The sequence below is a fragment of the Nicotiana sylvestris genome, chromosome 7, assembly GCF_000393655.2.
Source record: "Nicotiana sylvestris chromosome 7, ASM39365v2, whole genome shotgun sequence".
Classification (NCBI taxonomy): domain Eukaryota; kingdom Viridiplantae; phylum Streptophyta; class Magnoliopsida; order Solanales; family Solanaceae; genus Nicotiana; species Nicotiana sylvestris.
Genome location: NC_091063.1, coordinates 60,344,235 through 60,416,323, shown reverse-complemented (window position 1 = coordinate 60,416,323; position 72,089 = coordinate 60,344,235). Strand labels below are relative to the sequence as shown.

Below are 72,089 nucleotides of genomic sequence, written 5' to 3'. Positions count from 1 at the left end.
AAAGCAGAAAATACATCAAACATAAAAGTTTCAAGGATTCAGAATAATGCTCATAATCAAAACAGAATCTGAATTAATCGGATAACTAACAATTTGAAAACTATAACCAACTGAATGCCAACTGATTTAAACTATACGAATGACCTAATCAACGAAGCTTAATTAACCGATTACATATTATAATTAACACTGAACAAATCATCAACAAAGCAATAGGCAATCAATGTTATTGACAGAATCATGGACTAACAGGAAGCTAATTAATCGACGCAACTTATTAATCGATTACACAATTTATAAAACATAATAATTAATGCAAATGCAAACAAATGACAGAATGGACCCAATAAAAGGTCCATTGGAGATGAACAAAGTCAATTGACGAAAAGAATTTTAAAAACTATACAACAAATAAACAGATACACAAAGGTTTTAAAAAAAAGGAACAAATACAAAGGAAAGAAGAAGAAATACCTCATAATACCAGAACTATACGGACCCAGGCTCGAAACTCGGATTCGGACAACTTTGAGATCGAACAGACCTTAGTCGAAGTGTTCTCAACTGAGAACACTTCGATTAAGGTCAATTAGACCCCAACCCCTTCACATCGTTGAGTCTGTCAACTATAACCATTTTAATCCTAATTCGAACCTCACCAACTAACAAACTACAACCTATAATTAGTTTACCACTGGATTTAGACAACTATTTAATCAGAATCAGACAGTATGAATCAAGTTGTTGCCTTTCAAGACTGTAAAAAACAAACGACAATATGTATCGAATCGACTTTGCGAGTTACAACGTATACTAATCAGTCGACAACAGAAGCATGCTAAAACAGAACACACAGGTGATTCATGTGTTTTCGGACAAAACATGGAATTTATGAAACTTAATTATTCGACGACGTTACTCAAATCGACTATACGAACTATTACATGTAACAACCAATCGACAAACAACATAGACTAAACAGGCCACCAAATTATTTCAATTTTCGGGACACTTAGCAGGGAGCTTACGAAACTTAACTACTCGACGATATTAGTCGAAGCGAATAGATATCTCATAACATACACTTAACACTGAATAGAAGAGAAATCGACCAAATAAAGGGTCTTTGAAGATGAAGAGGATTGACAGAAAAATAATCAAAAAATCAATACAAATCCACTAACACACGAATAACACATAAACAGAAGGAAAGAAAAGAAAATTACCTCGGAAGCTTAAGCATCAAAACGATCCAGGCCTGAACCGGACTCATTAGGATATGAGGGAGATTCGAACGAAACCAACATTGATTAGGGTATGAGGGATGTCAGGGGAGTGGCTGGTGTGAATTTGGGACTCATTAGGTGATTTAGGGTTTTGGCTCGAATCTTTGATCGAAGATTCGAGAACCCTGGAGATGATTCAAAGTTAAGTGACCAGGGATTCGTGCTCAGGGTGGTTTGTAGGTTCAGTGGTGTAGCTATGGTGACCGGTGGCGTTGTTGCCGCCGGGTTTACGTTGAAGGGGAGCTATGGCGGCTGCTAGGGTTTGGGGGGAGGGGTGTTTGGGATCGTCTCTGAGAGAGACGATGAAACAGGGGGTGTTTGGATAGGGGGCGGGGTAATACGGTTAGGCTTATATACGACTTAGGGGGGTTAGATCCTGGCCGTTGGATCAGGTGAGATCGATGGCCAGGATCTATTCACTAAAGGGGGACGACGTCGTTTGGGCGTAGTTGTGGGTGAGATCGGGCATGGGAATGGATCGGGTCAGGTCAACGGGTCTAGGGGAGAGCTTGGAGCCGTTGGATCAATGGAGATGGACAGCTCAGATCAACATGCCTGAAACGGCGTCGTTTGGGTAAGTGAATGGCCTGATCTGGGCCGTTCATTTGAATCGATCAATGGCTCAGATTGGAACGCCAATACGACGTCGTTTGGAGGCATCTCTGTAAGACTGGCTTGGGCTGGGTCAGTGCAATGGGTTTGGGCCTGGTTTGTTTAATTCTTGCCTGGCCCAAACCGAATTTCCTGGTATTTCATCCCTTTTTCCCTTTTCTTTGATTACCAAAATTAAAACAAAATCCTAAATAAATTGTAAAAATCATAAATAAAATTACACACACATTTCTGACACCCATAACAATTAACCCACAAATTAAAAATAAAATCATACAATGAAAGACGTCTATGCCTATTTTTGTGATTTTCTTTCTTTTAAAATAAAACATGGTTTAATTGACTCCAAAATGCACAATTAAATCTTGAATGCGCATGCAACATGTATTTATACATACATACATATATATATATATATATCAATCACAACAACGGCAATATATATATTTATATCAATCACAACAATGGCAAGCATTTACGGACCAAATAATTACCAAAATGTCACGTAAATTCTAAAAATCATTCACAGATGGATTTTATTTTATTTTTTGATTTCTTTTAGAGTAATTTCCGTGAAGCAAAAATCACGTGCTCACAGTTGTTGATTGTTGTATTCAAGTACTATTCTGAAACTTTGAGCAACAAGTTTGAATGTGAAGATGTGAACGATTTGCATTGATACAGTTGTGTTATTTTAATAAAGTGGCTCTCATATTTTTATTAATTCATGTAACTCTCTCCTTGTTTAGCTAGTATTATGTGGGGTTTGATTCAGGTGGTGTTTGGTTCCTAATAGATAAAGACTTATATTTGATTCATGTAATTAAGGCACATCTCTTCTTCTTCATCTCTTCTGTGATTTTGTTTAATGTTTGAGATGTGAACCTCCATTTCACTGTTGAGTTACATATGGAGGAAATTATTGAGTGTGTACTTACATCATTTCTTTGAGTTTATTTTTAGTCTTGTTGAATATTTGAAAGTTTTATTATGGGTTCGAATCAGCTTAGATAAGTTTAACTGGCCTGGAAATTCTGTCTTTGTTTAACTTATGAAGTCATGAGTGTATTAAATCATTTACTAATTGAAATTTAGTTTTTTTTGAAAACCATGTTGTAGTCAGCTAGTATATGATATCCATTAAGTTCTTTTTGTTGATTTAACAAAAGTTCAGCATGATTTAGGTCTTAATGTTTCCTTAGATTGCCATGCGATGACATTGTTAAGTTAATCTTATGCTCAAATGTCGATTTCTGTAGTTAATGTTTATGTGTGCATATAAGGTGAATTGGGCCAGGTTCGTGGGTGGCCCAAATAAGTCCATGAGTATGAGCTTGAACGCTTAGGCCTTGAGCCTAGAAATTCGATTCAAGTAAATCATGCGAATTTGAATTGGCCCCCTGGCGAGCAAATGTATTGGGCTTATCAGGATGTCAGGCGTCAAAATGATTGGGCTCATCGCTGGCCCAAACCCTTTCTAGTGATTAAAATACCTGGTATTATCAAACATGGGCTTATAACTAGTAAGGGTAATTTGAGCCTTAATTTAGAGTAGGCTTAACATCTTGGACCTTTTTAATTAAGTATTGTCCTTCACAAATAGATTGAGGTGTGCCATTTAATTAAATTATCTATCGCCCTCACAAATACGATGATTAGATATTAGAATAAATATCTGTAGAAAAGCCTTTAGGCACGTTTAAAATACAATTGTGATTGTGTACACGTTCGTGTGACATGATTACAATTCTAAAAACCAATTCGGCGTATGCGTTCGCGCAACTTCGATCAAACTTTCTTAATAATAAAATTGGTTTTAATAAGCCGCTAAATTAATTTAGGTTCATATTGTCTCGGTGTGCCACCCACAACTTAATCATACATGGCCCTCGTATTAATTCCATAACCTAGATATAAAAATTTTAAATGTTCGTAGTTGCTTTAGGCACGCTTAATATATTCGTGGTTGTGTACACGTTCGCGTGACATAATTACGATTCTAAGAACAAAATCGGAGTATGCGTTCGCGCAACTTCGACTAAACTTTCATAATAATAATAAAGCGTTATTAATTATGGACATGTTCGCGTGACATGATTTTTGACGCGCCAAACAAATGGGTACACGTACGCGTGACCTGTTTTAAGATAATTTCTTAATTAAAAGAGGCAAATGCACATAGGTTCTAAAATGAGTAATTGAACAATTTGATTAAGCCAAGTATGATCAAAGCGACCGTACTAAAACTACGGAACTCGGGAATGCCTAACACCTTCTCCCGAGTTAACAGAATTCCTTACCTGAATTTCTGTGTTCACGGACCATAAATAGAGTTAATTTCCTCGATTCGGGATTTTAAACTGGTGACTTGGGACACCATAAATTATCCCAAGTGGCGACTCTGATTTTAAATAAATAATCCCGATTCGATTGTCAATTAAATTGGAAAAAACTCCCTTCTACCCTTTCGGGGTAGAAAAAGGAGGTGTGACAAACGTGATACGAACTTAGTCGAACCCTTAAATCACCTCAAACAACATCAAAAACACGTATCACATCCCAATTTAAGCCTATTGAAACTAATGGATTTCTAACTTATAAAATTGATGTCGAAACCTATCAAACCAACTCTAATTGACCTCGAATTTTACACACAGGTCATAAATATTACAACAGACCTTTTTCAATTTTCGAAACTAAAATCTGAGCCCGGTATCAATAAAGTAAAATTTCGGTCAAACTTCTCAACTTTCCAACTTTCACTAATTCAAGTCAAAATGACTTATGGATCTCCAAATTAATATCCATACATACTCCTACGTCCAAAATAATCATATGAAGGTATCAGGGCCATCAAAATTCCATTTCGGAGTCATTTACTCATAAGTCAATATTCGGTCTATTCTTTCAACTTAAGCTTCAAACCTTGGGACTAAGTGTTCAAATTCATTCTGAAACATCTCCGGAACCAAACCAACTAGCCCGGAAAGTCTCATAACCATAAATAAATATAGAATAAGCAATAAATGAGGGAATAGAGCTACAATACTCAAAATAATCTGATGGGTCATTACACAATCCTTGTCTAAATATTTTTTTCTGCCTATTTTGTTTATCAAAACTAAATGAAGATCACCATGTATGTTCTATTTGACTTTTTTCCCATCTAAAATAATTTTCTCATAAATAACTATTAAAACTTAAAATTTATGTAAAGACAAATAACTAATCTAAAAAGTAGTTTCTAAAAGTTATTTTTTAAACAAATTTTATAATTTTAAAGTCAGGCTATAAATTTTTTCTTCAACAAAAGCTCTCTACAAACTATAAATTCTCTTGACTTTCTTTCATTTGGTTTTGTTTCCTTTTATTAGTAAAATTTTTATTCTCATCTTTTTTAATGTTAGTTTTGATTTTAAAATGATAATTCTATTATAAGTATTTTTATTATTTAGCTAAATGTTCCGTAGTTTGATTCAAATTTTTGGTACATCCACTTATTACAAAATTATTGGTGACTTCTTTAAAGTTTGAAAATCATTGTTGAGATTCCTGGTTACCCCACAAAGTTAAGCAAAGTGTAGCAAGTCGAGGCATGAAAAAAAAATTAGTACTCCACTATTTATGATCTACTTATTTCTAAGTGTATGTAATTTATTGTGTTATTCACCGTTTCTTCCACCACCAAAAACTTAAAGGTAAGAAAGTAACAATTTCTTTTAAAAGATAAATCATCATGTTAAAGTTCTAAAAAAAAATTAAAAAAAACATTTGAATTTGATTCTTGAACGTTATAAAAATTGTATTTATAATATTATTAGTGAAACAATATCAATTACATTATGCAAACAAAAATGTCATATAAATTAAAAAGGAAGATGACTTCTTTGAGGAACAAAAAACGAAAAAGAACTAAAATATGAAGATAAATACATATGATCACATTATTTATTTTTATACATAAACACATAAATTAAGGTTCGTATCGCACCCTAGAATCTCGATATTTGGGCTCGTCTCATATGCGGGCTACTTCAGGCTGGGTTTTATCTGATTATCTCCCTTCAAATTCGAGGAGTGCTAAAATATCATCTTCTAATTGAAGCTTAATGTTGTATTTGTAGTACACATCGTTCCATGTCTTGACTGGAAATTCATGTAGGTTCTCCTTTAATTTCTTCGAGGCTTTGAAACAGTTTGGGTTCAAATCCTCTCCCTTTGGAATTGATCTATGAAGTCTGGGAGCGAATCCGTTATTCTTTGTGAGACTTTGAAGATGTCTTCCATTTATTTCTCTCATCTTTTGAGCTCCAGAGTGTGCTTTGATAAAAGTATCTGCAAGTTTAACAAAAGAGTTAATATAATTTTTAGGTAAATGGAAATACCATAGTAGGGCTCCCTTTGTTAAGATTTCTCCGAATATTTTGATGAGCGTTGATTCAATTTTTCCCTTCGTGAGGTTGTTCCTTTTATGCCAGTCGTGTAAGCCATGGTGTGGTCTCACATGTCCCAAATTTTGTCATATTTTGGGATATTTGGCATTTTTAACCTTTTATGGATTGGCAGCGGAGCCATACTCAGCTTTCATAAACGTGTTGGTAGTACTTGTTTATGTCAATTCATTTAATAGCTGGTGGAACTCCTAGGATCTACTCGATCATCTAATTCTGTTACTTAATTTGTTCCTGTTAGTTAGTATTAACTCCGTAATAAAGTATTTTCGAACATACTTTAGCCCCCAACTTCAGCAGCATTAAGGAGCCCTCCTATCGATGTATCTCTCAATTTAAAGTTAAAGATTTCCATGCCGACGTGCACCCTCGAAGGTGGGGTTGGAGTTGCGACTAGTGCACCAATCCTCGTTGTTTATTACCCCTGCTAGCATATCTTGCAGGCGAGTTATTCCAGGAGCGAGATAGCTAGGATCCAGTTGATTGATCATTTGGAATTCGTGTTCCTTCAACCTGCTATACTAGTAAAGCAATTGGACTCACAAGCTGGTTGCCGATTCAAGACATGGTATTTCCTTCGAAAAAGCAACTAACAAGTGAGAATGACAGAAAGTCAAAAAATAGTAATGCGACTTCGGATCAAATGTTCAATTGCTAGCACCCAGTGGATGCCCAATTGTTTAACCTAAAAACTCATTTCAGAATAAACAATTAGATTTATATTTTTAAGGTCTCTAGCAATCATATCAATCCAAAGCGTATACAATGAAAAATATATTAGTGAATATGAACAAGGTAATATAACAATTAAGATATATGAAATCTTATTGATTGGAGGCCTCGGGGGGCTGCAATGGTAGAATAAGGTACAATTTCAATAACAAAAAGACAATTTACTCATGAACATAGTATAAGCTCAGTAAAATACTAGTGAATATAACTTGCTTTCAGATGATCTTTATGACAAATATTGATATGATATTGATAGTCGAGGTAGAGCATGGTTGTTCGGATGAACATATGGAGACCATGTTTTCTATAATAATGGAGGCTTACTGAGCTCATGAAGGTGCCAATGGATTTGGAAAATCGGGCCACGAATTTAAAATGCTTACACTAATTAGCCTTAGTCCAATTGAGGCCCAAGAATTTCAAGAAATTGAAGAAGTCCAAGAATCCATTCAAGATTAGGATTTCTTTTCCTTAAAGATTGGAATTTCTTATTTCTTGTTTCCTAGTAATTTAATTTTTGTTTTAGTAAGATTATATTTGTAGTTCTAGTCAAACTAGGATTATTAGTGGGTATCACATTCCTACTAGAATTCTTTTTCCTATTTTAGTTAGGATAGATTTTCTTAGCCTTATTCTTATTCTAGTTTTATTAAGATTAATTTTCCTTAACCTTACCAATTTTACTCATTGTAAGGCCTATTTAAAGGGTTTACTATGCTGAAAATAAATATTGGTGATTAGTTTTTCTAAGCTTTTGCTTCAAAAACGTGATTGATCTTTTTTTCATTCTTCTTCCTTTATTCAACGCTTCTTGCAATCTTGCAGGATTGAGGAACGTGTGGGTGAAGTTTCTTTCCATCTTACATTCTTCTAACGTGAGTTTGAAGAATTCTTTCGCTAGTTTTGTGAAAAACTTTAGCGGGATGCTTTTGTTTTTCTCTTCTTTGTACATGAGAGGTGCGAAACCTTGAAAGTGCATCAATTTGGTATCAGAGCCCAAGTTCGAGGCCTAAATTTTTAAATTGCTATCTTGTTCATCATCTCGCTAGACAAGAAAATAACAAGCTCAGGATCATCTTCATTTGATGAACAACTTGAGAATGAAAGATTAAGAACTACAGCCCTTGAACGAGACAACGAAGAAATTAAAGTGCAACTAGATGACGTAAGGAAATCAATGCAGAAACTAACTAGATTGGTTGAAGGTTTAGCGATTCAAAATCAGCAACCAAATCTTCCACAACATCTACAACCTCCACCTCCACCGCCACCAAGACACAACATACCAGTGCTACCGCGGCGTCTTCCACTTCGAGATCCACTAATTTAATCGTGGAGAGTAGGACATATTGAGCAAGTGGAAGAAGTTGTAGCTGACCAAGGCATGAAAATACCCAGGCGCCATGCTCACTATGATAAAAACTTACATTCAGAATATTATGATAATCAAGGTAGTGAAGAGTATGATTCTGATGAAGTTCAGTATCAACATGATAGAAGGAGATTTCAGAGAAAGCCACACAATAATAATCGAGAGAGGTATCAACGTGATGATATTAAGCTTGAAATTCTGAAGTATGATGGCAAATCTCAAGGCGATGAATTTATTGATTGGCTTATAACTATTGAGCGTGCTTTTATTATAAAGAATATTCTGATGAGAAGAAAGTCAAGCTTTTTGCTATAAAACTTAGAGGTTATACATCACTATGATGGGAAAACCTCAAAAAAGAGCGAGAGCTTGAAGGAAAAACACGAATTCGCACTTTGGAGAGAATGAAACGAGAATTGTGCAAACAGTTCTTGCAAGAGACATATGAAGAAGATTCTTACTTGAAGTTTCATTCTTTTAGACAAGGAGCTTTTACCATGGATGAGTACATAAGAGAATTTGAATATCTTAGGCTCAAGAGTGACATTAAAGAAAAATCAGTCCGCCTAATTGCTTGATATTTGGCTGGATTAAATAAGCCTATTGCGAATGTAATACAATTGCAGCCACATTGGACCTTTAGAGATGTTGTCAAACTAGCCACGGTCGTAGAGACACAACAGAAGGAAGTCAAAGCCACGTTTTCATCAACTACCATAAAAAAGCCTAATATTTTCAACCATGAGAGTGCTAGTTTGAGCTCTACAAAGCCACAATCATCTACAACAAAACCAAGTGTCCAGAAAGTTGATGGAAAGCCCATGATTTCATAAGCTATTTTTAAAGCCATAAATGTGGAGGACTTGGGCATATACAAGTTGATTGTCCTAACAAAAAGTCATTCACCATCCTTGAAGGAGCAACTGATAAAGAATATTATAATGAAGAGCAATATGATGAAAACTTGGAAGAAGTAGCTGAATATGGAGATGATGGAGAATACCTTATAATCCAACGCATTTTTCATTCATATTCTAGCAAGGAAGAACCATGGTTGCGACACAATATTTTACATACACGTTGTACATCTAAGGGAAAGGTTTGTACACTCATCATTGATCCAGGAAGTTGCAGCAATGTAATTTCTAAAGAAATGGTTAAGAAATTGGGGTTCGGGATAGAGCCATTGCAGAAGCCATACCGCATGAGGTGGATGGATGAATGAAGGAATGTACAAGTTAATAAATGATGCCTTGTTCCTTTCTCTATTGGTAAGAATTATCAAGATAAGGTCTAGTGTGATGTAATGCCTATGGATGCTTGCCACTTGCTGCTTGAGAGACCGTGGGAATATGAAAGAAGGGCAATTCATGATGGCTTCAAGAACACTTACTTTTTCATCAAGGATAGAAAGAAGACCAAACTACTCCCAATGAACCCTGAAGATTTAAAGAAGTCAAATCCTAAAATGAAGGAGACATACATTACAAGAGCTAAGGTAGAAGAACACTTGAAGGAATGAGAGGAAGTGCTTGTTGTAGTACCTAAGGAAGTGGAATCTATCACCAAGAAAGAGTCACTAGAAGTCAATGACCCACGACTTCAAGCAATATTGGATGAGTTTCATGATGTTGTTTCTAATACTACACCTTCTTACTTACCACCAATGAGGTCAATACAACATCAAATTGATTTAATTCCAGGCGCACCACTTCCTAATAAAGCAGCATATCGAATGAATCCAACACAGCAAGAGGAACTTCAATGATAAGTCAAGGAACTACTAGATAGTGGACTAATAAGGGAAAGTTTTAAGTCCTTGTGTTGTACCTGCCTTGCTCGTTCCTAAGAAAGATGGATCTTGGTGCATGTGTGTTGATAGTCATGCAATTAACAAGATCACTGTCACGACCCCAAAACCAACTCGGTCGTGATGGCGCTTATCGTGGTACTAGGCAAGCCGACACACTAATACAACTAATCAAAATTTCCAATCTTAAAATGAAATCAAGCTATTTGTCAATAAACCTTCAAGAAGTAATTAGATCAAAACAACATTGTGGAAATAAAGCTCGACATCGGGGTTTCACTAGTCATGAGCATCTACTATAATTGTTTGACAATGTCAAGACCAACATAGCTGGGAAAATCACAAAGATACACTAAGGAAGAATAAGGAGGGAGAAAAAAAGCAGGGTTGTGATCGCTAGACAGCTACCTTGCTATCTCCGATGAACTTGCTACTGAGTAATCAACACCCGTCACTGGGTTCAGAAATACCTGAATCTCCACACAAGGTGCAGGGAGTAGTGTGAGTACGTCAACTTAGTAAGTAATAAAAGTAAATAAAGACTAAACAGTAAGAAATCACGTAATCCACGTCATAGCATCACAGTGGGTACAATATGCTTCCAAAACAGGATACAAATCAAATCATCTCGTTAACTCCAATTTCAGTAAAATCCTTTGAAAAATATCTTTTTGACAGTTTCAATAGAGGTTCAATGTAGTTTATAGTGAAAGTGATGAAAATCGTAATCGGCCCCTCGGGCAAAACATAGTCCGTATACAGCCTCTATGGCAAACATAAATCATAAACAGCCCATCGGGCTATCTGTTCGGTCACTCATATACATCTCATAACTTAAAAATCTCAGTGGAAATAACAAAACCAAATCAGTAATTTAATTCCAAACATCTCGTGAAAACTCCAGTTTCAATGAAAGTTGTTCAAAATATTTGTTTAACATTTTCAATAGAGGCTCAGTATAAAGATGAGTGAAAAACAGTGATTTAACCAACATATTCAATTGAGACCCACTTTAAGAAGAAGTGAAAACAGTAATTTCACAAAACAAGCCCCTAGGTCAAGGCATCACTCGTATGTGTGTGTGTGTGTGTATATATATATATATATATATATAGCCCCTCGGGCAAGCCTCGCAGTCACTCATGACTCAACTCTTCATCAATATCTCAAGCGGGCTTGAACTGCTTTATTCGGTCTTCAGCTGACCTACGAGGCTACTGAAAGAGAAGAAAAGGAAAGGTAATCGGCACTCATGTTCAACGGGTACCTTATAATAATCGCTACAGCGTGCAGCCTGATCCATATATATAGTCGACTTCGCTCACTGGGGGTGTGCAGACTCCGGAGGGGCTCCTACAGCCCAAGCGCTACAGCGCTGCGGCGTGCAACCCGATCCATATCGCTGCGGCGTGCAGCTCGATCCATATACATACACAATACACACACACATACATACACACACACACACACACACACACACACACACATATATATATATATATATATATATATATATATATATATATATATATATATCGATGCGGTGTGCAGCCCGATCCATAAATATATAATCCTCACAACCAGGCCCTCGGCCTCTCTCAGTTATCAACCTCACAATCAGACCCTCGGCCTCTCTCAGTCATCAACCTCACAAGCCACTCGGGATATCAGTAAAACAGGGTGCTCAGCCCAAAATATCATTTTATGCATAACACGCAGTAAATAAGACTGAGTTATGAAATCAACAAAATGTAGCATGACTGAGTATAGATATTAAACCAAAACAGTGAGGAAAACAGTAGTAAAAAGGCCCTAAGGGTCCAAAACAATTGGCACAAGGCCCAAATATGACATTCAGCCCAAAATATAGCAATATTTTCCAAAACACAATGATATCAAACAGTTTTCAATCAAATATGCGACTTAACAGTCGCACGGGACGGACCAAGTCATAATCCCCAACAGGGCATGACCCCACGCTCGTCATCTAGGTGTGCGTCACCTCAGAGTAGCACCACGAAGTGAAATCTGGGGTTTCATACCCTCAGGACAAGATTTACAATCATTACTTACCTCAAATCGGTCCAAACTCTAGCCTGCGATGCCTTTGCCTCTCGAATCGGCCTCCAAATGCGCCAAATCTAACCAAAATCAGTATATTATCATTAATATACGCTAAAGAAACAAAGCCCAAGCAAAAGTATCAAATTACATAAAAAATCCCGAAATTGGCCAAACCCGACCCCCGGGCCCACGTCTCAAAATCCGATAAAAATCACAAAATCCGACAACCCATTCAACCACGAGTCCAACCATACCAAAATTACTAAATTCTGATAATAATTTGGCCTCCAAATCTTCAAATCTTATTTTCAAATCCCTAGGTCAAAATCCCCAATTTACACCTCAAAAACATGTAATCTAGTCGGATTATTCGATGATAATTCGATATTATGAAGTAGAAATGATCACAAGTGACTTACCTCAAGATTTCCCATGACTTCTCGCTCAAAAATCGCCCCAACCGCGTTCTTTGGTCCAAAAATGTGGGAATTAGCTAAAAAACAAGAAAGCTCAATAAAACACGATTCGGGTCGCTAAAAGCCTCATTCCCATCGCTAAAAGTGCCACATCTGGTCGCTAAAGGTGCGCACCAGATCCTGTTGCACCAGCAATATTTATTTTCACTAACAAGGCTCTAATTCCACCATACGAACTCGGAATTCGATGATTCTTGTTCCTATGAGTCACAAATAATAATACGAACATAGCCCTTCAATCGAAACTCAATTCGAAGCTCATTTTCTCAATGCGATACCCATTTCGCCCGTTAAACAATTAACTCATGTTTCGCATCAAAAACTCAATCGCGACTTGATGAAATTAGACCAAACTTTCCAGAACACTCCTATAATGTATTATCAAAAATTTCAGAAGTCTCGAAATCAAATTTTGATCTCTAGAACTAAAAATGGACCTTTGGATCATTACATGCTTATGCTCAAAACGGCAAAATTTTCCAAAAACTCTTCCAAAACTTATCCGAGCCTTATGGGACCCTAACCAGGTATACTATCAAGTCCCATAATATGACACAAACTTAGTCGATGCCTCAAATTACATCAAACAATGCTAAAACCATGAATCACACCCCAATTCAAGCTTAATGAAACTAAGAGCTTCCAACTTCTATATTTGATGCCGAAACCTATCAAATCAAGTCCGATTAACCTCAAATTTTGCACACAAGTCACAAATGATACTACGAACCTATTCCAACTTCTGGAATTCTATTCCAACTTCTGGAATTCCATTCCAACCCCGATATCAAAATTTCCACTGCCGACTGAGAAACACCAAATTTCCAATTTCGCCAATTCAAGCCTAATTTTACCACGGCCCTCCAAATCACATTCTGGATGCGCTCCTAAGTCCAAAATCACCTAAAAGAGCTAACCAAATCATAAAAATCCAAATCCGAGATCGAATACTAAACAGTCAAAACTTGGTTAAACCTTTCAAATTTAAAGCTTCAAACTGGAATTGTTCTTCCAAATCTATTCTGATTATCTTGAAAACCAAAACCGATGATTTACATAAGTCATAATATATCATACGGGGCTATTCATGCCCGAGAACTGGCGAGCAAAGTGCAAATGCTCAAAATGACCGATCGGATCGTTATAATCACCATCAAGTATAGATTTCCTATTCCTAGGCTTGATGATCTTCTTGATCAATTACATGGGGCCAAGATATTTTCTAAAATTAATTTGAAGAGTGGCTACCACCAAATTCAAATGAAAGAGGGTGATGAATAGAAGACTGCATTCAAGACTGGCAAGGGGTTGTATGAATGGCTCGTTATGCCATTTGGGCTATCTAACACTCCTAGCACATCTATGAGGCTCATGACCCAAATTTTCCAGCCATACATGGAAAAATTTGTTGTTGTTTATTTTGATAATATACTTATTTATAGCAAGGATGATCAACAATATTGAAGCATTGAGGAAGATTTTTGAAGTTTTAAGAGAGCAAACACTTTATGCCAACTTGAAGAAGTGCAAGTTCTTTTCCGAGCAAGTCTCTTTTTTTGATTATATTGTCTTTAGTGAGGGAATTCATGCCAACTCAGGAAAGATTGAAGCTATTGCTAGCTGGCCTATTCCAAAAAGCTTAATAGAGATTCGCAGGTTTCATGGTGTGGTTTATTTCTATCGACATTTTATAAAAGAAATTAGCTCTTTTGTTGCTCCTATTTCCGAGTGTTTGAAGGGAAACTCATTTAAATGGACGGATGTTGCCTAAAGGAGTTTAGAATTGATTAAGACAAATATTCTCAAGCACCTGTGCTTGCTTTGCCCAACTTTGATGTAATCTTTGAAGTTGAATGTGATGTTTCCGGAGTTAGGATTGGACCTACTCTTGGTCAAGAAGGTAGACCTATTGCTTATTTTAGTAAGAAGTTGAATGATGCCAAGTTAAAGTATTCTACTTATGACAAGGAGTTCTACGCCATCGTCAGAGCTCTATCTCAATGGGGTCACTATCATTTACCTCGAGAATTTGTGTTCTATTCTGATCATGAGGCCTTGAAGTATGTAAATAGCTAACCAAACTTAACATTAGGCATGCTAAGTGGATAGAATTTTTGCAAGCCTTTCACTTTGTTATTAAACACAAGGATAGGAAGGTCAATCAAGTAGCTAATGCATTAAGTCGCAAGCCTTGTTTTGTTTCTGCCATGCAAAATACGATTGTGGGTTTCAAACACATAAAGGAATTATATGCAACAGATCCAGACTTTGGAGCTATTTGGGGTCAATGCTAGGAGGTCCTTAGTGTATGTTTGTGCTTAGGGATGGCTATCTTTATCATGGTAAGCAGCTTTGTGTTCCACAAGGAAGTTTGCGTGAATTTATAATCCGTGAGTCTCATGAGGGAGGGTTAGCTGGCCACTTTGGGCAAACAAAGACTCTACGCCTAGTTCAAGAAAACTTCTATTGGCCTAAGATGGTTCGGGATGTCAATAAGCTGGTTTCAAGATGTGAAACTTGTATAAAGGCAAAAATGCACAAAAGCAATTCGGGTCTTTATACTCCTCTGCCAATTCCTACTGATTAACCTTGGGAAGACATTAGCATGGACTTTGTGTTAGGCCTTTCAAGGACTCAAATAGGTAATGTTTTCATCTTCGTGGTTGTCGAAAGATTTTCGAAGATGGCTCACTTTATTAGTTGAGATAAGACTTCGGATGCAACAAATATTGTTGATCTCTTCTTTGATCATATCGTGAAATTGCATGGAATTCCTAGAACTATTGTTTCAGATAGGTATTCGAGGTTCCTAAGCCATTTTTGGAGGACTTTATGGGCTAAACTTGGTACTAAGCTAACACCTTGCACTTTTCATCATCCCCAAACTGATGGGAAAATAGAAGTTGTCAATCGAAGTTTAGGTGCTTTACTTCGTGAGTTAATAAAGAAAAATCTCAAAGAGTGGGAATCGTTACATCCTACTACTAAGTTTGCCTTCAACAAGTCAACCAACTACACTACGGGAAAGAGTCCATTCGAAGTTGTTTATGGTAAGAATCATCTTGGACCACTTGTTCTTTCCCCTCTTCTAGTTACTCATTCTTTTAGTGGAGATGTTGCTGATCGAGTAAAGCAACTTAAGAAACTACATGAGAAAGTTCGGGCACATATCGAGAAGCAAAATGCTAAATATAAAGAAAAGGCTGATACACGTATCAAACATGTGGTGTTCAAGGAAGGCGACTTGGTTTGGGTTCATTTGAGCAAGGAGAGATTTCTCAACTGCAAGTTTTTGAAATTACAGAAGCGAGTTGATGGACCTTTTAAGGTACTGCAAAATATTGGTAATGCTTATAGCTTGTAGTTTCCCAATAACTTTAAAATATCACCTATCTTCAATGTAGCAGATCTTGCTCCCTACGATTTTGATGACTCGAGGGCGAGTCCTTTTCAACCAGGGAAGAATAATGAACATATGGAGGCCATATTTTTTACAATAATGGAGGCTTATTACGATCATGAAGGTGCCAATAGATTTGGAGAATCGGGCCACAAATTTGAAATGCTTACACTAATTAGCCTTAGTCCAATTGAGGCACAAGAATTTCAAGAAATTGAAGAAGTCTAAGAATCCATTCAAGATTAGGGTTTTTTCCTCGTAAAGATTAGGATTTCTTATTTATTGTTTCCTAGTAATTTAATTTTTGTTTTAGTAGGATTATATTTATAGTTCTAGTCAAATTAGGATTGTTAGTTGGTATCTCATTCCTACTAGAATTCTTTTCCTATTTTAGTTATGATAGGTTTTCTTAGCCTTATTTTTATTCTAGTTTAATTAGGATTAGTTTACCTTAACCTTACCAATTTTACTCATTGTAAGGCTTATTTAAAGGGCTTAATATGTTGAAAATAAATATTGGTGATTAGTTTTTCTAAGCTTTTGCTTCAAAAACGTGATTGATCTTTTATTTCATTCTTCTTCCTTTATTCAACGCTTCTTGCAATCTTACGGGATTGAAGAACGTGTGGGTAAGGTTTCTTTACATCTTACATTCTTCTAACGTGAATTTGAAGAACGTTTTTGCTAATTTTGTGAAAAACTTTAGCGGGGTGCTTTTGTTTTTCTCTCTTCTATGTACTTGAGAAAAGAAAAACCTTGAAAGTGCATCATGTTCTGAGTTCCAAGCCAACATATTAGGGATATGGTTTGTGGATGAACAAGATTTTTTGTTAGTGGAAACTACTTCAGCGTAATGGTCAGTGACCACGATCTCAGGCGGGATGGGATTCGAATACAGTTGAATACTTCTTCGAGAGTGTTTGAATTGATTCAGACGCTTGCTCCTTCAGATGCCTTTGCTTCGGAATAAAGGAATGGTTTCGGTCACAGCTCCGATGCGTCTAGATCTTGATTATGGAACTTCACCCACCACGTGTTATCGTTTTGCCATGCCACATGGCGAGACCAAATTTCACCAATACATTCGTAACTAAGCATATTAAGTGAATTTATTTTTCTTATTTTACTACCACTAATTAGTTCTTACTAAGTCTTAATCATTCACATATTTGTAGATCGGAGTTAAAATTATCAAGGCATTCACGTAAAGATTTGTACTAATTACCATTAATATCTTATTATTATTATACTTATTCACAATCAATTACTACCAAGTAAAACTACCTCCACCACTAGCCACTTTCACAATCTCTTATCACTACTCATATATACAGCTAGCCTCCGTGCACAATCACCAACCATCTTCATCAAACACCACCTACTACCTCCACTACATATCAATACTGTAACTAGCCATCACTAGGATCAGACCACCTCCATCACTAGCTTTTATTGTACAACTTTTATCGTCAATCACTATATATCACCAACCATCTTTATCACTAGTCACCATTACTAACCACCTCTATAACTATCCTCCGCCTCCTACCATAACCATATATTTATCACCTACGATCTTTATTGTGCAATTATTATCAACTATCAACACACATTTTTCATCTCTGATCATTATTGCACAATCACCATCGACAACCTCCTCCATCAACCTCGATCACCATCAATCACCACCTTACAACCAGGGGCGGATTTATTAAGGGAGTAGGGGGTGCCACGCCACCCGCAAACCTCTATTGAAACTCATACGGTCTATGTGTATATTGAAGAAATTGGTTATATACTAAGTGATGGCACTCAGGTTAACAAACTTATCTTAGGTGCCATTGGTAGAGTGCGAGATTTTTGTTTCCAAGCGCCGGAGTTGGAATCCCAATCAACATTGGCTTTTAACATTTTTTCGCTTTTCGGGCTTTCAACATTTGATATTTACATTTTATGGGCCTCAATTTCAGGTTTTCAGCCTCATCTATTTTCATATTTTATTTTTCTTTACCTTTTTATGAAAAAAATATTATCTTTTTCATTTTTTTAAACTAAAAAAACCAATTCCTTTAATCAAATAACAATTAGAATTTCAAAATTCAAATTTATATCCAAAAGCATTCTCTTCCCTCTTTTTCGAGTCCTCTGAATGTGTATTATTACATATTTTGTTATTATTTCTTTTTTTATTCTTCACTAATTTTCTTTTGGTTGCTTGCTGAAGAAAAAGAAAAGAAAGAGAATATTGATGTAAATATGTCTATTTACCGTTTGTTAGATAAGATTAAACTAGTTTTAATTTCTGATGTCATTAAATTGGTAAGTCGTTCTTATCTTTTCATGAATATTAAAGTTATTAATTTTGATCCAAATTATTTTATTAGGAATGTGATTCTCTTATTTTTTGTAATATAAGTAATATCACTGAAAGTTAGTACTTTACTCTAGGTTGTCAAAATTATTGAATAGTAATATTTTTGCTTTACTCTAGGTTGTCAAAATTATTGAATAGTAATATTTTTGCTTAAGTAATTATTTATATAATTCGCAAAGATGAATAATCTAAACTGAAACCTGAAATGGATCAAACCGATCAAATAAATACCTCATTTGAACTATATAAATACCAACATATATATGTTAAGAAATATTGTGGCATCCGCAATTTCTAACCGAGCACCATTACTATTGGTTGTTGCTTCCATTAGTTTTTAGGGTGCGATTTAAAAAAGAAACAAACTATAAAACATCATGTAAATTAACATTTGTTTCTAATATACTTTGTGAATAATTATTTAATAGTTGAATTGTGTAATTATTACTGTATGGGTCAAAATCCATCTTTAATCAAAATAATATTAGTAAAATATTCCTGGAATGCCACGCGTCGAAGTAATCTAATTATCACCGACCGCGATCGAAGAGCCAGCAAGTCTAAAGTCGAGGAGTTGTTATCGAGGCCGAGGTCGAGCAACCTTAACAGAGCTGTAACGGCTAGTTTCGAGATATGATACATAAGAGAATATTATAGTGAATATTCTTTGCACTTGTACTCTTAGGGTTTTTGGGAACAAGTTCCCTATAAATAGAAAGAGACCCAATAATAGGGATATGTGATATTCATTTGTAAAAATATACTTTGACTTGAGAAAGAGAATCGGATCTCGTTACAAATATACAAACATCACCTTTTCACTAAGATTCTTGTCTACACTTTTTTACTAGATCCGAGAATAACTCAAATATTTAAATGATTATCCATCACTCATCATTTTCAGAAGGAATATTCACTGATTCCATCCTTTCTTGGGTGTATGCTACATTATTGCCTTTGATTTCCCGGAATATTTATTGCTTACTGCTGTCGTTCTCCAAGTACACTTACATAGTATTTATTGCACTTTGAGAACTACATCTTAGGAATATCATCGTTAGCTAAGATTAGCTCTCATTTATATAAATTTAATTATTTGAACCAAGAGCTATATTTTTTGGTCAAATAATTTGACACCATATGTGGGGATTTCTTAGCTAAATTTTTGGTTTCCTCTAGATCTACAACTAACACAAGCCACTAATGTCAAAAACTTATATCTCCTTTATTTGTGCATACAAAACCCCACATGGCATGTAATCAAGGAGAAATGACAAAAATAACAAGTGACTTCCAAACCAACCTCATGAATATTATCAACAAAAACTGTGAAATAGTAGGTGAGAACGCGATGCTCCACGCCTCCCCTAGGCGAGAGAGGTCGCCTCCCCCGTACTACAGCATAACAAAACCCAACGAAAAATAGGCATCCACGTCCGCAGAAGAAGGGACACTCCCAACTGTAAAGAAGCTCCTCGAAGCATGGCTCACCAACACGCTAGCAAGCGTCCTCAACAAACCTACTCCAGGCTTGACTGCAGAAACCGTAGGAGCTCGCATGATGCAACAAGCAGACGAGCAGTGCAATTGACCAAACCCTTCAATGAAAGGTATAACTCAAAATATTACTAACAGTATAGGTGACAACGCCCTCGCTACCATTCTAAAAAGGATGGAAGTAATGGAGAACAAAAATAAGGCATTCCGAGACCAGATGAAAGAACACCAAGAATGTGTTGGCAAGATACCGGGCACTCCCAAGTTACTGCCAAAAAAGGACACCGGCAGGTTTATAGAACAGTTGTACAGCGATGACGCAGCCCTGCATTCCATACCAAAGACCTTCAAAATGCCGCCTTACCTCAAGATATACGATGGAACAACCGATCCAAAGGATTATGTGACTCATTACGTTACTGTCGTGAAAGGCAGTGATCTCGCCTAGGAACAAGTGTCCTCTATTGTGTTGAAGAAGTTTGGCGAAACCCTTACAGGAGGAGCATTAACTTAGCATTCACAACTACCAGCCCGCTCCACAGAAACCTTCAAGGAAATGGTCAATAAGTTTATAACTGCCCATGCTGGAGCCAAGAAGGTCGAAGCGAGAGTAAACAATATATTCGCCAATAAGCAGTCCTTGGGAGAGGGACTAAGGGACTTTCTCACCCAGTTCAATAGAGTAAAGATGACTCTGCCAAACGTATCCAAAGGGATGATGGTCAGAGCTTTTTAGAACGGGCTGAGTAAAGATGGTTCTAGAGCAACTAGAAAACTGTTGAGCCGATTAATAAAGTATCCTCCAACCACTTGGGATGAAATACACAATACTTATTGTGCTGATGTCCGAGAAGATGAGGATGACCTCAACGGAGTAAATCATCGGTTAACCTCGAAACAAAACGAATCTAGAAAAGAGCGAAGAGACAGCACCAGAAGAGATCACCCGATTCCGTGACCTAATAGGGAACAACACCAACCATATGTTAGGGCGGCCGTCGTACCCTCCCTCCGCTATGAAAAAGGCTCGTCCAGGTCAAGGACATGGACTCATTTGAATGAAAGAGGTATGCCCCCTTTATTATCTGCTCACAAATTTTGTGTGTCACCTACAGAAATAGTCTACACTCTTGAAAAACTCGGAACAAAGGTGAAGTGGCTGTCGAAGATGAGATTATACTCGAACGCTAGAAAATTCGACGCACTCTACGAGATCCGCCAGGAATGAAGGAACAAAATAGAAGATTGCATCGCCCTCAGACAAGAAGCCGTAAACATGTTGCGGCAAAGGCACCTCAAAGAGCTGTTAAGCGATAAGGGGAGAACCAGCTTCTCTAGAGGACGTGAACATCAAGGCTCGCCGAAGCCGCCATCACAACTCGTACTATCAACATGATCATCGGCGATGACGATGACATCTCTATCAACAACATGAAGCTCACCACAACTCACAAGCTCAAGCCATCTATCACCCATGAACGGTACGAAGAACTCAAAAAAAGTATCTTCTTCGACGAGTCGGATGCCAACAGTTGCTTTTCCTCATAATGATGCCCTCATTATTACTTTACGCATTTTAGATACCGATGTCAAACACATCTTGGTGGGACGATGGAAGTGGCACATGCATTATCCATCCCCCAGTCTTTAACCAAATAAGATACAAGGATAAGATTGCGCTACGCTGCATCACGCTCACCGATTTTAATAATGCAGTTGAGCGGACACCTGGAGAAATCACACTCCCCGTCTTGGTCAGCGGTATGACTCTGGAGATGACATTCCACATCATGGACCAGGCCACTGTGTATAACGCCATAGTGGGACGACCATGGATACATCCCATGAGAATCATCCCCTCCAGCCTATACTAAGTAATTAAATTCCCAACACTATGGAGATATTCAGCATATGCAGGGAACAACGCACATCCAGGAAATGCTACCGCATTGCTTTGGACAGCATAGCCACCTAACAGAAAAAGATAGAAAAAGAGGCATAGCAATCAACAGTGTCGAGGTCGAAGCAAGATGAGATCGGGGATGTCATCATGGATCCTGATATGGTCGAGTTTGCAGGTTCGACCATAGAAGACCTTGACCCCGTTCAATAGGACTTCAACGACTATAGCAAGAAGGCCTATATCAGCTGCAAACGCCGAGAACCAGTTAAATTTGGTCAATTCTTAATAGCTAATGCATATTTGTTTGTTTCAGCCATGCAGATATGTCGGGAATCCCAAAGGAAATTGCCTCACACAAATTAAACATCAACCTACTCTACCCCAGTAAGACAGGTTAGGCGCAAATTCAACTCCTCCATCAATGATGCAGTCTGCAAGGATGTGGAAAAACTATTAAAGAATGGCTCCATCAGGGAGTCGAAATACCCTAAGTGGATTGCCAACGTATTGATGGTCAAAAAGAAAAATAGGAAATGATGGATGTGCATGGACTCTGCAGACTTGAACAAAGCATGTCCAAAGGATTCGATCTCATTACCCCATATCGACCAACTCATCGACGCAACAGCCGGGCACGAACTATTGAGTTTCTTGAATGCTTACTCAGGCTATAACCAAATTTTTATGGAGGAAGAAAATCAGGAGAAGACCACGTTCATCACCCACCAAGGGATATATTGTTATAAGGTCATATCGTTTAGCCTAAAGAGCGCGGGGGCCACTAATCAAAGATTGGTAACAAAGATGTTCAAAGACCAAATCGGTAAGACCATGGAGGTATATATAGATGACATGTTGGTCAAGTTCAAAAGGGCATAGGATCACATCAATTATTTGAAAAGAAACTTTCGACATACTCAAACGGTATGGAATGAAGTTGAACCCGGATAAATGCACGTTTGGCGTAGTCTCAAGAAGATTCTTGGGTTTCTGGTGTCGCAGCGAGGAATTGAGGTCAACCTAGACCAAATCAAAGCCATTGAGGGGATACCAGAACTTTTAACCTCCAAAAAGCAAGTCCAAAGGTTGACTGGTCGAATCGCCGCCCTATCAAGGGTCATCTCACGGTCGTCCGATATATGTCACAAATTTTTTGGTATACTCAAGAAGGATAACGGCCTCGAATGGACTCCCGAGTGCATCCAGGCTTTGTGAGAACTGAAGTCATACCTATCATCACCGCCCTTGCTTTCAAAACCCAAACCTAGGGAGCAACTCCTTATCTATCTAGTCGTCTCCGAGGTAGCGGTAAGTGAGTCTTTATCCGCAAAAACAAAGGTATGCAATCTTCCCATCTATTACATTAGCAAAACACTTGTCGACGCCAAGATGAGGTACCCACACCTCGAAAAATTGGCTCTAGCCTTGGTCGTAGCTTCACGAAAGCTTAGAGCCTATTTCCAATGCCACCCCATCTCGGTCGTCACAATCTTTCCCCTAAGGAGCATTTATCATAAACCCGAGCTGTTTGGGAGTAGGCCAAATAGACCATCGAGCTAAGCGAGTATTATATCACTTACCAGTCGAAAACGGTGATAAAGTCACAAGTTCTCGCCGACTTCTTCACCGACTTTAATGTTAGAATAATTCCCGAAGTCAAAAGGGAAGCCGCCCAAGCTTCCATCCAAACACATGACCTCTAGGTCCTGTACACCAATGGTACATCAAACGCATCAGGGCCCGGAATGGGACTCGTACTCGAGGTCCCAACATGCAAAGTAATTCTCCAGTCCTTAAAGTGCCCGGATATGACTAACAATGAGGTCAAGTATGAGGCTGTAATTGCACGATTAAGGCTAGCACTCAAGTATGGAGCAAAACGATTGAAACTCCGCTGTGATTCCCAACTCGTAGTCAACTAAGTCACACGAACTTTCCAAATCAAGGAACAAAGGTTACAAAAATACCAGACCGAAATCTCCAAGCTATTGCCTGAGTTCGACGAGTGCCAGCTCGATCATATCCCGCGTGCATAGAATGTCGAAGCAGATGGCCTCGCCAAATTGGCTGCAGATACCAAAAGCATTACGACCGGAGATCAAAATGTAGTTCATCTCCTTAACTCATCGCTGGATCAAATTGAGGTAAAAACCATAAACTTAACTTGGGACTGGCACAATCATATTATCACATATTTTCAATATGGCACACTACCAGGCAACAAAAAGGAAGCCAAGAAACTAATAATGCACACATCCAGATATAGTCTTCTCTGGAGCCATCTATACAAGAGGGCTTACGGCGACCCTCTGGCAAAATGTTTGGGCCGAACCAAACCCTGTGCATCCTTGAAGAGGTTGATGAATGCCATTGCGGAGCTCACTCCGGCAATCGAGCACTAGTCAGATTCCTCATACGGGCCAGATACTATTAGCCTACTATGAAAAAGGATGCCGAAGACTTAGTGAGGAAATGCAAAAAGTTGACAAAAGTATGCCTCAATGATTCATCAAGCGGGAGAACACCTCCACTCAGTTACCTCCCCTTTGTCATTCATCAAATGGGGAATGGACATCGTGGGTCCCCTCCTAGCAAGGCGAGGTTGTCACACCTCCTTTTTACCACCTCTGTAAGGGGTATAAGGGAGTTTTTCCACTTAAAGTGACAATCAAAACGGTATTATTATTTAAGATCAGAGTCGCCACTTGGGATAGTTAATGATGCCCCAAGTCACCGGTTTAGAATCCCGAATCGAGGAAATTGACTCTGTTTTATAGTCCACGAATACAAAAATCCGGGTAAGGAATTCTGTTAACCCGGGAGAAGGTGTTAGGCATTCCCGGATTCCGTGGTTCTAGCACGATCGCTCAACTATCATAATTGGCCTATTATCTGATTTTAATACATGTTTTAACCTATGGTATATTTTAACTTGTTGCCGCTTTTAATTAATTTTAGGAAGTTTCAACGTCATCTAAAACACATCTTGAACCACGCCACATAAAATGTACCCACGGTTCATGACACATTTTATTTAACGTTGTTGAGAATTAGTGTTAGGTCACATGAAATGCACACCCGAGTTTAGGAAATTAATTTTAAAATAACGCGCCTAAAGCAACTACGTGCTTTCAAGTTGGCGAGGGCCATAGAAAATTCAGCTAATGGCACACCTCGATTTATAAAGAGTTAAAATTAATTATCCAAGAGCCATGGGTTTATCTAATTTGTTTATGGCACACCTCAAGTCTAATTATAAAGGAACTAATTAGTTAAAGACTAAGAACATTTGAATTTTATTTTAAGCTAATGTTTTAAACTAAACTTAATAATTAGTGGATTGACATTGAATGAAATCAGGTATTTGGTTGTTTGGAGGGCTTAGGCTGGAGCAGGCCCAGTTGTCCTTTTTTTGAGAATTTCCATGTTGACACACAAGGGAGGACCGGGTTCACACAAAGCCCAGAATGCATAAATAATCGTCAAAGGTGCACTTGGCATAACTGGGCCAACGCCAAAGGCCTAGTTACCTGACTCGGTACAATTAATATGAGGCGAGTTACATTTCTTCATGAAAATCTTGAGATCAAACAAATATTGACAGTTCTTGCAAGTTCTCGAGCAGATACGAAGCATATTTTTTATGCTAAATAACTGTCTATAATGAAGATGCAACCTCTAATGTTATAATAACTCATACACCATTTGTCTTATCATTTAAAGCATAACAAAACTCGAATTTCGAACAAACAACTAACTCGATTTCAAAATAGGACTCATCTACTAGCCTGGATTCAAACTCGTCCAACTTCAGATCTTTAAACACAGGAATGCTTAATGATTTCACACCAAACAAGTCAAAATATTCACTACCAAACTCAGACAACAGCCTTACAAACCACGGTTGAGCACAATCCCCAAAATCATAGTTAGAGTATTATATAGACTCATATCTTTAAGCATATGAACCCTGAATCTCGCTATGGGATAAGGTATTAGGGCTAACATTAGTTGTAAATTAGAAAAACAATGACTACCAAATCAATTAACATATGTAATGCTAACAAAAAGAAATCAATATCTAAAAGGAAAATCCAATTCTATTTAAATACATTGAATCCTCAGCTTCATTTCGCACATTTCAAAGCTCAAAACGTACCTGAAACAATAGAGAAAATCAAAAGAAACCTCAGCAAAGAAGTTTGAGTGTCAGCAGCTCTCAAAACAACAGCAAGTAAACATTTATCAACCAGCTAACACCATATCTTGAACCCAGAATAAGAATCAGCCAGTAACTTCAATTGTTTTTAAAAAAAAACAAAAGAAATAATAGAACAGCTTCAATGTAGCAGTGCTTGGATGAGTTTTTTTGTATTTTTCTTCTAGTTTTCTGAGGCTTAACAGGGCATAGCTTCAGCCGTTTGTATTTTTCAATATTCTAATCTCTGCCTAATTCTACTGAAGGCTAGCCTTATAGAGTGAATTTTAGGGAAGCAGAAATAAGTTCACAATTTTGATCATTACCCCTGCTCCAATTTCCCTTTTGTTCAACTAGCACCCTAAACTTTAAACCCAATTACTAAACTACCCATTCCCCTCTTTCCTGGAAGCTTCCCAATCAGTTATAGCAAGATTCCCTTGGCCAATTTTCCTATACTACCCTTTAAACTTCTATTATTTACCCTCCCAACCTAAGCCAATGCAGGCCAAACTGATTCTCAAACCTGAGCCTAAACGAATGGACTTCCAATGCCCAGGTTTGTTTTACTCCAAACCCAAAAGAAGGTCTTAAATCCAGTATAATAAAAACAAAGCCAAAAAAGGCTCGAATTAACCACACAAGGACTTAACCCATTAGAACCCTAAAGTGGTGAGCCCGACACCACTGATTAATTCAAACTACTACTGCCTAAAAGGGAAAGAGAAAAGCAGAAAGGGAACCTGATAATACATTACAACTGGGCGTATTGGTGCCCTTTAAATCAACCCAATCAAAACTCTACTTAAATAAAAGAAACAAGAAGAGATTGCCCTATTGATTTGAATAACCCATAGCAAAACAAATGAAAAAGCGAGTGATAAACAAAACGAAACCAGAATCGGGGAGGCAAGAAAAACAAAGTTAAAGACGAAACGGACATACAATCAAAGGAGAAAGCATGTAATGTTCTCTTTTTTTTAACCAGAAACATACGAGGAATTTGATGAACATCGCCACTTGACAAGCTTGCCGGTCTTTGTCTTGCATGGGGCTGATGAGCCTCGAAATGAGTCGAAATAGATGCTAATCGTTTGCTCTCATGGAGAACAGTCGACTGGCATAAGTTTCGACCCATTAACGGCCCATACACTACTTAAACTTTGAAAAAGGGAGCAAAACTTGAGCTTCGAATTTGGCATCAGATTCAAGATTTGGAGCCAAGGGTGGGGATTTTGGGGAGGTTCGTGTTAGATTTGTGCTCCATAGGGTATGGGGGTTGTAGAGGAGGAATTTGGGTTTGAATGGGTGGTCTGCCGCCGGTGAAGAAGGTGGAGGGATTTAGGGCGACGGGTTCTCTAGGGTTTAATGAAGACAAAGGGATTGGGGGGTGTTTGGACCGGAGGGGGGGCGACCAGGGTTCGGACATATATATAATTAAAGGCTTCCAGTTCTGGTCCGTTGGATTGAATGCCATCAACGGCTGGGATTTGATTGAGCCAAACGACGTCATTTAGATTTGGGAGGGTGGACCGGGTATTGGGATAGAGTGTGGGCTAGCCTGAACAGGTTTGGGATGTGACATTATTTGGGCTGCGATAGAAATGGCCCAAAATCAACAGCCCTTTTATTTTAAATTCCTTTCTTTTCAATTTCTAATTTTTCTCTTTTTTTTAAAAAAAAATAAAGACCTAAATTAGTTCTTAAAATAAATTAATTTACCAAAATAATCTAATTACCCTTCATAGTATTTGCAACAATTAATTAATCCCCAAATTGAAAGAAAAACTACAAAATTTAAAACTAAAAATTAAAAAAAATGCCAAGTGAGTCATTTTTGTGATTTTAATCATTTTTATAAGACAACTATATTGCTAATTAACCTAAAAATATAAAATTAAATCCTAAATGTAAATGCAATGTATTTTTGTATTTTCATGAATTAAATAAAATTAAACATGCAGAGACAAATGCAAACAATTAACAAAATGCTACAAAAATCTACGAAATTGCAAATAGTGGGAAAAATTTATTTTTCTTGAATTTATGGGAGTAATTCACATAGGGCAAAAATCACATGTTCACTGATGCCCCTCTTTGCTCGGAAACACGAAGAGTTTTCGTGCAAAGATAAAGTGAGTGGATACAAGCGATTTTCCCCGTTTGAATACTCCGTGGGAAGCATTTTTGAAAGATTTGATCGCACCCTGCTTCTGAGGTTGCCTACATATCCTTGGCTATAAAGGAATCACGTCAGTGTAGTTCGAGAAGTTTCGATAGCTATGACTACCAGAAAGCTGTGATTTCACTGTTGTTGTTGCTGCTACTGCTTACTGAACTCCTTATTACACCAAGACAAAAATAAAAGAAGCTAGCCTAAACTATGATATATGAATTACAAGAATCCCATCTATATCTTCAAACTTGATCTTGCAGTTCTTGTTGCTCTGTTGATTCGTACTCTCCAGGTGAAATTCCTTTGTTGCTAACTTGAATTATAATCTGAGATGCTTTTCCTTTTCTCCAAGCGAGTGCCTGATTGCCGAACTTGAACCGTCTTTCTTTGACCATTGTTGCCTTCCCTTTGTTCTCCAGGTGGGCTCCTGATTTCCAACACTTGAATTATCTTCCTTTCCTCCAAAACTTGACTTGTTCTCCCTTTGTTCTCCAAGTGGGCTCCTGATTACCGAACTTCCTTTGAATATTGTTGCTTCCCTTTGTTCTTCAGGTGGGCTCCTGATTGCCGAAACTTGAACTGTCTTCCTTTGAAACTTGAATGGCTTTCCCTCGAAACTTGACCTGTTTTCCCTTGAAACCTGTGCTTCCTTCCTTTGAAATTTGAACTGTTTTTCCTTTGTTCTCCAGGTGGGCTCCTGATTTCCAACATTTGAATTATCTTCCTTTCCTCCAAAACTTGAATTGTTTTCCAGGTGGGTTCCTGATTACCAACATTTGAATTGTCTTCCTTTCCTCCGAAACTTGCCTTGTTTTCCCTTTATTTTTCAGGTGGGCTCTTGATTGCTGAACTTGAACTTGTCTTCCTTGAAACTTGAACTGCTTCTCTTTGTTCTCCAGGTGGGTGTCTGATTACTAACATTTGAATTGCTTTCCCTTTGTTTTCTAGGTGGGCGCCTGATTACCAACCCTTGTATTGCTTTTCCCTCGAAACTTGACTCGTTTTCCCTTTGTTCTCCAGGTAGGCTCCTGATTGCTGAACTTGAATTGCTTTCCCTTTGTTCTCCAGGTGGGCTCCTGATTTCTAACACTTGAACTACTTTCCCTTTGTTCTCCAGGTGGGCTCCTGATTTCCGACACTTGAACTACTTTTCCTTGGAATTTGATTTGTTTTCCCTTTGTTCTCCAGGTGGGCTCCTGATTGCTGAACTTGAACTACTTCCTCTTGCGACTGCTTTTCCTTTGAACTGTCCTTCCTTGTTTCCCCAAATGGGTGTCTGATTGCTTGACCCTGAACTGTTTTCTATCCTTAAAACTCGTGTTGTTCTCCCTTGCTCTCTAGGTGGGTGCTTGACTTCAACAAAATAGATAAAACAAAGAAAATTTTCTGTCCCAGTTTGGTAGCTGGGCACATCTGTGAGTGTTAATTGAGTCATGTTACCAAATATCACTAAGAATTTGAAAGCTAGATCCCATTGTCCAAGAGGGTCCTGAAAACTCCTAGTTAAATGACAGTTTTAAAGCTAAATTATATCTTCTAAAGGTATGAATTCCACTAAATCTTGTTATCTAAGAAAGTCTTAAAACTATATCCCATTATTCAGGAGGGTCCTGAAAATCAAAATCAAGTCTTATTTTAAGAGTGACAACTTTTAAGGCTGAATTATACTCCCCTACACCAGAACTTACACTAAATCTTGTTATCTAATGGAAATCTTAATGCTAGGTCCCATTATTCAGGAGAGTCCTGAAAATTTTGATTTGAGTCCTATCTTAAGAATGAAAACTTCAAGCCAACTTACATTTCTTTGGGGTACACTTATGCTAGATCTTGTTACTCATGAATGTTTTGAATTTTAAACTAGGTCTCATTATCCTGGAGGGTCCTGAGAATTTACGGTCAAACCTGTTTGGTGCTTGCTTTTCCTTACGGAGGGTTTCTCTGAAACATAGGTCCCATTATTCAGGAGGGTCCTGAAAATTTCGATTTGAGTCCTATCTTAAGAATGAAAACTTCAAAGCCAACTTACATTTCTTTGGGGTACACTTATGCTAGATCTTGTTACTCATGAATGTTTTGAATTTTAAACTAGGTCCCATTATCCTGGAGGGTCGTGAGAATTTACGGTCAAACCTGTTTGGTGCTTGCTTTTCCTTACAGAGGGTTTCTCCGAAACAAACGAAATTTTCTATCCCTGTTTCAAATCAAAGAAGAATCTTGCCAGTTTAAAAATGTGGTGGTTAGTTTGTGCCATTCTTGCTGGAGATAGCTCTTCCCTTGCCATGCTTTGCTTTGACTGGCTGCCTTGAACTGGCTAAGAATTGTTTGACTTTCTGATTGATCCTCAACCGCAGGACCCTGGATGACCCGAGTGCTCTATACCCAAACCGTTGTTTTACATTTCTCACTCTTCTATTTGAACCTCTGTATCTCCTACAAAATTACTAAACCATTCCACCAATTGAACTTTTACTGACACTTTATGTCCCACTTTACATCATACTATCTCTGGCGTTGTAGCCACATTTTGCTTTGTGCAATTTGGAAGTTGGTAGTGAGCTTTGAAATCCTTTCTTATTTGCTTAAACAAACTGACATTTCAAACATCTTAGAGACATAAACCCAAAAGAAATGAAATGCAATGACTTTGAGAGTTAGGAATAAGGAAAAGAATTCAAAACTGGATGACTGTTTGAAGGCGAAAAAGAAAAGAGACTTATCTGAGTGGAGCAACTGGTACCAATGATCATGATATGTATTTCGGATCAATCAGCCCAGTCTATCCGACCAATCAACTTTCAGTTGTCATACTTTGTGCCCCGAGCTCTTCAAAACATAATTTCTTCACCAAATCACTGACCATGTTGGGCCTGTGGTGCCCTGAAGGGTTTTCACCAACAAACCTCTCTCATTTGTTCATATCTCAACTCACAGTCGCCTTACGGTTCCCGTGAGGGTTTTCACCAATAAGACTCTCTCATTTTAATTTCTCTCAGCTTCCGTCGCCCTACGGTACCCTTGAAGATTTTCACCAATAAGACTCTCTCATTTTTCATTTTTCCTACTTAGGCCGGAGTGTTGCCCCTGATATGAATCACCTCTACTTGCTAGACTTGGAATCTTTCGAAGGCTGATCGGAAGGTCTTTTTTTGGACCGTAATGTGGGCTTTTGGATAGGGTTAGAAAGAAAGGATATCAAAAAGGCTCAAAACAATTTGAAGGGGTTCAAAATTACAACTTTTAGAATCAGATTTCTTACAACAACCACAACTTCTACCCCAGTTTCTTTGCTTGGGGACTTTTGAATTTTTATTTTGATGGGACCGAACCGCGAGGCTGCCTACATATCCCTAAAAGGAATCAGGTCAAACGTAGTTCATGTCATAGAAGTTACTTTGTTGTTGTGATTTTTCTTTTGTTTTTCTTCTTTTTTCTTTTTCCCTTTTTGTTTTTTTCTTTTTCTTTTTTTTCTCTTTTTCTCTCTTTTCCTTTACTTATCTTTTGCGCTCGCATTTCTGAATTTTGCATACTGATTCCAAAAGAGGAGTACGAAAGGAAATAAATAAGGCTCAAAGGGGTAACAAAGGATAAAGTGTTTTGATAGCATAACAAATTGCCATTGTCATTCCAATTTTCAAAACATGCCAAGTACAAACAAACATTATTTTAAACCAAAGAAATCATACATAATATCTTTTGACTGCATCAGAATTGAAAGCCATATCTACACATTTGCCTTCTATATCTGTTAAATACAAAGCACCATTGGACAGCACTCTCGTTACGATGAACGACCCCTACCAATTTGGGGCGAACTTGCCTTTTGCTTCAGCCTGATGTGAAAGGATACGTTTCAATACTTGCTGACCCACTTGAAATTTCCGGGGACGCACATTTTTGTTGTATACTCTTGCCATTCTCTTCTAATACAACTAGCCATGACACATTGCTGCCAATCTCTTCTCATCAATCAAACTCAATTGCTCCAAATGGGCATTGACCCACCCATCATCCTCAATCTCGGCTTCAGCGACAATCTGAAGGGATGAGATTTCAACCTCCGCGGGTATCACTGCGTCTGTGCCATATACAAACAAATAAGGAGTTGCACCTACTAAAGTGCGAACAGTAGTGCGATAACCCAACAACGCAAAGGGCAACTTTTCATGTCATTGCCTGGAACCTTCCACCATTTTCCGAAGTATCTTCTTTATGTTCTTGTTGGCTGCCTCGACTGCTCCATTCGCCTTGGGGCGGTATGGAGTGGAATTACGATGCGTAATCTTAAACTGTTGACATACCTCTTTCATCAAATGACTATTGAGATTAGCACCATTATCTATGATGATTACCTTTAGGATCCCGAACCGATAAATAATATTCGAGTGAACAAAATCGACCACTACTTTCTTGGTTACAGACTTGAAAGTTTTAGCTTCAACCCACTTAGTGAAATAATCAATGGCCACCAGAATGAACCTGTGCCCATTGGATGTTGCTGGCTCAATTGGTCCAGTGACATCCATGCCCCAAGCAATGAAGGGTCATGGTGCATACATTGTATGCAACTCGGCTGGTAGAGGATGAATCAAATCTCCGTGTACTTGGCATTGATGACACTTGCGTACAAAACTGATACAATCTTGCTCCACGGTGAGCCAATAATAACCTGCTCGGAGAATTTTCTTCGCCAGAACATACCCACTCATATGCGGTCCACAGACTCCGGAATGTACTTCGGTCATGATAGCCGTGGCCTGTCTAGCATCTATGAATCTTAACAATCCGAGATCTGGAGTTCTTTTATACAAAACCCCTCCACTGAAGAAAAATCCACTTGCCAACCATCGAATTGTTCTCTTTTGATCTCCCGTGGCTTGCACCAGATATACCCTCATTCTGATATACTCCCTAATGTCATGGAACCACGGCTCACCATCAAGTTCTTCTTCCACCATGTTACAATAAGCATACTGATCGCGGACCTGAATATGCAGAGGGTCGACATAATCTTTGTTTGGATTGTGCAACATTGCCAAGGTAGCCAAAGCATCGACAACCTCATTATGGATCCTTGGAATATGCATGAACTCTATAGATCGAAACCGTTGACAAAGATCATGCAAACATTGTCAGTACGATATGAGCTTTAAATCCCGTGTTTCCTATTATCCTTGAATCTGGTGCACCAGAAGGTCCGAGTCTCCCAAGACCAAGACTTCCTGGACACCCATGTCTACAGCTAACCTCAAACCCAAAATGTATGCCTCGTACTCAGCCATGTTGTTGGTACAATAGAAACGAAGCTGAGCCATAACAAGGTAGTGATGCCCTATTTCAGAAATAAACACGGCCCCTATTCTGACTCCTTTCATGTTTGCAGCCTCATCAAAGAAAAGTTTCCAACCTGGTTTTTCAGTCTGCTCCAGCTCGTCAATATACATCACCTCTTTATCGGGAAAATAAGTTCTCAACGGTTCATATTCTTCATCAACCGGGTTCTCAGCCAAATGATCAGCCAATGCTTGGGCTTTCATCGCAGTCCGAGTCACATAGATAATGTCAAACTCAGTGAGCAAAATTTGCCATTTCGCAAGTTTCCCTGTGGGCATAGGCTTCTGAAAGATATACTTTTAACAGATCCAGGCGAGAAATGAGGTAAGTAGTGTAAGATGACAAATAATGCTTCAACTTCTGTGCTACCCAAGTTAGAGCGCAACATGTCCTTTCAAGGTGAGTGTACTTCACCTTATAAGATGTGAACTTCTTGCTGAGATAGTAGATGGCTTGCTCTTTCCTGCCAGTGATGTCATGCTGACCCAACACATTACCAAATGAATTATCCAAGACAGTCAAATACAGAATCAAAGGTCTTCCCGGTTCTGGTGGGACCAACACAGGCGGGTTTGACAAGTACCCTTTTATCTTATCAAATGCTCCCTGACACTCATCAGTCCACTTGACCATAACATCCTTCTTCAACAACTTAAAGATAGGCTCACAAGTTGTCGTGAGCTGAGCAATAAACCTGCTGATGTAGTTTAGCCTCCCTAACATGCTCATCACCTCAGTCTTGTTCCTTGGCGGTGGTAACTCTTGGATAGCTTTGATCTTTGACGGATCCAATTCAATGCCCCGCCGGCTGATTATGAACCCCAACAATTTTCCCGATGGGACACCAAATGCGCACTTCACAGGATTTAACTTAAGATTGTACCTGCGGAGCCTCTAGAAAAACTTTCTCAAATCTATGACGTGATCAGACTGCTTCCTGGACTTTATGATCAAATCATCCACATAAACCTCGATATCCTTGTGTATCATGTCGTGGAATATGGTCGTCATTACCCTCATTTAAGTTGCCCCAGCATTTTTCAAACTGAATGGCATTACCCGATAGCAACAAGTTCCCCACGGTGTGATGAATGTCGTCTTTTCTGCATCTTCCTCATCCATTAAAATCTGATGATACCCCACATAGCAATCCACAAAAGACAAAATCTCATGCTTGGCACAATTATCGATCAAAATGTGGATATTTGGCAATGGGAAGTTGTCCTTTGGACTTGCCTTGTTGAGATCACGATAATCAACATACACTCTGGTCTTACCATCTTTCTTTGGCACAGGCACAACATTGGCTAACCACGTAGGATACCGCGTGACCCGAATGATCTTTGCATCAAGCTGCTTTGTGACCTCCTCGTTAATCTTCACACTCATGTCAGTTTTGAATTTTCTTAACTTCTGTTTGACGGGAGGAAATGCTGGGTCAGTGGGCAATTTGTGAACCACCAAGTCAGTGCTTACCCAGCATGTCGTCATATGACCATGCAAAAATATCTTTATATTCAAACAGTGCTTTAATTATCTCTTCCCTGATTTGCGGGTTCAAGATGGACACTTATCTTAGTTTCTCTGACATTATCTGGATCCCCTAAATTGATTGCTTCCATATCATTTAGGTTAGGCTCGGGTTTCTCTTCAAAATGATTTAATTCCTTACTAATCTTTTCAAAGGCCTCATCCTCATCATATTTCGATTCATCATCACACTCTATTTCTTGAATTATTATTTCAGAATTAGATTGACTTTTAAGACTGGGCCGAAGATTCCTCATGCATGTCATGTCATTGAAACCAGCATAAAAAGAACTGTACAGGGAGGAAAAGAAAAAAAACTATCAGGAATGATGGAAAAGAAAAATTGCATTTCATTGAAAATAAAAGATAACAGGGTTTATACATCCAAACGGACGGAACATAAAATCTGAATTACAACCCTGGAATAATCCAGATAAACTGAAAGAAAATAAAAGCAAACTACCAAAACTCCATCCGGGTAGGGAGAGGAGTATCCTTACAATTGCTAAGCTTTGCATCTGGCCCGACAAACTGCACATCTGCCTTTCTAGAACCTTCTCCAACTTCCACCATGTTCACATCATCGAACAACCTCTGGAACCTTTCAATTAACTCTTTATCAATGTCAACCACAGAACTTGGAACTGTTGTCACTGGGCGTTTCCTGGCGCCGGGTTTGACAAAAGACCTGGAGAGACGTGCGATAGGCTTTGGAAGTGCCCACGTCCTCTGTTTCAATTTTCTAGCCCTTTTCACATCTGCTGTTGTGGGTTTGAATCCCAGACTGAACGTACCCAAATTTTCAGGGAGGAACACTGGCTGTACGATACCCTGCAGAGATGCACCCAAACCTTTACCAGGCATAAAACCATTTTTCATCATTTCGAAGGCCACCATGACTGATGCGGCGGTCACCTTTGGAGTTGGAACACATCTCCCCTCTAGAACCTTCTCGATCGACACTATTTCAAAAACTTGATAGACCCAAGGCCCTTTGTCATCTTCAACTTCAATGAACGGGACAAAGGCGTCACTGTGAGCATGCAAATTATCTTCACCATGCACGACGATTTCATGTCTATCCCATTCAAACTTGACCATCTAGTGTAGAGCGGACGGGACTGCTTTGGCGGCATGAATCCAAGGTCGACCTAACAACAAATTGTAAGAGGCGACTACGTCCATCACCTAGAACTCCATGGTGAATTCCACCTGTCCTATTGTCAACTCAAGCACTATATCACCAACTGAATCTTTCCCTCAACTATCAAATCCCCGAACGCAGATGTTGTTCTTGTGAATCCTCTCATCATCCACCTTTAACTTGTTCAGAGTAGAGAGAGGGCAAATGTTTGCACTGGAACCATTGTCAACTAATATCCTGGTAACCACAGAATCTTCACATTTTACCATAAGATAAAGAGCTCTATTGTGTTCAGTACCTTCCACATGCAACTCATCATTAGAGAAGGTGACCTTGTTCACCTCAAATATTTTGTTGGCGATCTTTTCCAGATGGTTCATTGAGATTTTGTTGGGAACGTGAGCCTCGTTCAAAATTTTCATCAAGGCCTGACGATGCTCGTCTGAGTGAATTAACAATGACAGCAATGAAATCTGAGTAGGCGTCTTTCTTAACTGCTCCACAATGTAATAGTCATGTACCTTCATTTTTCTCAGAAACTCCTCTGCCTCTTCTTCAGTCACTGCTTTTTCACTAGAACTGGGTTATCTCTAGATGTTTTAGCTTTCCTTAACTCTTCCAGGGCAAAGCATCTCCCCGAACGAGTTAATCCATAGGCCTTATTGACTTCTTCTTTTACTTCCTTTCCCTTGTAGGTCACTATCACCCGTTCATAGTTCCACAGGATAGCCTTGCTGTTGACTATAGACTACTGGGTTACAGGCTTGATGATGATAGGATCTGTACGGGCACCCTCTACAATTATGATAGGCTTGTTTTCCACTCCTGGCACAACCACTTTTGACTTTTCTTATTTTACTGCAACATCACTTGGGGACTCTTTATTGACTACCGCAGATGGCTCACTGTTTTCCCCACTCAACTTGTTCACCGATCCTTCAATCGTGGGTTTTTCGACTGGCTTGACCTCACTGGACCGAATCATCATGACAGTCTGCGAAGGATTCTTGGGCTCCCCTCCCTTATGTACTATCTCGATCATGTTTGTTTCTTGATGGGCTGGCAATGAGTTCTGGTTGATGTTAGGTGCCTTTGAAGTTTGGACTTCAATCTGGTTTGTGTTAATGAGCTCTTGGATGGCATTTTTCCAGTGCCAGCACTTCTCTGTGTCATGCCCCGGAGTACCAGAACAATATTCATAGCTTACAAAGTAATCAAGATTCTTTGGAGGAAGGTTTGTCAATTTTGACTCAATTGGCCTCAGCATATCCAACTGCCTCAATCTATGGAATAAATTGGTATCGGATTCTCCCAACGGGGTGAAGGTTTTCTTTCGCTGCAACCTCTCATTTTAAATTCTTGATTGGGCCGGAAACCTGGGCCGGCAGGGTTTCGGTAGGCTCGTGGAGGTGGGTAAGCATTTTGTGGAGCTGGGTAGGTATTTTGTGGGGATGGCGCACGCCATTGTGCGTGGGCAGGAGGTTGAGTGTATGTTTGGGCATAGTGGACAGAAAAATGAGGGTCTGGTGATGGGAAGTAATGTTGGGGTGGATTATACGGGGTTTGGGTATAGGTTTGGTGGTGGGGTCGAGGCTGAGTATAATGGTGTGACGGGTCCCTGAGTCCAAACCATGATCCTGAGTCAATTGTTGCCACATCTTCTTTCTTTTTCTTTCCGATTACTCCCCCAGTATCATTCTCAATGGCTTGGGTAGTTGCCTTAATAGCCGAGTAACTCATGATTTTGTTTGATTTAAGCCCTTCTTCTACCATGCCACCCATCTTCACTACCTCGTTGAAGGACTTGCCTATGGCTGATACCAGATGGTTGTAGTGAGTGGGTTTCAGGGCCTGCAGAAAATAATCCACCATTTCGCTCTCTTTTATCGGAGGATCAACCTTTTCTGCTTGTTCTCTCTAACGAAAACCATACTCCCTGAAACTTTCACTAGGCTTCTTCTCAATCTTAGTTAAAGACAAACGATCTGGAACAATCTCGAGGTTGTATTGGAAGTGACAAGCAAATGCCTAGGCCAAATCATCCCATGTATACCATCTGTTGTGATCCTGACGAGTGTACCACTCGAACGCCGCGCCACTCAGACTTAGGCTAAGTATGCCATCAACAGCTCCTCTCATCTTACTGCAGAATCCCCTCAAATGGGCCACCGGTCACCTTGCCGTCATATAGATCGAATTTGGGCATATTGAATCCCACTGGCAGTTGAATATCGGGAAATAGACACAGATCTTTGTAGGCCACGCTCACCTGGCCTCCCAATCCCTGCATGTTTCTAAATGACTATTCCAGGCTTTTAACCTTCCTAAACATCTCCTCCTGTTCTAGATTTTTAGGTGGTTTCTCAGTCTCAACAGGGAGGTCGAAACAAGGAGAGTAGCAGTAAGGTTCTGGGGCCTTGAAAGTAGGCTCTGGGGGATAGTATTGGTTATCTTAGGTCTGGAATAAAGGCTCACTGGAGGATCGGTAGAGTGTAGCGGGTGGGGGTACCACGAAAATAGGGGTGGCTGGTGGAAGAGGGTATGGAACTGGTTTGGGTGGTGGAGCTGGTGGTGTTTGGGAAGTGGTGCCTTGGTAGTGGTGGTAAATAGGAAAGCTTGGAGATGAATCAACAGTGGGGGGTTCCTAGGATTGAGCCAACAGCAGGATGAAAGCAGGGTTGGCGGGGTAGGATGGTGGTGGAAACCCTTTCACCCATGCCTAGTACATCTCTGCCATCTGTTGTTTCAGCTTATACAACTCCTCTTTCAGATTAACCTCAGACTATTCCCCCTCTCTTGACAGATCAATAACACTTGCATTCAGTTCTTGGTTAGCCATGACCAACTTGTTTTTGGACCTGATGTTGTACGGGTGAGTTTCCAGAATGCCAAACAAACTAACCACCTGCCTGATTGATTTCAACAACAAACTTGTTAGTGATTACAGCTTAATAGATAGGCAACCGCACATCTGGGATGCAATTCACCTAAGCAGTTAACCATTTCTATTATGCATTTTATCGGTTGCTTGCGTCATCTCGGCTTTCCCTAATTTCCATTTTGCAACTTCTTCTTTTTTTTTCTTGCCTTTCTTTGCTTGATTTCTCGTTGTTCTTTATTCTCTCATTTTCTCTCATTATTTTGCCCTTGTTTTCTTCCCACGGTTTCTTGTTTTCTCTATGTTTTTTCTTCTTCTTTTTTCTCTTTTTTCTTTTTTTTTTCTTTTTCTTTTATGGTTATGATCGAATCCTATGGGGATTGCGTATCATGACACCGCATGAATAAGATCTTTGCATAGTTTTGGGGGATAAGTGTAACAAATGAAATAAAAAAAAATATTGGGGTTTTCAAAATTTTCATAAAATAAAAATGTTTTGGTTATAACGACTCATGCTACCGAATTTAATCACAAAACTAACAAACTCAAAAAGGGGAACTAACAGACTCCAATAGAAAGATAAAAATACAGACTCGAAAACAGACTAACAGACTCCAATAGAAAGACAAAAATACAGACTCGAATAAAAATCATGAGTACATCAATGCCTCAACTGCTCCGGGGACCCGCGGGACAACAGTCGGTCTCGCCGCAGGCCTATGCGCCAGGTCCCCTTGGAGACGATAGAGATCCTCCATTATCTGGTGGATAAAGATCATTACAGTGGCGAAGAACATGGATCTGGTCATGTCCTCACACTCACAGCATTTCATCATGATGTAGTCGGCAATCTTTCTGACCCTTTCCCTTATGATGCCCTTTTCTTGCAACAAACGCCCAATCTACTGGGATCTAGCCTCTTAGATCTGGGTGGCGGTATGATTCTACTCTTGCAAGTGTTGTAGGTCTCCCTCTAATTGTGCCATCAAAGCGTAGCACTGTTCTCTCTCGGCTTTGAAACTCTTGGCTTGTTTATCCATTTTACTTTCGAGGTTGCTAATCTTTTTTCCCAACCTGTTACCCTTCTTTCATATCTTTCTTTCATCTGCTGAGCGAAAGTTGCCTGTCCCTCTGTGTTCTTCGCTAACTGTGCCCGAGCTCTCACCAGATTACCCTCAGATTTTTCCAGATCATCCTCACACTCAGCTATTTTCCTCTTGAGTACCCTTATGAGTCTTTTATCCTTTTGGCTCCTTTCTTGATTCTCGGCAGCTATTTTTATTTTTTGAACCTGTGCTCGAAAGGCCTAGTTTTCTTGAGCTAATTTCTTCTTTTCCCCTTCATCGGCGACGGCCTGTACACTTTTGTCAAATTTAAGATCTCGGATTTGTCCCTCCAATTTGATTATGGTGGCTCTGTAGTTTGCCTCCTTTGCCAACCAATCCCATTGCTCTTGCGCTCCATCAGTGAATTGTTGAACATATGGCCTTTTTGCAAGCCGTTCAGGCTCTATATAGGTTTGGGACCTTTTACCGTACCAAGCTGTGTAACTAGGCTCCAACTCGCCTCTGGATAGATCTCGTACCTGAGTCTTTAGCTCTATGAACCTATATTGATGCCAAATTCGACGCACCCTTTCTTCTGGAAAAGCAGCTTTTGGTTCAAATTTGATAACCTGCCAACTCAAGTCCTTATCATGTGGGATGGTCTGTTACCTGCCTAAATGACGTAGAACTCTGTGCGGGGCATAAGGCTGAATGCTCCGGAGGCCCATCAATAGAAGAAAACACACCTCGACCGACATATAAATGACTTCACTGACCGAGAGCCACCCGAATGTCCATTCAATCTTGTCTGCAGTCAGAGAACTCAAGTGTGCATACCATGCTTCCGTACCGTCCAGAAAATCATATCCTTCCACCCGTTGTTCATGTTTTTCAATGCATTCAAGACCGGTCATGCCGCAGTTCATGTACCCCGAACCGTGGCAAAGGTGTTCCTCCATCCAGAGTTGTAAAAGCATATTGCATCCTTCAAAAAACTTTCCCCCTTCTCGGCAGACAGTTAGAGCTCGGTAAATCTCTACCAAGATCATCGGTACAATGGTGTCGTTTGCCTTTTTAGTCATGAAGTCGGCTATCCCTTCAAGCCCCAACTCTATGTTTCCATCTTTTCTGTAACAAATCAAAACACCCAGGAATGCCACTATAAAAACCAATCCTCGCCGAGTTTCCCAACTATCTTTGTTCACCGAGTGAGTAAGACCTGTATCTGGCATCTCAAAACCGCGGGGATTCCCGTAACGTCGGTACAAGAAATAGAATGTACAGAATCCTTCGGCCAAATTTCTGTCTTGAACTTCCCGACTGATGCTTAACAGGTCCAGAAACTTATGAAGAGTCACTGTTGTAGGTGCCACCGGGTATTGATTTGTGAGATTCTCACTGAAGCCAGCATAGCCCGCTATTTCCTCAAGCATAGGAGTTAGCTCAAAGTCAGCAAAATAGAACACATTATGTGCTGGGTCCCAGAAGGGTATCAAGGCCTCAATTATATCCTTCCTTGGCTTAATCTTCAGAAGCCCAACAAGACCACCCAAAGATTTTATCACAATTTTTCTGCTGACTTCTCCCAAATCATGCCACCATATATGTAGCTCTAACGGGATTTCCTCGAGGACTATGAAAGGTTTATTTTCAATTGTGCTCATCCTGCACATTTATTTAAGGTGATTAATTAAAAGACTGCGACTTAAAAAACACACATTTTTACAAAATTTAAAATATTCTTGCGAATACAGCCCTTCAGCACCTCAAAAATAATTTTAGGGTTGTTTTTGTTTAATCAACCAAAATTTGAAAAAGGACCCTAGGTGGGTATTCTTGCAAAAATAGCCTTCCGGCGCCTTTTGGGGCATTTTTGGCTTAGAATGGCGCCACCTAATTTATTTATGACAAAACAACGACACTTCACATTTTTGGGGTTATTTTTGCAAAAGTAGTTGGACCCGATGTGGGTTGCCTACGTATCCCAAACCCGGTGAGAATCAAACTTGCATAGTTCGGCCAATTTTGACGTAACAGAAAACACAAACTTTTGAAACAACTCTTTTCAGAAAATTTTGGCAGAGTTTCGGGGTACCAGGTTTTCCACAAGCGGGTAATTTCCTCTCTCTCACCTCAATTTGTTTTTTTATTATTTTTCCCTTATTCTAGAAGCCGGTCAACATGTATTCCGAATCAAAATAAATGCACAAGTATCAAGCAAAATGCATCATGATGGTCTTTGGATTTTAGGTGCACCTGTCCTAGATGGACCCAACCCCTGTGTTGAGTCCCCAAAGTCAAAATGCACATGATGCAAACAAGCGTTCCTACTAGGGATCCGGCATGAGGCTATGTTATACTAGGTTTAAAATCTGACTTTATTTGTTCTAGACCTATCATACCCGAGCGGACAGCTCGAGCCGAGGGGGGGTAGCGTACCGAAAATACAGAAGCTTCATTGGCTTTGCAATCCGAACCTCGTTCTAAAATTGGAATGATTCTAACAGAAGAGAAGTCACACAAAGTGTACACTTCCCAGATGATTTAGAATACTCAGAGAGAGGAGGGATTCGTAACAATTATACACAGTTCACCAATATCAAAGCGATAAAAGCATCATGTAGCACATTAGGCTCCAACATGTAAAAAATTAGATAATAAATAAAGCCAAATAAAACGATTATCCTAAGCTCGAATTCGAACCCTAAACCAGAGATTTTGGGTTCGTTCCCAAGCAGAGTCACCAGAGCTGTCACACCTCCTTTTTACCACCCCCGTAAGGGGTATAAAGGAGTTTTTCCACTTAAAATGACAATCGGAACGTTATTATTATTTAAGATCAGAGTCGCCACTTGGATAGTTAATGGTGCCCCAAGTCACCGATTTAGAATCCCGAATCGAGGAAATTGACTCTGTTTTATAGTCCGCGAACACAGAAATTCGGGTAAGGAATTCTGTTAATCCGGAAGAAGGTGTTAGGCATTCCCGAATTTCGTGGTTCTAGCACGGTCGCTCAACTATCATAATTGGCCTATTATCTGATTTTAATACATGTTTTAACCTACGGTATATTTTAATTTATAGCCGTTTTTAATTAATTTTAGGAAGTTTCAATGTCATCTAAAACACATCTTGAACCACACCACATGAAATGCACCCGCGATCCACGACACATTTTATTTAACGTTGTTGATAATTGGAGTTGAGTCACATGAAATGCACACCTAAGTTTAGGAAATTAATTTTAAAATAACACGCCTAAAGCAACTACGCGCTTTCAAGTTGGCGAGGGCCATGAAAAATTCAACTAATAGTACACCTCGATTTCTAAAGAGTTAAAATTAATTATCTGAGGGCCATGGGTTTATCTAATTTATTTATGGCACACCTCAAGTCTAATTATAAGGGAACTAATTAGTTAAAGACTAATAACATTTGAATTTTATTTTAAGCTAATATTTTAAACTAAGCTTAATAATTAGTGGATTGACATTGAATGAAATCAGGTATTTGGTTGTTTGGAGGGCTTAGGTTGCATCATGCCCAATTGTCCTTTTTTTGAGAATTTCATGTCGACACACAAGGGAGGAACGGGTTCACACAAAGCCCAGAATGCATAAATAATCGTCAAAGGTGCACTTGGCACAACTAGGCCAACGCCAAAGGCCTAGTTAACTGACTCAGTACAATTAATATGAGGCGAATTACATTTCTTCATGAAAATCTTGAGATCAAACAAATACTGACAGTTCTTGCAAGTTCTCGAGCAGATACGAAGCATATTTTTTATGCTAAATAACTGTCTATAATGAAGATGCAACCTCTAATGTTATAATAGCTCATACACCCTTTGTCTTATAATTTAAAGCATAACAGAACTCGAATTTCGAACAAACAACTAACACAATTTCAGAATAGGACTCATCTACTAGCCTGGATTCAAACTCGTCCAATTTCATATCTTTAAACATAGGAATTCTTAATGATTTCACACCAAACAAGTCAAAATATTCACTACCAAACTCAGACAGCAGCCTTAAAAACCACGGTTGAGCACAGTCCCCAAAATCATAGTTAGAGTATTATACAAACTCATATCTTTAAGCATATGAACCCTGAATCTTACTATGGGATAAGGTATTAGGGCTAACATTAATTGTAAATTAGAAAAACAGTGATTACAAAACCAATTAACATATGTAATGCTAACAAAAAGAAATCGAGATCTAAAAGGGAAATCCAATTCTATTTAAATACATTGAATCCTCAGCTTTATTTCGCACATTTCAAAGCTCAAAACGTACCTGAAACAACAGAAAAAATCAAAAGAAACCTCAGCAAAGAAGTTTGAGTGTCAGCAGCTCTCAAAACAGCAGCAAGCAAACATTTACCAACCAGCTAACACCATATCTTGAACCCAGAATAAGAATCAACTAGTTACTTCAAAAAAAAATTAAAAAAAAAACAAAAGAAATCACAGAACAGCTTCAATATAACAGTGCTTGGATGAGTTTTTTTTTTGTATTTTTCTTCTAGTTATCTGAGGCTTAACAGGATATAGCTTCAGCAGTTTGTATTTTTTCAATATTCGAATCTCTGCCTAATTCTACTAAAGTCTAGCCTTATATAAGGGACCTTAGAGCAGCAGAAATGAGTTCACAATTTTGATCATTACCCCTTCTCCAATTTCCCTTTTGTTCAACTAGCACCCTAAACTTTAAACCCAATTACTGAACTACCCATTCCCCTCTTTCCTGGAAGCTTCCCAATCAGTTATAGCAAGATTCCCTTGGCCAATTTCCCTAAACAACCCTTTAAACTTCTGTTATTTACCCTCACAACCTAAACCAATGAAGGCCAAATTGATTATCAAACCTAGGCCTAAACGAATGGACTTCCAATGCCCAGGTTTGCTTTACCCCAAACCCAAAAGAAGGTCTTAAATCCAGTATAATAAAAACAAAGCCAAAAAATGCTCGAATTAACCATACAAGGACTTAACCCATTAGAACCCTAAAGTGGTAAGCCCGACACCACTGATTATTTCAAATTACTACTGGCTAAAAGGGAAAGAGAATAGTAGAAAAGGAACCTGATAATACATTACAACTAGGCATATTGGTGCCCTGTAAATCAACCCAATCAAAACTCTACTTAAATCAAAGAAAACAAGAAGAGATTGCCCTATTGATTTGAATAACCCATAACAAAACAAATGAAAAAGCGAGTGGTAAACAAAACGAAACAAGAATCGGGAAGGCAAGAAAAACAAAGTTAAAGACGAAACGGACATACAATCAAAGGAGAAAGCATGTACTGTTCTCTTTTTTTTTACCAGAAACATACGAGGAATTTGATGAACATCGTCACTTGACAAGCTTTCCGGTCTTTGGTCTTGCATGGGGCCGGTGAGCCTCGAAATGAGTCGAAATTGATGCTAATCGTTTGCTCTCATGGAGAACAGCCGACTGGCATAAGTTTCGACCCATTAACGGCCCAGACACTACTTAAACTTTGAAAAGGGGAGCAAAACTTTAGCTTTAAATTTGGCATCAAATTCAAGGTTTGGAGTCAAGGGTGGGTATTTTAGGGAGGTTCGTGTTAGATTTGTGCTCCATAGGTTGTGGGGGTTGTAGAGGAGGAATTTGGGTTTGAATGGGTGGTCTGCCGCCGATGGAAAAGGTGGAGGGATTTAGGGCGGCAGGTTATCTAGGGTTTGATGAATATGAAGGGATTGGGGGGTGTTTGGATCGGAGAGGGGGCGACCAGGGTTCGTACATATATATAATTAAGGGCTTCTAGTTCCGGTCCATTGGATTGAATGCCATCAACGGCTGGGATTTGATTGAGCCAAACAGCATCGTTTAGATTTGGGGGGGTGGATCGGGTATTGGGGTGGAGTGTGGGCCGACCTGAACGGGTTTGGGATGTGACATTATTTGGGCTGCGATAGAAACGGCCCCAAATCAACAACACTTTTATTTTAAATTCCTTTCTTTTCAATTTCTAATTTTTCTCTCTTTTTTTTTTAAAAAAATAAAACCTAAATTGGTTCTTAAACTAAATTAATTTACCAAAATAATCTAATTACCCTTCATAGTATTTGAAACAATTAATTAATCCCCAAATTGAAAGAAAAATTACAAAATTTTAAAACTAAAAATTAAAAAAATGCCAAGTGAGTCATTTTTGTGATTTTAATCATTTTTATAAGACAACTAAATTGCTAATTAACCTAAAAATGTAAAATTAAATCTTAAATGCAATGTATTTTTGTATTTTCATGAATTAAATAAAATTAAACATGCACAGACAAATGCAAACAATTAACAAAATGCTACAAAAATCTACGAAATTGCAAATAGTGGGAAAAAATTATTTTTCTTGAATTTATGGGAGTAATTCACATAGGGCAAAAATCACGTGCTCACGGAGATAATGTACGATTTCTTTTGATTTTAACTGACTATTTCTCTAAGTGGGTGGAAGCAAGAGTATTCGCCCAAATACGAGAACAAGAATTAATCACCTTCATATGGAGAAACATCATCTGCCGATTCGACCTACCCAAAGAAATCAGTTGTGACAACGTACCCCAGTTCACAGGAAAGAAAATCGCTGAATTCTTCGAGAAATGGTATATTAGAAGGATACTCTCAACCCCATATCACCCAGTGGGTAACGGGCAAGCAGAATCATCCAATAAATCCATACTAAACATCATGAAAAAAAAGCTCGAAGGCGCCAAGGGACTGTGGTCGGAAATACTACCAGAAGTATTATGGGCCTACCGGACAACTACGAAGACGAGCACAGAAGATACACCCTACTCTTTGGTCTATGGACCGAGGTGGTAATACTGGTCGAGATCGGAGAACCGAGCCTAAGGTACTCTCATGAAAGCGGCTCGAGTAAAGATGAGAGCAGAAGGTAGGAACTCGACGAAATTGACGAATGAAGAGATATGGCATATATAAGAATGGTCGCCCAAAACTAACAAGCAGAATGCTATTACAACAAAAAAGCAAAGGCCCGGCCGCTTAAAGTCGGGGACTATGTACTGAAAGCCACAACTCAAGTGAGTAAAGACCCTCCGAAAGGTAAGCTGGGAACAAACTCAGATGGTCCTTACAAAATCACAGCCAAAGTGAACAAGGGTTCATTCCAACTAGAGATAATAGAAGGAAAGCAACTACCAAACATATGGAACATCAGCCACCTCAAATACTTCAACTTTTAAGAGAAAATGTTTCCCCCTCCCCCCCCCCCGAGCCGTACTCTTTTCCCCTCGCTTGAGTTTTGTCCCATTTGGGTTTTCTCAAGGAGATTTTCAATGAGGCGACAAATGGAACACTTCGGGCCGAAGTACGCGAGGGTAGGAACCATTGTTACTATTTCATTGCTCGATTTCTCAATACTCTCCAAGTCAAACAGTGAAGGTACTAGGTAGATTGGGACTGGAATACCAGCCAACACCCAAAATTTGTAATTTTCTCCAAGTATGTAACCCAAGTAAGAATGTCAAAGCAATAAGATTACGCTTATCAGAAGACATTTTTGTATTAAGGTTATGTTCGACCCCACTCTAACAAACACCTACTGGCTCTCGCCCGCTGCTTAACAAAATGGTTATGCTCAACCTCTCTCCAACAAACACCTACCGGCCCTCGGCCGCAACTTTATGAAAATGTTATGTTCGACCCCACTCGAACAAACACCTACTGGCCCTCGATCGCAACTTTACGAAAAGGTTACATTCAACCCCTCTCAAACAAATACCTATCGGTCCTCGACCGCGACCTAACGGCCCTCGATCGTGATTTAACAAAAAGGTTATGTTCGATTACATTCGAACAAACACCTACCGGCCCTGATCGCGATTTAACAAAAAGGTTATGTTCAACCCCGCTCGAACAAACACCTACCGGCCTTCGGCCACAATTTAATGAAAGCTTATGATCGACCTCACTCGAATAAATACCTACCAGCCCTCGACCACATCTCAACAAAGAAACACACACGACCTATGAATATTCGCCTCCAAGGCCACGACCAGCTAAAAGACAACAACAATAAAAAGGACAAAAGCAAAACAATCAAACAATAGAAGCAAAAAACATACAAGTACAGAAAGTAAACCACAAGAAGGGAAAAATATACAAGGAACACCATTGATATTTCATACTTAAATATTGTTTACAAGGGCTCGTGAAGACGCCTGCAAAAAACATAAAATTCTAAAGAAAACTACTGGTTGTTGTCATCAAAACCTTCAGTATCCCCGCCAACTTGGTTCTCAATGGCGTCGTCACCCTGACCACCAGTACCTTTGCCATCTCGATTCCCCTCGTCATCGCCACCTTCGCCCTCAAGATAAGCGGTATCGTACCAGGCGTACTTCTTTAGCCGGTCTACACCTTCGTCCACCTACTTCTCGTCGGCCTCAAGCGTAGCGCAATCATACCCACAAGCAACTTAGCTTCATGAGCCTTAACACGAACATCTTCGAGGGCAGCCTCAAAAACGGATCCCATCGCATGCAAATCTCAAAAAAATATCTAATTAGGCCTCGGCATGAATCCACTCCTCATATATCTTTTGAGGAATATTGGGAAAATATGAAGTACGGGAAGAGGACAGTTGTGCTAGTAATTGGGCCTTCTCGGCCTTTAGAGCAGCAACTCGATCGTAAAGACCAGAAGTTGCTTTCTCCAACTCCCCAATCCTTTCATCGAGTCGTACTTCTTTGAGCCTTGCCATCCTTAAATCATTTTCTCGCTAGGAACGGAGAGTCTAGATTACCACCTCAAGAGACTCCACCTTCCTCAAAGCCTCAGGTCGTGCAGACTCCGCCTTCTCTAGCTCTTCATGCTTCTCAGCAACCTTGCCACTAATATATTCCGCCCTAAACTGACATTTCTCAAGCTGGCCTCGCAACATGACTACCTGAGCTTAGAGATTTTGCTGAGCTCAAGCTCTTCCTCCTTGCTCCTCAACGTCCTATCTAGGATGTTGCACTTCCCCTCCATCCGCTCCAGCTCCTCATCTCTTGCCTTCAATTCCTCCCTCAGTTGGTACACATCGCTGCCTTCACGAAGCTGGCACTGAAGCTCCCGGTACTTCTCACGACATCTGAAGTACTTGTCCTTCAACTTCATATAGATATCTTTATGCCTCTACTCCCAACGAGCACTTTCAATCTCCAAGACGACCATCTACAAAAGGAATGAAGAAAGTTAGAGACTGCGAAAGAACAATGTCACGACCCAAACCGATGGGCCATGACGAGTGTCGGTGTTCTACCTGTCGAATACCCCTAAGCATACGTCTAAGATATTAGCATGAAATAAGTATAGGTCATACATAATATCTGGCAATAAACTGCTAAATCATGTGAATAACATACGCGAGAAAACATGTCCAAAAGATATATACACATATATAAGGAATACGGTAGGGCGAGCCGACAAGGCCACATACTATCCAACTGTACATGACTGTCTACAAACCTCTAATTGAGTGTACAACTGTATAAAAGACGGGACTGGGTCCCATCATACTCATATATGTATACAAAAATATCGTACCAAAATCTAAAAGCAACTCTAAATCAAATAGAGCACACCAACTCTCACTGAGCAAGGATCCTAATAAGGGGAATCATCAGCCTGTCTACTTGCACTTGTGGAAATGAAACGCAGGCCCCCAGGCAATAGGGGAGTCAGTACAAATAATGTACCGAGTATGTAAGGTATAAAAATCAGTATATAAAAGATGAAAGAAACATAGAGTAAATGACTCAGCCTGTAAGTCTGAATAGCTCTATGAATCATGAAACATTTATAATATCATGTATATGTGTATAAATGTCATATCATACATAGGTATATGTGTACATGATATCATCAAGCCTCTGAGGGTATCCCATCATATCATCTCAACTTTTGTGGGCGAAATCATAAAAAGCATACCAACAGATCAGGAGGTGGTGCATATATAATGTCGTAACCTTTTCCCATACCCATACACATAAAATATACACGTATATAATGCCATCTGGTCATGGATTAATGTACATGTATAAATGAATTCAATGCATAAGAAGTAAGTCAATAAGACCTCTCGAGATGTTATAAAATCAATATACCTTCGGTTAATATCACGAAATAAACTTTATCAACTTGCATAATTCTCGCGACCCATGAACAAACGATATAATAATAGGACATATAGGGAATCAACACCATAGGCAACCCTAGTACTTATAAGAATAGAGTCATTTATGAATGTTGCGTGTTTGCTCGTTTCGTTTGTATTATATGGATCATGCCAAAAGGAAAGAAGGAATAGCCTTAACATACCTTATAGAAATATGTCCAACAAAAATGCTAAACTCAGCTCACTGCACCTTAATCGACAACAATGACGGTAAAGCTATTGTCAAGTTACGAATGACTCCCTCATTTATATAGTGAAAGTAACTTAATCTATAACAAAAAACGCGCAGCATTTTCCCTAATTTAACTACTCCCTCAAGCCTACTATAGGAGAGATAACAACACAATACAATTAGCAATTCAAAAACTGCCTAACTACAACTCGGGACATTTAATACAAGAAAAACCCAAATATACCATAACATATCCAATCAACAAGTTATCAATTAGCCTGAAATTACAATGATGAGCGATCGGCCCATTACCCTACCACACATGGAGTTTCTCCATGACCTTTTATCCTTCCAAACTCCATTAATAAGCAGCACAATAGGCCACACAAGTGGACTACAAAACAATCCACCAAAAGTGGAATAAATCGAACTCACGGCTTTCAATCACCATCACGTGAGTTCTAACTATTAGGAAACAAAGTTATCGACCTTTCTTGATCTTTAAAAACTTAAATACAAAAATTGGGCGTTTTCTTAACTATGAAGTACTTTCCAAAACTCAAACTACAAAGAAAATGAGAAGCAGTATAATGATACTTACATCGTAGGGATCGTTCTAATGTTATCGCTTCTTGATTTTGTACCCGGGATGTTAATCATTTTTGAAACCCTTGTAGAAAGCTTAAGGGTAAGTTTATGGTCTTATTTTGGTCGTGTTTTGTGGAAAAATGAAGAAAGAGACGACATAACGCATATATATATATATATATATATATATATATATATATATATATATATATATATATACATATACATATGTACACACACATATGTACTTTTGAAAAGTCAAAGAGGTGCTAGCTTGTCACCCTAGCATTGGCCCTTCTTCCGACACTTATATCTTTTTATCCGCATGTCGTATGAATGAACAATAAGAGCTTTGGAAACTAAATTCCAAGACTTTAAATTTGGTATATAATATGTCCCAAGAATACCTCATATATCACATGAAATGTATTTCTTAAAAAGCTTCGTTACAAGGCAAATCCTAAGTTGATTTTTCCGCAACTTAAATCTGATTTTTTCCAAACTTTATATTTTATATCCAAACATAATATATAGTCATATTATGACTTCACACTTATTTAAATCATGATTAACAAGTCTCATATTTATTATACGTCACCTTGTGATGCATAGGGTGTAATAATCTTCTCCCCTTAAAAATATTCGTCCTTGAATGTTAAACTCCCAAAGATTTATAAATTTTTTTACAAAGCCTCCTCTATATCGCTACTACTGCCAGTCTATCATACAGAAAATCCAAATCCAATACAAAACCACACGGGGATACAATCATCAATAACACCAATGGCCTCACACGACCATTGAAAGTAACTAACATAAGAATCTAGTATCATATCTGTACCTAAAGGCTATGATGTCACAATCCAATCCTCCCCTAGAAGCGGAAAAAAATTAGGATACCTAGACTTTATATCTTCTTCAGCTTCCCAAGTCATCTCCTCCACATTCTTGTTTCTCCAAAGTAATTTAACTCAAGTTACGTCCTTAGTTCTCAATCTCCGAACTTGTCTATCTGGTATAGCAATGGGAGCTTCCTCATATTATAGCTGATCTGTGAACTGAACATCGTCAACTAGAACGACTCTAGAAGGATATCTAATATAATTACAGAGCTAGACACATAAAAGACTGGATGTACATATTCCAAGTTGGAAGGCAAGGCTAACATATATGCTACCTGGCCTACTTTGCGTATGATCTCATAAGGTCCAATGTACCGAGGGCTAAGCTTTCCTTTCTTACCGAATCTCATAACGCCTTTCATTGGTGATACCTTTAAGAATACCTAGTCGTCTACCTGAAACTCCAAGTCTCGTTGTCGATTATCTGCATAGGACTTCTGATGACTCTAAGCTACTAATAGCCTTTCCCTTAAAAGCCTAATCTTCTCAACTGCCTGTTGTATCAACTATGGTCCTACTAACTTAGTTTACCCAACATAAAACGATTTGATAAGTGACCTACACTTTTGTCCATAAAGAGTTTCGTATGGCGCCATCTGAATGCTAGAATGATAGCTATTATTATATGCGAACTCAATAAACGGAAGATGATCATCCCAGCTACCCCTAAAGTCTATCACACAAGCCCGTAGCATATCCTCAAGTGTCTGAATAGTGCACTCAGCCCGACCGTCTGTCTGGGATGAAATGTTTTACTAAGACTTATTTGAGTCCCCAATCCTTTTTGGAAGGACCTCCAGAAATTTGTTGTAAACTGAGCACCTCTATTTGAGATAATAGATATAGGGACACCATGAAGTCGAACTATCTCCTTAATGTAAAGCCTTGCATAATCCTCTGCTGAATATGTAGTCCTGATAGATAGAAAATGGGTTGATTTTGTAAGTCTATCAACAATCAGCCATGCAGAATCGAACTTACGCTGGGTACGAGGTAAGCCTATGATGAAATCCATATTAATTACTTCCCATTTCTAAGTCGGAATCTCTATAGCCTGCAATATCCGCCGAGTTTCTGATGCTCAATCTTAACTTGCTAACAATTGGAGCACTAAGTAAAAAACTCTGCTATATCCTTCTTCATTTCATCCCACCAGTATACTTCCCTAATATCATGATACATCTTCATCGCTCCTGGACGAACAGATTAACGAGAATAGTGAGTTTCCCCTATAACCTGCTAGCGCACCCTTGCCACATTATGAACACATAATCGACCTCAATATCTGAGAACATAATCTCATGTAATCTCAAATGGTGTCTTCTTCATTTGAGGGGTTGTATCTTTAGTATGAGCTAGGACAATATCCTTATACTGGCGTTCCTTCACTTCAGTTACTAAAGAGGATGTTGTCGTGTCCTGAATAGTAACTTCGGTGTCACCTGAATCTAGTAATCAAACTCCAAGATTAGCTAGCTGATAAATCTCATGGGCTATCTCACTCTTCTCTAGCTATAAATATTATAGGCTACCCATGGATCAACGACTAAGGGCGTCGGCTACTACATTCGCCTTACCTAGATGGTATAATTTATCAACATCATAGTCTTTTAGTAGCTCCAACCATACCCTCGGACGTAAATTTAGTTCCTTTTGCTTGAATACATACTGAAGCCTCTTATGATATGTATAGATATCAACGTGAATGCCATACAAATAGTGCCTACACATCTTTAGTGCATGAATCACATCGTCTTACTCTAAATCGTGGGTCGGGTAATTCTTCTCGTACTTTTTTAGTTGTCTAGAAGCATAAGCTACAACCTTACCATGTTGTATCAGTACACAATCCAATCCAATGCCCGAAGCATCACAATAGATAGCATAACCATCGGTTCCTTCTGGGAGTGCCAGAATCGGTGTTGAAGTCAATATGTCCTTCAATGTCTGGAAACTCTGCTCACAAGCATTAGTCCATTGAAACTTAGTTACCTTCTAAGTCAACATTGTCAATGGTGCTGAAAGAGAAGAAAAGCCCTCTACGAATCTCTTGTAATAACTGCCAAACCTAGGAAGCTATGAACCTTTGTCGGTGTCGTGGGTCTAGCCAAGTCTTCACTACCTCAATCTTCTGTGTATCAACCCGGATTCCCCTACTTGAAATAATATGCCCAAGGAAAGCTAAAGAATTCAACTAGAATCCACAGTTAGAGAATTTTGCGTACAATATCCTTTCTTGTAGAACTCTAAGCACAATACACAAATGATATGCATGCTCAGCTTTCGAATGGGAATAAACCAAAATATCATCTATAAATACAATCACGAATAGATCTAGAAAGGGTCAGAACACACGGTTCATCAAGTCCATGAATACTGCTGGGGTATTGGTCAACCCGAACGATATAACACGAAACTCAAAGTGCCTGTATCTGGTCCTGAATGTTGTCCTCGGAATATCTTTCTCTTTAACCCTTACTTGTTGGTACCCAAACCCCAAGTCTATCTTCGAGAAACACCTTTACAACTAGTCAAATCATCAATCCTCGGGAGCGAGTATTATTGATCGTCTCCTTATTCAACTGTCTATAATCAATACATATCTGCAAGAAACCATCTTCTATTAACACAAATAACATAGGTGCTCCCCATCTTTGATTTTTAATCAACGTTAGCATTAAAAGAAGCCAACCAATCCATACCCATTATAACATCAAAATTCTACCATATCTAACTCAGTCAGGTCTGCCACTGTGAAACGACTATGAACTACCACTATACAATCTCTATATACTTGTCTAGCTATCGCTGGATCACCAACAGGTGTAGACACCTCAAAAGGGTCAATCAACTCAGGTTTTATCCCAAACTTACTAACAACCAACAGAGTGACGTATGATAAGGTGGAACCTGGATCAATCAATGCATATACATCATATGAGGAGACTGATAATATACATGTAACCACATTAGGTGAAAACTCGTGATCTTGTCGACCCGCTAATGCATAAATGTGGTTCTGAGGACCACTTGAGCTAGATGCTCCACTTCTTCCTCTACCATGGCCGACTAGTGCCTATGAACCTTGCCTGGGGGCGTACTAATGATGACGAACTAGCTACAAATCCCGCTGGCTAAACTATACCTGCACCACCTCTCATCTGACAATATCTCATAACATGGTCTGGATAACCACAAGTATAATAAACACCCAACCCCACAAGGCACTACCCGAAATGCTGCTTACCTCACTGAGCACATCGTGGAAAGGGTGGCCTCATCTGACTTGACTCACCCCTATACGGAGAAATAGATGCCCTGGAACTCTAACAGGGCCCTAAATATGTAGAACTATAAAATTGTCTTCCAGCAAACTGAAGGAGTGCACTAGCCGATGGCTGGGGTGGATACCTCGGGTACTGCTATCTCTAGCCACCTCTAAACTTACCAAAAGTACCTGAATATCTTGCTCTCTTACTTTGGCCCATATCATGCTCACGATCAGCCATCTGCTTCTACTTACGCTCCTCTACACCCTGAGCGTAAGCCTAAATCCGAGAAATATCAATGCCTAGCTGAAGTGAAACTAACATACAATCATTAAGCCGGTGCGGCTCCAACCCCATCACGAATCGGTGAACCTGATATTCCATCTTAGCTGCAATAGTGGGAGCATACCTAGACAAAAAATAAAACTGAAGGTTGTACTCCCAAACACTCGTATTACCATGCCGAAGGGTCAAGAACCTATCAACTCTAGCCCGTCTAAGCTCTAATGGCAAATAATGACGAAGAAAAGCCTCTGTAAATTCCTGCCATACTGCTGGAAGGGCATCCTCACCTCCGGACAACTCCCAAAACTCATACTAATTAACTGCAACATCCCGAAATTTGTAGAAAACTAGCTCAACTGACTCAATGTAGTGGCCTTCATTACCCTCAAATTCTTTTGTATCCTATCAATAAATACTTGAGGGTCCTTGTTTGGATCTTCTCCAGTGAATACCAGAGGGTCCAAATTAATGAAATTATATACCCTTGCACTGATAGCCCTATCCACATGAACAATACCTACCTCCTGGCGTAAAGCTTATGCAGCCACTAATCATGTCAATAGCTAAATAACATCTCTCATCTCTTGACCCGGTGCATCTTGTTGAGGAGCTAGGGGTACTAGGGCGGGTGCTGGAGCTGGTGCCCCTCAGATCTCCTATGGAGAGGGCGGGGAATATGAAGTATGAGATGGAATTTCACATTGAGACTCTCCCCGAACCCTGGTAACTCGTGGCGCTCGACTTGTAGTCTCATTAGCTACGGACTTGCCTTTCTGGGCGGCTGTAGCCTTCTTAGACATTGCTGAAAACATAACATATCGTTAGGAAAATGAATTATTATATCGCACGATCTAAGTTAATAAGGGAAGATAACATCCTATATGCCCTGCAACCTCTTATTTATAAGTGTGATGCAATACACCTCATAAACAAGATTCTACTAGACATGGTCTGTAGACAACCCTAAGATGGAACTGCTCTGATACCATTTTTGTCATGACCCAAAGCAATGTGCCATGACGAGTGTCGGAGTTCTACCTATCAAACACCCCTGAGTATACATCTAAGATATAAGCATGAAATAAGTATAGGTCATTCATAACATCTGGCAATAAACTACTAAATCATGTGAACAATATACGCGAGAAAAAGTGCCCAAAAGACATATATACATATAAATATGGCAGGGCGAGCTGATAAGGCCACATACTATCCAACTATACATGACTATCTACAGACCACTAACAGAGTGTAACTCTATACAAAGGATGAGCATGGCCCCGTCATACCCATATATGCATACAAAATATCGTACCAAAACCTAAAAGCAGCTCCGAATCAAATGGAGCACACAAACTCTCAATTAGCAAGGATCCTAAGAAGGGGGACCGTCAGCCTGTCTACTTGCACCGGCGGGCATGAATGTAGGGCCCCATGCATTAGGAGCCTCAGTATGAATAATGTACCGAGTATGTAAGGCATAAAAATCAGTATATAAAAGATATGAAAGAAACATAGAGTAAATAACTCAATATGTAAGTCTGAATGGCTCTACGAATCATGAAACATTTATAATGTCATGCATATGTGCATAAATATCATATCATGTATAGGTATATGAGTACGTAACATCATCAAGCCTCTGAGGGCATACCATCAATCATCTCAGCCTCTGTATGCGAACAACGTATACCAGCTGATCGGATGGTGGTATATATATAACATTGTAACCGTTCCCCATACCCATATACATATAGTATGCGTGTATATAACTCTATCTTGTCATGGGTCAATGTACATGTATAAATTAATGCAATGCATAAGAAGTAAGTCAATAAGACCTCTCGGGATGTCATATGATCAATATGTCATCAGTTAATATCACGAAATAAACTTTATCAACTTACGTATTTCCTAAGACCCATGAACAGACAATATAATAATAAGACATATGGGGAATCAAAACCATAGGCAACCCCAGTACTTATAAGAATAGAGTCATTTATGAACGTTGTGCATTTGCTTGTTTCATTTGTATCATATGGATCATGCCAAAGGGAAAGAAGGGATAGCATTAGCATACCTTATAGAAATCTGTCCAACAACAATGCTAAACTCAGCTCCGTACACCTTAATTTACAACAATGACAGTGAAGCTAATATCAAGTTACGAATGACTCTCTCATTTATATAACGAAAGTAACTTAATCTGTAACAAAAAAAATGGGCAGCATTTTCCCTGATTTTAATGCTCCCTCAAGCCTACTATAGGCGAGACAACAACACAATACAATCAACAACTCAAAAACAACTTAACTACAATTCAGGACCTTTAATACAACAAAAACCCAAATATACCATAACATACTCAATCAATAAGTTATCAATTAGCCTGAAATTGAAACGACAAGCGACCAGTCCATTATCCTACCACATGTGGTATTTCTCCACGCCCTTTTATCCTTCAAAACTCTATAAATCAGCAACACAATAGGTCAACACGATTGGACTACAAAACAATCCACTAGAAGTGGAATAAATCGAACTCACGACTTCCGATTACCGTTCCGTCAGTTCTAGATATTAGAAAATGAATTTATCAACCTTCCTTGATATTTAAAAACTTAAATACAGAAATTAGGCATTTTTTTAACTATGAAGTACCTTCTAAAACTCAAACTACAAAGAAAAAGAAAGGCGGTATAATGATACTTATGTTGTAGGGATCGTTCTAATGTTATCACTTCTTGATTTCGTACCCAGGATTTTAATCCTTTTTGAAACCCTTGTAGAAAGCTTAAGGGTAAGTTTATGGTTTTAGTTTGGTTGTGGTCTATGGAAAAATGAGGAAAGAGATGACAAAAGGCGTGTGCACACACATACACACATATATATATCCACTTTTGAAAAGTCAAAGAGGTGCTAACTTGGCACCCTAGCATTGGCCTTTCTTCCGATGCTTATATCTTTTTATACGAATATCGTATGGATAAACGGTTAAGAGTGTTTGAAACTACATTCCAAGATCTTCAATTTGGTATATAATATGTACCAATAATACCTCATATAGCACAGGAAATGTATTGCTCAAAAAGCTTCGTTATAAGGCAAATCCATAGTCGGTTTTTCTGCAACTGAAATAAGATTTTTCCCAAGCTCGTAGCTGTCACGCCCCAAAATCCGAGGAGCGCGACCGATGCTCAACCGAGTAAACCCGACTGAGCAAGCCTGTTAGGTTTTATACTACCCAAATTCGTCTTTGAATAAAGAGGAAATGTACACCATTAATCAAATTCTATAAACATATCATTAACAAGTCCATTTCAATTCCATTAACAACTTCGTCCACAATTTTGAAGATATTATAAGTTTTATACATCATTGCCAAACATCAATATTTCTACTTTAATTCCAATACCCGACACTACCCACAACCTGTCTACGGAGCCTCTAAATACAACTGAAGAATAATATGGAAATGCCGGCAACAAAGCTCCGGCTATACCTCAAATACAAAGTACATGATAAACAGATGAAACAGAACCTCGAAACGGAGTGAGGCTCACCAAGTCAGCTGAAAGGATGATGCGGCACTAGCTGCGACCAACTCTGCCTACTATAGAAACACCTACATCCATTTAAAGACGTAGCACCCCCGACAAAAGGGACGTTGGTGCCATCGAATAGCAATGGTATGTATAACTAAACACCATCGCATTAGAAAGAACAACCATACAAGGACAAAGAAATCATAAGGATTCAACAAAAGCTTTAAACAATCACTACCTCATCGAATAAAAGGAATGACATAGCTTTCACATAATTTCCATAGCTTTAGTTTGGGCTTTTAATATTGTTCATCATCATTCACAATACCACCGCTTTCTTGAGTGTAGTCCGATCACGGCCCGATTGGCTAAGCCCTCTTACAAGACGTTACCCTTATTTCAGTCTCACTTTCCAGTTTCAATTATCATTGCATTACCACCATGTGTGTATAACATGGCGTCCGATCACGGCCCGATCGTCTAAGCCGTCTTACAAGACGTTACCCTTTTCCGTTATCCATCTCACTTCAATCTTTGGTTTCACATGTATTAGCTCATCGGTACTTGGGGCCACAATTATCACATCATACTTGGCACTAGGCCATATTTCATAACTCTCATTCCACATCACTTTCACTTTCAACATCAAACTTGCAATTTAAGATAAAGGGGCACATACAAGAGCAATTCAAGTTATAAGCATACAGAGGAATTCTCATGATTCGGCATAATAATCACAATTTAACTTGACTTGAAATCTAGGTAATTTAGCATATAGTTCACATTCTTCACATATCCCCAATTACCAAGAATAGCACATTGAACACATTGAGACACACCTTTCACATATATTCTTGCAACACCAAATCCTTTGAAATAACAAATACTACATAATTCAAATTTCGGACTTACAACATATGCAGGGACACCATGGGAGCTCAATTTCTAAGAAGAGGAGTTTTTAGCCATACATACCTTGTTTAAGCTTTCCTTAAGTTACTACGACGTTCCGGAAATTCTAGCAATCCCAATCTACTTTGAGACATAACAAAATTGAACACAAATTAGGAAGACATTCATGGTTTCAGCTCATTAGCATTTTATCAAATACTAGTTGAGCATCTTTATTTCAAATCTCTTTTACAAGATTTCCTTCATTCCCCAACTCAATCTTTACTTATTATGTTCAACAATCTTCCCACAAACCTAATTTGTACATGCATGTATACATAATACTATTACACCCAAAAATCATACCTCAATAACCTATCCCATAATCTTTACAACACCAACACAACCTAGGTTAGGCACTTATGGCTTCCAATCACCGTCCCATGAGTTCTAACGTATATATCATACATAAATAAACACCATAGATTAGTTAGAGATGATAGACATACCTCTTGTAGTAAGAATCTTGAGAATCCCCACTTGTAGTGTTCTTGATCAATTTAGGGATTTGAATGGGAATCTATGGATTTTCAAGATCAGTCCTTGTTAATATAAGTATTTAGGAGTAGTAATCAACTCAAAATACTCCAAAAACATTACCTTGGATCATAGGAGGGAAGTACGGGACGGATTCCCCTTGATAGAGCAAGCCCTAGCTCAAAACAATGACTTAGAGACTCTTCACCCGGTCTTGGGGTATTTATAGAGCTGCTAGGCACATGACCACAGTTAAACCGCGCCCAGGACACGGTGGCTGCACTCGTACCGCGCTCGGAGGTAGAATCTTTCAGTTTTCCCGCGGACGCGCGTCTGACATAGGTCCGGTAAAATGGTCATAACTTTCTGTATACACCTCCAAATGACAAATGGTTTGATGCGTTGGAAACTAGACTCAAAGTTATTTCATTTGATAGGTTGTGCATCACACAATACCTTATATAAATGGAGATATGCTTGTCCAAAGTGAGGTCATGTGCGTACTCATTTACAACTTTAGTCTATTATGAAATTTTCCAACTTGGGTTAGACTTAGGCCTCTCCTTTAGACCCCAAATCACTTATAATATGACTTATACGCTTATTAATATATCCAATTGATATTCATTATATCATAAATCCTCATCTGCACGCGAGATAAAATAATTAGCCTACCTTGGCACCACAAAATCTTAAATTACTTAGCAAAATTTTCTGGGGCTTTACAGTAGCATATCCTCAAGTGTCTGAATAGTGCACTCAGCCTGACTGTCTGTTTGGGGATGAAATGATGTACTAAGGCTTATCTGAGTCCCCAATCCTTTTTTGAAGGACCTCTAGAAATTAGTAGTGAACTGAGCACCTCTATTTGAGATAATAGATATAGGGACACCATGAAGTCATACTATCTCCTTCATATAAGGCCTTGCATAATCCTCTGTTGAATACATAGTCCTGACAGGTAGAAAATGGGCTGATTTTGTAAGTCTATCAACAATCACCCATATAGAATCGAACTTATGCTGGGTACGAGGTAAGCCTTTGATGAAATCCATATTAATTGCTTCCCATTTCCAAGTTGGAATCTCTATATCCTGCATTAATCCGCCGGGTTTCTGATGCTCAATCTTAACTTGCTGATAATTAGGGCACTAAGCAACAAACTCTGCTATATCCTTTTTTTATTTCGTCCCGCCAGTATACTTCCCTGATATCATGATACATTTTCATTGCTCCTGGATGAACAGAATAATGAGAATAGTGAGTTTCCCCGATAACCTGTTGGCGCAACCCTACCACATTAGGAACATATAATCGACCTTAATATCTGAGAACACCATCTAATGTAATCTCAAATTGTGCCTTCTCCTTTTGAAGGGATGTATCTTTATAATGAGCTAGCATAGGATCCTTATACTGGCGTTCCTTCACTTCAGTTACTAAAAAGGATGTTGTCGTGTCCTAAATAGTAACTCCGGTATCACCCGAATCTAGTAATCGAACTCCAAGATTAGCTAGCTGATGAATCTCATGGGCTATATCGCTCTTCTCTAGCTGCAAATATGATAAGCTATCCATAGATCTACGATTGAGGGCATCGGCTACTACATTCGCCTTACTTGGATGGTATAAAATATCAACATCATAGTCTTTTAGTAGCTCCAACCATCGCCTGTGACGTAAATTCAATTCATTTTGCTTGGACATAATGAAGGCTCTTATGATCCGTATAGATATCAACATGAATGCCATATAAATAGTTCCTCAATGTCTTTAGTGCATGAACCACTGTAGCTAACTCTAAATTGTGGGTCGAGTAATTCTTCTCGTGTTTTCTTAGTTGTCTAGAAGCATAAGCTACAATTTTACCATGATGTATCAATACACAATCCCATCCAATGCCCAAATCATCACAATAGATAGCATAACCATCGGTTCCCTATAGGAGTGTCAGAACCAGTGCTGAAGTCAATTTGTCCTTCAATTCCTGGAAACTCCGTTCACAAGCATTAGTCCACTGAAACTTAGTTGCCTTCTAAGTCAACATTGTCAATGGTGCTGAAAGAGAATAAAAGCCCTCTACAAATCTCCTGTAATAACCTGCCAAACACAGGAAGCTACAAACCTACGTCGGTGTCGTGGTTCTAGGCCAAGTCTTCACTACCTCAATCTTATGTGTATCAACCCGGATTCCCTCATTTGAAATAATATGCCCAAGGAAAGCTAAAGAATTCAACCAGAGTTCACATTTAGAGAATTTTGCGTACAACATCCTTTCTTGTAGAACTCTTAGCACAGTGTAACAATGATCTACATGCCCAGCCTCTGAATGGGAATAAACCAAAATATCATCTATAAATACAATCACAAACAAATCTAGAAAAGGTTTGAACACATGGTTCATCAAGTCCATGGATACTACTGGGCATTGGTCAGCCCGAACGACATAACACGAAACTCAAAGTGCCCGTATCTGGTCCTGAATGCTGTCTTCGAAATATCTTTCTCTTTAACCCTTACCTGATGGTACTCAGACCTCAAGTCTATCTTCGAGAAATACCTAGAACCCTGCAACTAATCAAATAAATCATCAATCCTCGAGAGTGGGTACTTATTCTTGATCGTTGGCTTATTCAACTGCTTGTATTCAATACACATGCACAAGGAACCATCTTTCTTTCTTACAAATAGCACAAGTGCTCCCCATAGTGATGTACTAGGTCTGATAAAGCCTTTTCAAGCAAATCCCTCAGTTATGCTTTCAACTCTCTCAGCTCTGCAGGTGCTATTCTATAAGGAGGAATAGATATCAGCTAAGTATCTGGTAATATGTCAATAACAAACTCAATCTCCCGCTCTAGCAGGAAGGCCTGGAAGCTCATCGAGAAAAAAATCGGGAAACTCATTAACCACCGGGATAGACTGAATGGTAGGTGACTCTACTTTCACATCCTATACCCGAATGAAGTGATAAATATAGCTCTTTCTAATCATCTTCCTTGCCTTGAGATATGAAATAAACCTACCTCTCAGCGATGCAATATTACCTTTCCACTCTAGAACTGGCTCCCCTAGAAACTAGAACCGAACTATCTTTGATTTTTAATCAACGTTAGCATAACAAGAAGCTAACTAATCCATACCCATTATAACATCAAATTCTACCATATCTAACTCAGTCAGGTCTATTACTGTAGAACAACTATGAAATACTACTATACAATCTCTACACACTGTCTAGCTATTGCTAGATCCCCAATAGGTGTAGACATCTCAAAAGGTTCAATCAACTAGAGTTTTATCCCAAACTTACTAACAACCAACACAGTGATGTACGATAAGGTGTAACCTGGATCAATCAATGCATATACATCATGTGAGGAGACTGATAATATACATGTAACCACATCAGGTGACGACTCCTGATCTTGTCGACCCGCTAATGCATAAATGCAGTTTTAAGGACCGCTCGAGCTAGATGCTCCACTTTTGCCTCTACCATGACCGACTGGTGCCTATGAACCTTGTCTATAGGGTGTACTGATGATGACGAACCTGCTATAGATCCGCTGGCTGAACTATACCTGCACCACCTCTCATCGGATAATCTCTCATAACATGTCCTGGATAATAACAAGTATAACAAACATCCAACTCGACATGGCACTGCCCGAAATATTGTTTACCACATTGAGCACATCGTGGCAGGGGCGGCCTCATCTGACTTGACTCACCCCTATACTGAGAACTAGAGGCCCTGGAACTCTTACAGGGTCCTGAGTATGTGGAACGATCAAATATCCTACTGGCAAAGCGAGGGGGTGCAATAGCCGATGGCTGGGCTGGATACCTTGGGGACTACTGTCTCTGACCACCTTGAAACTTACTAGAAGGACCTGAATATATTGCTCTCTTACTCTGGCCCCTATCATGCTCACGATCCTCCCTCTGCTTCTGCTTACATTCCTCTACACCCTGAGCATATGCTTGAATATGAGAAATATCAATGCCTGGCAAAAGTGAGACCGACATACATTCATTAAGCATGTGCGACTCCAACCCCATCACGAACTGATGAACCCGATCTTCCATCTTAGCTACAATAGTGGAAGCATACCTAGCCAAAGAATCAAATTGAAGGTTGTACTCCCGAACACTCATATTACCATGCCGAAGGGTCAAGAACCTATCAATTCTAACCCGTCTAACCTCTAGTGGAAAATAATGACGAAGAAAAGCCTTTGTAAACTCTTGCGATACTACTGGAAAGACATCCTCACCTCTGGACAACTCCCAAGACTCATAGCAATTAACTGCAACATCCCGAAGTCTGTAAGAAGCTAGCTCAAATGACTCAATCGCAGTGGCCTTAATTACCCTCAAAGTCCTCTTCATCCTATCGATAAATACCTGAGGGTCCTCGTTTGGATCTACTCCAGTGAATACCGGAGGGTCCAAATTAATGAAATCACGAACCCTCGCACTGATGGCCCTATCTGCATGACCAATACCTACCTCATGTTGTCGAGCCTGTGCGGCTACTAATCGAGTCAATAGCTGAATAACATATTTCTCTACTGACCTGGTGTATCTGGCTGAGGAGCTGGGCGTACTAGGGCGGGCGCTGGATTTGGTGCCCCTCGGATCTCCTCTGGAGAGGACATGGTATGTGAAGTCTAAGATGGAATCTCACTCTAAGACTCTCCCCGAGCCCTGGTAACTTATGGCGCTCGACTTGTAGTCTCGTCAGCCATGGACTTGCCCTTTTGGGCGGTTGTAGCCATCTTAGGCATTGTTGAAAACATAACATATCATTAGGAAAATGAATCATTATATTGCACGATCTAAGATAAGAAGGGAAAATAACATCCTATATGTCCTGCAACCTCCTATTTATAAGTATGGTGCACCACATACTCATAAACAAGACTCTAATAGACACGGTTTAGAGACAACCCTAGGATGAAACTGCTCTGATAGTACTTTTGTTACAACTCAAATCGATGGGCCATAACGAGAGTCGGAATTCTAACTGTCGAACACCCCTAAGCATACGTCTAAGATATAACCATGAAAAAGTGTATGTCATACATAACGTTTGGCAATAAACTACTGGATCATATGAATAATATACGCGAGAAAACATGCCCAAAAGGCATATATACATATGTATATACGAAATACGGTAGGGCAAGTTGACAGGGCCACATACTATCCAATTATACATGACTATCTACAGACCTCTAATAGAGTATACAACTGCATAAAAGACAGGACTGGGCCTCATCATACCCATATATGTATACAAAAATATCATACCAAAACCTAAAAGCAGCTCTGGATCAAATGGAGCACACCAACTCTCATTGAGCAAGGACCCTAAGAAGGGGGACCATCATCCTGTCTACTTGCACCTACAGTCATGAAATGCAGGCCCCTATGCAATAGGGGCATCAATACAAATAATATACCAAGTATGTAAGGAATAAAAATCAGTATATAAATGACATAAAAACATGGAGTAAATGACTCAACTTGTAAGTCTGAATAGCTCTGTGAATCACGAAACATTTATAATGTCATGCATATGCATATAAATGTTATATCATGCATAGGTATATGTGTATATAACATCATCAAGCCTCTAAGGGCATCCCATCATATCATCTCAGCCTTTGCGGGCGAAATCATAAGCTATACCAGCTGATCAGATGGCGGTGCGTATATAACGCCGTAACCTTTCCTCATACCCATATACATGTAATATATGTGTATATAACCCCATTTAGTCATGGGTCAATGTACATGTATAAATGAATGCAACACATAAAATGTAAGTCAATAAGACCTTTCGGTATGTCATAAGATCAGTATGCCTTCGGCTAATATCACGAAATAAACTTTATCAACTTACGTATTTCTTGAGACCCATGAGAAAACGATATAATAACAGGACATATGGGGAATCAAGACCATAGGAAACCCTAGTACTTATAAGAATAGAGCCATTTATGAACGTTGCACATTTGCTCATTTAATTTGTATCATATGGATCATGTCAAAAAGAAAGAAGGGATAGCCTTAACATACTTTATAGAACTCTGTCCAATAAAAATGCCAAAATCAGTTCACTACACCTTAATTTACAACAACGACAGTGAAGCTAATGTCAAGTTACGAATTACTCTCTCATTTATATAACGAAAGTAACTTAATCTGTAACAAAAAATGGACAGCATTTCCCCTAATTCTAATGCTCCCTCAAGCCTACTATAGGCGAGACAACAACACAATACAATCAGCAACTCAAAAACAACCTAACTTCAATTCGGGACCTTTAATACAACAAAACCCAAATATACCATAACATACTCAATCAACAAGTTATCAATTAGCCTGAAATTTTCACGACGAGCGACCAGTCCATTACCCTTCCACACGTGGCATTTATCCACGCCCTTTTATCCTTCCAAACTCTATAAATCAAAAACATAATAGGTCAACATGATTGGACTACAAAACAGTCCACTAAAAGTGGAATAAATCGAACTCACGGCTCCCAATTATCGTTCAGTCAGTTCTAACTATTAGAAAACGAATTTATCAACCTTCCTTAATATTTAAAAACTTAAATACAGAAATTAGGCATTTTCTTAACTATGAAGTACCTTCCAAAACTCAAACTACAAAGAAAAAGAGAGGCAATATAATGATACTTATGTCGTAGGAAACGTTCTAATGTTATCACTTCTTGATTTCGTATCCGCGATGTTAATCCTTTTTGAAACCCTTGCAGAAAGCTTAAGAGTAAGTTTATGGTCTTATTTTGGTCTTGGTCTATGAAAAAATGAAGAAAGAGACGACATAAGACACACACACACACACACACACACACACACACACATATATATATATATATATATATATATATATATATATATATATATATCCATTTTTGTAAAGTCAAAGAGGTGTTAGCTTGGCACCCTAGCATTGGCCCTTCTTCCGATGCTTATATCTTTTTATCCGGATGTTGTATAAATGAATTGTTAGGAGCATTGGTAACTAATTTTAAGACCTTCAATTTCGTATATAATATGTCCTAAGAAGACCTCATATGTCACACGACATATATTGCTCAAAAAGCTTCGTTACAAGGCAAATCCTTAGGCGGTTTTTCTGCAACTTAAATTTGATTTTTCCCAAACTTTATATTTTATATCCAAACATAATATATAGTCATATTATGACTTTACACTCATTTAACTCATGGTTAATAAGTCTCATATTCATTATACGTCACCTTGAGACGCACAAGGTGTAAAAAACAAAACCTAAGGAAAATAACTAACAACAAATACACTTACCCGAAGGGCGAGACCGACAGTGTTATTTGATAGAGCGTTGTTATCTATGGTGGTGTCACAAACCAAACCTAAGGAAAATAACAGACAGTAAATGTACTTACCTGAAAGGCGAGACCGACAGTGTTATTTAACAGGGCGCTGTCATCTATGGTCTTGAGGGTCCTACCCTCAATATCTGAACAAAGAGGGACGAGAGAGGGGATAATCTTCTCGGTATCCATAAGAAGATTACGGTCCATCGGGATCGATATATTCCTTGAACCATCTTCTAACCTCACTTGCTGAGTAAGCCTCTCGTCGATCATCCTCAATTCATCTACGTCCATGTTGGAATCGGATCCAACGTCCTCCTCATCAACAACCTTCCCTCCATCACCAGTCAAAGAAGGCACGTCCACTAAAATCTTGGAAGACGAGGCCTCTCTGCATCTCGGAAGAACATGGCCGTCATTGCTTACCACTCCTTCGACTGCGCCCTCCACAGGTCGCATACTCGTATCCTCCAAATAAAGGGCCTCGGGACTTGCCTCTAGGATCTCCCCAATATGCATTGTGGCCGTTTCCCGAAAGACAAAGCCACAATCTCCTACATCGATGATCGGCCCCTCTTCCCCGACGTCCCGATCTTTCTCTTACAAGACATCAAATCTCCATCGCCAGGAAAGGTTCGTTGTCCTCGTCGACGAGAGAATATAAGGGCGAAGACAAAGCCTCCACGACCGAAGTCTCCATGGCCGAAGTAGGGACAGATTCGGGTGCAGCAACAGGAGGGACTAGAACAAAGGTAGGATCAGCCGTAGTCGAAGCAGGGGCAAAAACCGAGGGCGCAGTAGCTTTCCTTTTCCAAAATGAGGGTGCGGGGGCTCTCGACCTCCTCGTAGATCCCCTAGCCGAAGCTAAGAAAAAATAAGAAAAGGAAAATAAATAAAAGAGTTAAGACACCGACAATAAAAAGGAAATTACCAGTCGAAGGGAGAGCATGCCCAAACTTCTTGAAAAACTTGGCCATTCACGAACCCCTACGATGTGGGGATGAGCCGATCGACCAAGTCGGAAATATGAGCGACCAAAGGAGGAAGAGAGGTCTTGGCTGCAAAAGAAGAAGGTGAGAAGTCAAAATTCAAGATCAAACACGATAAAGAAACCAAAATACTTACAAGTATAGTTCCAAGCTTCAGGAAAGCCGTCGACATTGGTCACAACGTCCTCGGTCCTGACATAGAAGAAGTTGAACCAAAATTGATGATTGGTCTTACCGTCAATCTTCACCACCAGGAATTTGCCCCCTCGGTGGCGAAGGTTCAACATCATCTCCTATAAAAGCTAGGAGCAAACTGATGAATTAAATGCCGCAGTTTCAGTTCGATCCCAACCATCTCATCAAACTTGGTAAGCATCTTTATAAGTTTATAGACGTACGACGCAAGCTCAGCTGGGCAAACACCATAATAATGACAAAACTCCTCGACCAGCGGTAAGAAAGGGAGAGAATAGTCAACTTGGAACGAGTAGACATAAAGCGCGCAATACCCAAGACGTTGGACTTGCACCATATCCCACCCGCCCGGGATCAACTTGATGTGATTGGAAATGCCGAATTTAGCCCTAAGCTCCGCCAATTCCTTCACCGTCATCACTGACCGTAAGGCTCCAAGTTCGAAATCTGGTGATTTGGTGAAATCGGATATGGAGTCAGGGTTACGTGGTATTATCTCCTCCACAAACAGGAAGGTTCCATCCTCAACGATGGCAGGAACACTCTCCCCATGAGAGGGAAACACCACTACCAAGGGAGCAATACGACTCCCCTCGCCGGCTTCAAAAGGTATGTTAGACATGATTCAATGTAAAGAAAAAGGATAACAAGCAAAAGGGAATGAGGAACGATGCAAGTCGCTGAAACAAGGAGTAAAAAAGTTTTGCAAAGAAGATGAATGAGAAGCTATTGCTTAAAGAAAAGGAAAGGTTTGGAAAAGTTTGAAAACCAACAAACCTTCCCCTATTTATAAGGTTTCAAAGGCACCAGAATCGAAACGACGGGTCATGATTAGCACATAGATCAAAACGACAAAGCAAATTGAGAGTCACACCTAAATCGATGCAATACGACGGGAAACAACGTCATTATGATTCATGATGTCACTTCTTCTTTTGGACCAGATGGCTCCACAGACTTCCTAGGTAATTCAAAAAATTCAACATATGCGGACCTTAGAAGGCCACACAGACCTATCTCCACAACCACGACCTCAACCAACCCTATAAAATTAAATTATGAACGACGTTGTCCGCTCATCGACCTCGTCCAGGGGAACGACCTCGATAAACGGATGGAAACTGTATGGGTCAAAATCCATCTTTAGTCAAAAAGGTATTAGTAAAACATTCCTGGGATGCCACACGTCGAAGTAATCTAATTATTAGCAAGGGCTGTGGTCAAAGAGTTCGCAAGTCTGAAGTCGAGGACTTATCATCGAGGCTGAGGTCTAGCATCCTTAACAGAGCTGTAATGGCTAGTTTCAAGATATGATACATAAGAGAATATTCTAGTGAATATTCTAGTGAATATTCTCTGCACTTGTACTATAGGATTTTTGAAACATGTTCCTTATAAATAGAAAGAGACACAATGATCCGGGACATGTGATATTTATTTATAAAAATACAATTTGACTTGAGAAAGAGAATCAGATCTCTTTACAAATATACAAACATCACCTTTTTCTAAAATTCTTGTCTACACTTTTCCACTAGATCTGAGAATAACTCAAATATTTAAAGGATTGTTCATCACTCATCATTGTCGGAAGGAACAACATTCATTGATTCCATCCTTTCTTGGGTGACTCATTTATTCTATTTACTTAAATGCCATCTATTGTTATACATTAATATTGAATGCTACGTTATTGCTTAGAGGTATTATTGTTAGCTAAGATTAGCCCTCATTTATATAAATTTTATTATTTGAACAAGAGCTATAATTTTTGGTCAAACAATTACTTGTTTCCATTATGTATTATTTTATGCGTAAATCTAGGATATCTTATAATTAGTGACATATTAATATAAAATAAAAGCCTTAGAAAATCTATATATTGACAATTACATTTAAATTCAAAGCTCAAGCTGGATTTAAAGAAAATAATATCCGTTCTTCATGCAAGTATAAAAATAGAAGACAGAGTGCACAATGTCAATCTATCTGCCTAACTTTTATCCATTCAAGAAGAAGAAAGATTGCCCATGCAAATGCGCAGTTAAAAGAATTCGATATTCGTAAAAACACAAAACTCAAACGGAAGAAAAAATGGAAGCAAGCGGTAAATATTTTTTTTAAAAATAATTGGGCAGTGTAAAATTGAAGAAACAGACAAACAAATGCTAAGTGGGTAAACAGTATATAATGTCACTCACGCACATGGCGGAAGGAGTAGAGAGAGAAAGAGAGAAGAAAGTGGATGCAGCTGTTAATGGTGTCTATCTTTTGTACTTTGGAGCGCGATTCGGTCTTCCCGAAGCAAAAGCCAAATCCTTTCACACCTTCGCTCCCCTACTCGTGACTTGTATGACAATATGAAGCTAAACGGCGTTCTTCTGTTACCTTTAACGACCTTATCTTCAGATCCTCTTCGTCCTTAACCGCAACGGACCGTCCAAAAACCCTAATATGCTTCGCCGAAATGCTGTTACAAGGTCATTTTCACCTTTTTTTCCCTTTTTCTTCTGCATGTGACGCGATGGCGGATTTGTTGTTTTTGCGTATCGAGCACTTGATATCTATATAGATGCGCCTTTTTGGATCCGGAAACTTTCTGAATTTTGTGCCTTTTTACATACAATTGGCTGAATTACAGTTGAAATTGTTACTTGTTTGTTTCCTTTTCGTTCGTTTTCGTCTCTGTTAGCTTACTCTGAACGGTTTGCTCAAGCCGCCTCTCTTTGTTGTTAGATTTTTTACTGTCAATGCGCATTTTGTTAGATTTGAGTTATAGTTCCACGTGTTTTTCTGTTTCTGCGGATGTATAT

The 72,089-nt window shown here is 39.1% G+C and overlaps 1 protein-coding gene across 2 annotated transcripts in view; it reads left to right on the top strand.

The window, feature by feature from the left end:
* Positions 1 to 71,433: 71,433 nt before the first annotated feature.
* LOC104225324 (increased DNA methylation 1) overlaps positions 71,434 to 72,089 on the top strand; it is an 18,312-nt gene continuing 17,656 nt past the window's right edge. For both annotated transcript variants that reach the window (XM_009777102.2, XM_009777101.2), the window contains exon 1: positions 71,434 to 71,756. The gene's annotated coding sequence lies outside the window, so the exon portion shown is untranslated. The remainder of the gene's footprint in view (positions 71,757 to 72,089) is intronic.